A 57,484-nucleotide genomic window follows, 5' to 3' on the forward strand; every position below is an offset into this window, starting at 1 on the left:
TGTAAAAGTGTGGAGGAAAAAATTAGGTTAAAATTAGAGCTGACATTTTGCATAAATTAAATCTAGGGTTAATATAGTAAAGACACGCGAAAAAATAGGTTAAATCTAGGGTTAATATTGTGTCACGGGTTAACATTTAAAAATAAGAGATGACATTTTGCATAAATTAAATATATGGTTAATATAGTAAAGTCACACGAAAAAATTAGGTTAAATCTAGGGTTAATATTGCGTCACGAGTTAACGTTTATAAATAAGAGATGACAATTTTCATAAATTAAATCTAGGGTTAATATAATTTGTTTAGTAAAATTAAGAAGAAAAATTAGGAGCGATTTGTTTATTTTGATTTCCCTAACAATTAACGTTAACATTTTGATTAAATTAAATAGGGTTAATACAGTAAAATTAATCAAAGAAGTTAGGTTAAATTTAGGGAAAAATTTTGCGTTCCGGTTAACTTTAAGGAATAAGAGATTACAATAGTTGTTATGTTATTTTTTATGTAGTGTTTTAGGCTCTGTGTTGCAAAATTTTGGTTTACACAGCTTTGATTTTCACATTTATAAAGGACAACAATTTTCCGTAATTTATAAGATTTCTCCTTCGAAACTAAATTTTAAAAAGATACGTTATTCAACTCATGCGAAACACGGGTTTGTAACTAGTTTGGTAAATATAATTAAATAATGAATGTAATGATACTAATTTTGAAATTTAGACATAAATTATGCCCAAAACGAATATAGAAACAATCTATTTTACAATAATTATATTGAGATTCCATCATAAAAAAAACAGTTATATTGAGATTTTATCCGATATAAAGAAAATAGCTGGTTGATTTTAGTACAATTTTCTTGGCACTGTGAAGAAAAAAATAAATAGGCACACCTGTTTGACTAGATGTTTGTTTGATAATAATGTCAATGTCGAATTAAAAAATGGTCCACAATAACCTTTACTGTCTCCCATAAATCCAAGTTTTGATCGTACTTTTAGGGGCGTTATGGTGAATTCAAACTTCTCACCTTATTCCTTGCCAACCACTTAAGAATATGCCAAATTACTAATTATTAATAAATTCCAAAGCTACCTCAAAAAAAAAAAAAATTCCAAAACTAATAAAAATACCAAAAACAATAAAATAATAGCAACCAAATTATCCCTAAAAGAAACATAACTTAATTATTTGGGCCACCGACAAAATTCCAAATGAGACTAGAAATGAGCAACAACCATATACACCATAGTCACGGTGGGGTTTTCTTTAACTTCACAAAGTAGCAAATAAAAAGTTTAGAAGTTGGCACACGTTTTCCTTTTAAAAAAGACAAATTTTATGATATAATTTTTTTAACATTCCTACTCCTCTTAAAAAAAGAAGAAAAAAAAAATCCTACTATAGAGTAGAAAAATCGACTATTTTGATACTGATATTTACATACTTTTGTTGAGATGGAGAAATCTTAAACAACCGATCAAAGAGTATTAGATATCACAAGTGATCTAATACGGGGGAGCTTAAACATGCAAATGAGTTTAAAAACATGCAAATGAGTTTAAACATTTAGCTAAAATCTTAAGGCATTAAGGAAATGAATCATCTCATTTATATGTTGTTTATAATGAAATTTTAACTTACAATGTTGCCCAAAAAAAAAAACGAAGGGCTTCCCCGTTCTTGTCACTGTTCGACTAGTTGGGGAAGTGAGAGTTGTTCTTAGTGTTGGATCAAAGACGCCACACTTAAGGAAGATATTGTTGTGATGTGTCAAATGTGAGTTGAAGTCGCACATTGACATCGCTCAACCCTTTTGTACGTCTTCGTATCACCTAAATAAATTTTAGTGTAAGTGGAGCCAACCTATGAAGGTTTAAAAGTATCCGTCTTTGTAAGAAAATAGACCACATTCCTTAAATATTGCTTGGAGTTGTGTATCAATTAATTGGTGTAGCGTACCACATTCCTTAAAATGTTTATGAAAATCTTTTTAAGAGTTTTAACAAAAACAGAGCAGGAGATAATCAGTGAGAGAGAAGAAAGACAACATAAACAAATTATTCTGGTCATCTCATAATCCAAGGTCAGTCTAGTTCCATTGCACTTTCAACAGATTTTTCACTATAATCACACAAGATTACAATTGCTTCAATGCATAAGTTAGAGACTTATTTGGCTCACACAAGAGGACTTTTACAATCAGAGTTTATTAAATGAATTTGAATGTGCATACACTTTGTACTCAAAGAGTGGTAAACTAAACTTAAGGTTCAAGAAACTTTTAACACTAAGAAATTATAAAATATGAATTTTGTAAGAATTTTCTAAGTGTTTGTGCGCTTTTGAATTTGATAGAGTTTTGACACTTGTAAAATTTGTGTAGTCTCTTAATTTCTTCAAATTGTTCAGGTCCTTATATAAGAGATAAATGAGAGTGTCGTTGTTTGAAGAGTGTCAACGCATCAAATTCTTCCTTGAGAAGTTTTGAAAATTTTGCCTCTAATGAATATCGTTGAATAGTACTAGAAAAATTCTTTGTTACTTGTGGAATGATCTGTTACATTCTCTTTGTCATTGAACTTCTTTGTTTGTTTCTGCACGTGGTCATAAGAAGACAAATAGTACTATCAAAGCTTTGAAAGAGTTCCATAAAAAGAAGACAAAATTGGTCAGAGTCACCCAAATTGCTGATGTGTCCTTCAAAACTTGCTTCCTTCAGAGTCTGAATCCATAAGAGCTTGTTATCATTAGAGTCTTCAAGGATTGATACATTTTCTGATCAGAGCTTTGACTTTTTGTTGACCTTTCTTCAGATCATCTGCTAAGTCTTCAGAAGTTTCCAATACTTCTCTTGAATACCAAAATGATTTCCTTTATATTTAGAGCATGATGTATCAAAACCAAAACTTAACTTTGAAATCTGAATTTAATTCTACAATCTTGCATACTTGAACACATCTTAGAATATCCAATTATTCTTTCACACATTATCATCATCAATACACATGTATAAATTACATTAACATATTGCTATAATCTTTTATCTTTGATTAACGGCTTTACTATATAGATCCAATTTTAGGGAGTTCACGTGTTTAGCCAAACAATTGATATAATCATCTGTTTTATATTTCTCCTTAAAAAAAAAAGTAATCTTAACTTAAATTTAATTGTATTAATATTTTATTGATCTAATTATAAAATTAGAAATTTTTTTATTTGTTGAATTTTTAAGTTTCATGGAAAGTGATTGATTCATTAATTCATATGAATGTAAAAAAAAAAACATTGATACGAATCAAAAAGGAAGGAGTATAGAAGGTCTCGATGCTTTGCCTCTCTCATGTATTAGTACCTAACTGTTGAGGGATACACCAAACCAAACTCATTTAATATTATGACCAAAATCATTGTTAATCATACAATAATGGATTCTTCTACCATTCCACCAAATACTCATTATAGAATAATTACGTTCCTTAATCACTTCTACTTGTCCTTTATGTATAGTCCTTTCATTTTTATGTGACTTCATTGGTGTCAGGTACGTAATTAATTGTGCACCATACCATTTTTCCAACTTTCTTCTTCACGGCATAAACCTACTAATACTACTATTTTATCCTATAGTTATGTCTTATACTTCCAAATAGTGGTTGATGTAAGTGCTTATGAGATTTAGTTTTATAAACCTAAATCAAATTATGCCATGGTAATAGAAATTTTAGAAAATTTGTAAACTTTAGTAAACTACATTATACTTAGAGAAAGTTTAACCCATATACAATTATCTTGTGAAAGTTTAATTCATATTCACCGATAACTGCACAGACAATCAAGTGTAGCGTATGAAAAAAAAAATAATGAGTGTAGTAAAGCGAATAGAGCGAAACGACTATATAAATAAATTTTGAATTGTACTCACTCCGTCGAATATAAGAAACAATTTTTTTCTTTTCAGATTCATTATATTAATGGTGCATTTGATTTATATTATATATCATATAATTATTTATTGAATAAACCTTTAAAGGTGATAAATAAAAAAGAACATAGAGAGTAATGTTTGATCACAATATATATATATATATGGTTTGCTAGAACACACCCACTAGTTTTTATGGAAGTGTTTTAGCAAAGCTACACCTTAAGGTGTATTTAACCATTTTTTAGTTATTCACTTGCTAAAATACTCCTTCTAAAAAATAGGTGGGTGTATTCTAGCATGCCTATAGGATTTGCTAGAACACATCCACTTGTTTTTTTAGAAGGTGTGTTATAGCAACATACACCTGAAGGTGTATTTATTAACTTTTTAGTTATAACTTGCTAAAACACTCCCACATAAAAACTAGTGAGTGTGTTCTAGCAAATATATATATATATATATATATATATATATATATATATACTGTTTAGTCACATGAAAAATATTATTGAAAGATGTCAATCAATAATTTTCTTTATGGCACACAGCTAACTAAGGGATATCCTGGATTAAACAAAAACAAAACCCTTGATTAAACCATGCAAATGACAAAAGCAAAAATTGTCTAATTCAGAATTTATTTCTCCATCAACCAAAGATTTTTAACTTTGACATTCATGAGAATTAGATAAAAGTAAAGATAAAGCAAAGAAAGATAAATATAGACAGATTAACAGCTTGACGGTGGGGGACAAGTCTCATTCCACACATTGAACACTCGTGTTTGCTAGCTATTGAAAACAAACTAAAGTATCTATCCACTATTTCTATTTTCTATTTATAATCTTCTCCACTACCAAATCATTTACTTTCCTTTTATATCTTTTCTTCCAAATAATATTATCTATTACACTTTGCTTTTATTCTTCTTTAATTAATATTTTCCTACTACAAATATTCACCAATACTGTTCTGGACTGGTCAGAAGATCAATCGCACGTTGATACATGGCCGAACTTACACCGTCTTAAGGCTTCGCACGTCAGCTTGCATGCACGTGCCACATAGAAGCGCGCCCCCACACGAGGATCACCCTACACGTGTCCTCCTTCATTCCTAATCACACGTCGCATAACGCAGAGACAGTTATGACCAACACGCATCTATAAAAGGGGGCTAACATATCTGCAGACATCTTTCGTTCCACCACTCAACCGTTCTAACCGGACAAACCATATACCTAATTAATTATACATTGCTATAGATGACAAACTTGTATTTATCTACCAAATAGTGTGTATAGATAACTTTTTCTAGAACGTTTTGTATATGGTAAATTCCTTGTTAAGTATTGTTTTGGAGTGTTGATTTAGGTTATACTATAGAGTCTATGAAGGACAGAAACAGCTCAGCTAATTGATGCTGTATCAAATTACACATATGACCAACAACAAGTGGAGGCAAAGTGGGGTCTACACCAGATTGATGAACTATATGTCACCATAAAAAGATTGCTGAATTATATTTATATTAAATGAACACAACAATCATGCAACATTTATGAAGTATTATTCAACGCTTATACCACTAAACTTATTCTATGCGTGCGAATTGTTGTTGTGTGAACTGTGAATGAGTGAGGTAATCCAGCCTTCAAAAAAAAAATTAAAAAAAATACGTGTGACAAAATAATTTGTTAATAGATTTAAAAGACTTAAGTCGTGAGAATACTTTGAGTATAATTTAGTTAGTATTAATGTATTATCCTCAAATATATGAATTAGAAATGATTTTTTTTACTTAACATGTAAGGGATAGGATTCGAATTCATAATTTTACACTTATTTACTTTAAGAGTAAAATTTTGATCACTAAACTACTTGATAAAATAAATAAATAAGTCAGACAAGCATATCAATAATGATAAAGTAAATAAGTTTTTATAATTAAGTTTTTAACATGTTATTACAACTTACTAATAAAAAATAATGCAATTAAAAACTCATAATAATTAAAAAAAGATGGTCTTTCTTTATTTAACCTACATAATAAGATGAAAGACAATCCACACAAAGAGACGGCCAAGAAAGATAAACAAATATAGAAGGGTGAATGAAGATGTGAAACTTTATTATTATTATTTTTATCATGTAGTTTAATGTCTAGAATTCTCTAGGTGAATAAATTGAATGTTCGGGGTTCGAACACCGACTTCTGTATATATAATAATATATTGTCCTAACAATTGAGCTATGCTCACCAGACAATGTGAAACCTTATAATAGATTTGTAATGATTTTTATAACATTTTTTTTTTCATACTCACGTTATATTTTACTTTTTATTATTTTTATTTTTTATGTCAATATCTATATTTCTTTATACATTTCTTTATAAATCTATGGTATCTCATAAATTATCATGCATTTTATTACAATTTCTAATACTAATAATGAAAGTGGGTGTGTTTATTTATCCTTCATTAATAACTCATCACAAGGTGTTAGAATCACAAAAAAAAATATCAACAAGGGCCAGGTAGTAGCAGTTGGGAGAGTACTATACCCCACACTCAACTCCTAGTTCAATGTCACACACCGCACTCTTCCCCTTCAATCATACCACGCCACGTGTCCTTAGACTTTCACAAAGCAACCGACACTTCTTAATTTACCCATAACCCAAAGATAAATAAAAAAACAAAACCAGCATTACCACCTTAATCACCAAATTAACAACACAACAAAACTCCATTTAACAATCATTCATATCTCTCTCTCTCTTCTCTTCTCTTCTCACACTCACATTACAACAACACAACACAAACATAAACATAAACATAAACACAGAGGTAGCGTTTGGTTTATGTTCTTGTCTGAACAAAAACAAAACCAAAACCTTAAAAAATGGCCATGGATTGCGGCATCTATGGTTTCATCAACATCAAGCACCGCACGTTCTTCTTCTTCTTCACTTTCTTCTGTCTTGTTCTATCTTTTTCATCATGTTCTTCTTCTTCAACAGTTCAAATAAACTCAAACTCAATCTTAGTGGCTCTACTAGACTCACATTATACAGAACTGGCTGAACTCGTTGAAAAAGCTATGCTTCTACAAACACTAGAAGACACTGTCGGTAAAAACAACATCACAATCTTCGCACCAAAAAACCAAGCTCTTGAACGAGATCTTGACCCGAATTTCAAAACTTTCCTCTTAGAGCCACGAAATCTTAAATCTCTTCAGACTTTGTTAATGTCACATATTATTCCTACACGAATCAATGGATCTGTATCCAGCAAAACCGGGTCGACCCGACATAGAACATTGTCGCTTGAGCACAAGATAGTGATACAGTCGAATGAAACATCGCAACAATGGTTGGTTAATGGAGCTAAGATTGTTCATCTGAATGATGTGACAAGACCTGATGGTGTTATTCATGGAATTGAAAGGCTTCTGATTCCAAGGTCTGTTCAAGATGACTTTAACCGTCGTAGGAGTCTTGTTTCTATTGCTGCAATTAAACCGGAAGGTGCACCGGAGGTTGATCCGAGAACTCACCGGTTGAAAAAGCCGCCGCCACCGCAGAATCCTGGCTCGCCTCCGGCTCTTCCTATTTTTGATGCATTGGCTCCTGGACCTTCTCTGGCACCGGCGCCGGCACCAGGTAATGAAAGCTTTTTAACACTAACACTTCTGATGGAAGACATGTCTGGTGTTGGTGTCGGTGTATGAACGACACCAGACACCAAAACATTAAATTTTGTTATTTTAACAAATTATTAGTTGTCAATTGTGTAGTGTCTGGTGTCCGTGTGTTTGTGTCTGTCGGTGCTCGAAACTAATTTGTAACTAACTTGTTTTTCAGGGCCTGGTGGACCCCACCATCATTTCAACGGGGAGGCACAGGTGAAAGATTTCATCCAGACACTGATACATTATGGAGGTTATAATGAGATGGCGGATATTCTGGTGAACTTAACGTCGTTAGCGACGGAGATGAGTAGGTTAGTATCAGAGGGTTATGTTTTAACAGTTCTAGCTCCAAATGATGAAGCTATGGCTAAGTTAACAACGGACCAATTGAGTGAACCGGGTTCACCGGAACAAATTATGTACTATCATTTGATTCCTGAGTATCAAACTGAAGAGAGTATGTATAATGCTGTTAGAAGATTTGGGAAGGTGAGGTATGATACTTTGAGATTGCCTCATAAGGTTGATGCTGAAGAAGCTGATGGGTCGGTTAAATTCGGGCATGGTGATGGTTCGGCATATTTGTTTGACCCGGATATTTATACGGATGGGAGGATTTCTGTGCAAGGGATTGATGGAGTTTTGTTTCCACATGAAGAAAAAGAGGAGGTTGTTGATAAGGCTGTGACCCAAGAACGGAAGGGTAAACCCGCTAAGGTTGTGGCCAAGCAAAGAAGAGGTGCGTTGCTTTGATTTTTGTTTTCTTGTTCACTTTTTCTTTTACTTTATTTTGTTTGGGTGTGTTTTAAGTCAAGGAGAAAATAGGGAAAGAATACAAAAAGGTGATTGTGATGTGTTTAATTTGGTTGGATTAAAATTTTCTTTGCGTTTAACTTTATGTGCTATGCTTTTGGATGTGATTCTTGTGGTGTTTTGTTGAAGCTTAGAGGTAGAAATAATTGTGATGCAAGCAGAAGAAAGTGTTTACTTTGACATTTGGTTTATTAGGGAAGAAAAGAATTTTCAAAGAGAAGTGTCTAGACTAAGTGTGTGTTTGGCTTTGCCATCATAAAAATTTATCTAGTTAAATTGACTTTTGTTTAAGTTAGTCGATATAAAGTGATTTGTGTTTGGAAACCTTCGCGAGAAAGTGAATAGAACAATAAGTTAGAGGCTCTAAATCATTTCTAAAAAAACTTCAATCTCAGTTTCATGTTATATATTCTAGAGACAAAACTAATTCTACTCAAGAACTCCTTAAACATGTCAAAATCAACTTTTTTTAGTTCAGGATCACTTTTGTGAGACAAAAATGATTCCAAACATGCACTAAGACTTATATTATAGGTGATCTCTTGAAGTGGGCCTGTGGAATATGTGATTTAAGTTATACTATTGTAATATGGAGGACTTGAGTTGTTGATGTCCAAGTATTTTTCTTTGCTAAGTTGTTTTCTTCTGATATCCGAATGTTAGGTTTGATTTTTAGGAAATATAGAGAATTGATGTAGCAAATAGAGTACTTAACGTTTAAGAAACTAGTCTAAACCTTAAAAAAGAAAACGTCTTAATTTCTTTCTAATATTAATTAAATATATAAAGTGGTTTTCCTATTTATGTCACTGAAAATTGCAAGGCAACTACCTAAGCTTTAGCATTTTGAACTAAATATCAAATTAAAAATGAACAAGATAGTGTCACATCACTTTAGTAATTAATCTTTTTCACTTGGAATGGTTTCTTCTCTAAGTTTTATACATAATTAGTTAACTTCAAAAGTCTCTCATCTTCTTATTAGCGAGTTAAAGCAAATGCATTTTTTAGAAAATGAAAACAAAAGATGTTTTCACAGAGTAAGTGGACCCTTAATTATTATTGATGTAATTAGGATCAAAGCTTGTAATAATTAAATAGAGATCACTACATAATATCTCTTTAAGCTAAAGTTTGATTGAAATGACAGGAAAATTGCTGGAAACGGCTTGCTGGATGCTTGGAACCTTTGGACAGCATTCTAGATTCAATTGTCAATAAACAAAAAAGTGAGATTATTGCTTCATTTCTTGTGATTCCTCCTTATAGCTAGCTCATTAATGTTCATTTATAAACTTGTGCAAAATATTAAATCATTGAAATTTTCATCTGTTTCGCTTAATGTTCTCGTAGTCATGTTGATGTTACTGAAAATGCTTCCTAGTTGGTGAAAGTAGATGCTCAATGCAGGTTCTCTAACCTTCGGTCTTAGGAATTGGATCCATGTATTCACATAGTTGTAGATCTCGGCCCTTGAAATATTAGATGACTCCTATTTCAAGTTCTATTTTAATCTGATTTGGCGAAATCATGAGTCATCTGATCTTCGTCCGAGATCCCTTGGCTGCGTGTTGTCCATGGTTTGTAGGGAATCTGAGGGACTGTTTGGATTGACGTATTGGCTAAACACTTGTGAGACTGTTTGGAAGAACTCTTGAAAACAGCTTACGACATGTTCATATGTTTTAAGCTTATTTTCATAAGCTCTGCAAGATAGCTTATACGTAAACAATCTAACTTATTTTTCTTTTATTATAGAAATAGCTTATAAATAAGCGCTTATCATTACAAGTGCTTATGCTATAAGCTGCAATTTAAGTTGATTATCAAAACGGTCCCGGAGTCCTTGGACCTGGTGGTTGTGGTGGTCAGCAACTTCTCCCTCTCCTTCCCCCATGTGATTTCAAATCCAAAATACCAAATCATAAATAAATAAATGCATGAGAAGCTTTACTTCTTTTTAATTCCATATTTTGGTTTCTAAGTTTACCTAACCATTTAATTAGCTTTCTAAGTTTACTTCAACATTATTTATTAGTACATTCTAATAGATCGTGCTATAATTGCAGATGCACAGAAAATTCCAAAGATGTAAAAAGTCAACGGAATATGAAGGCCAGCTTTACTTGAATGAATGGCTAATAGCAGCTGCTATAATATGGGTTTGGTTTAGCCAACTTTTTGTTTTTTCTTCTCCCTCTTTGTTGATTTGGGTCCTTGATGAGAGCACAAAAGTTTCTATATAGTGCATATATTATTAATATATATGTAATTAGGTTCAATTAGTATTGCTGCTATTATAATTCAATAGAAGGTTGTGGGGTGAAAAGGTTTTGTGTAATAAGAAGGGCGATAATCCGTTCCCGATTCAGTAAGTAATTTTACTCATGAAATTGAAGATGGAATAATAAAATTATTCTTTACTGTAATATGATCTTTTATGGCTGCCTCCTTATGTCTCTTTTTTTTCTGATGTCTTTGTTTTGCTATCTCCCGGCAAAGTTTGTCGACTTTGCCGGTTTCTGAATCTGCATCGATCTTGATTTGTGGTGTAAAAACCGAATTGAATTGGATGGTTTAACCAATTGAACCGTAAATTCGTAGTATATATAGTTTAGTTACTTGGTTATGGTTTTGTTTAGATTTGAGCAGTTTAATGCAGGTAAATTTTTAACTTGGAAGGATTTGCTAGTTTGAGTTTTGAAGAATTGATTAAAACTTTAGTTACAAGCTCCCATAATGCCCTCAAAGTGGTATCAAATATGGATTTTAGATGTTTGTGTACTACCAAAACTAATTTCTCTAAACTGTGGAAATATCATAATTCAGGATTTAAGTGTCAATGAGGGAATTTCTTTTTTTAGAATAACCTCCTTAAAACAAATTCACTATACCACACTCCTCCAATTGAACATCTAATACCTTGCAAATATGACTCCTCAACTAATTTTCTTTCATATAAATGGGAAGTTGCTTTTAGGAGATGGCATTTTCCAACTTCTCTTCTTATGGAAAATTTGATATTTTCTTCAAAAAAAATTATCAAATGAATGAGTTAGTTACTTTGAAATTGAGCAAATACTTGAGTGTCTTTTATTGATGTTTGAAGTAAAGAAACACTAAAGGTATTGCTTAGAACTTCCATTGATCAACTACTGTGTCTTTCAATTATATTTAATCGGGAGACTTGAGTATATTGCAATGTTAAAAATAATTACAATGTGGGTACCATAACTTTTTTCTTCTCTATTATTTTTCTTTGATTACTAGACAAACCATAATGGACATTATTTAAATTTTGAAGCTGTGGATGCCTACCTGTGTCTTATATAAAGAAGCAAAGTAAATGTAGTAAGCTATCAAATTGATCTTTGACTTTCAAACAGATTGAAATATTTAGTAGTAAAATGAAGTTACACACATGGCTTATAAAGTGGACTTAAGTATATATGAGATGGGATCAAGGCTTAGATCAACCTATAGAGAGATTAATGAATGGTTAAGACTTAAGAGTCAAATAACTACAATGTGATTTATTCTTTTTTTATAGAATACAATGTAATTTTTATATAAGCATAAAAGAAATTCAGGATATTTTAGATATCATGAGCATCATAATAATAGGAAGAGATACCAAAAATGTGGAGAGTTGTTCATAAATCATGGCAAAGTACTTGAGTTATATATGTTTCTAAATCACATCCATTTTTCTTATAATCTTCTAGGTGGTAAAAAAAAATGGTATATTAAACATAAAAACGTCAATTTGACTCAAGGGATAATAGTCATTTTGATCTCTGAATATGTAATGAGTAGTCACAATAGTCATTTCAATGTATCAAAATTTCAAAATAGTCCCGAATGTGCATTTTTTGTTCTTCAGAGAATTCATAGTCGTGGAGGTTAGGGTAGACCCCAATGATGTAAAAAAATAAATATCTGGACCAAAAAAGGGAAATTATACAGCAAAGAATGTGACAGAGTCATAGTGGAATTTTTATTATTCTTTGTCCATGCCCAACACTCTGTCCTCACATGGTTTTTAGTAGTTGCTATGAATTTAAATATATACAGTGTTTATATTAAAATTTGGGTGGTGTTTTAAACAAGGGTGCGACATATACAAAAACTGTAATATAGTATCATGAGATTAGATACATCAAATGATAAAGTAAGCTCTTGTGAGGTGCATGACATGAATGGTCACGTAACCTAGCATGTACCTTTTCTATTTCCTTTTTCTTTTACTCAAACTTTCCTATACACATCTAAGATAAAATATTTAAAGTAATTAGATGGCTAAGAAGTGGTTTCTTCAAATTACAATGCATTTGACTACCTTATCAATAATATATTAGGACTTATCTACTAGCAGATGGACTTGTTGGAGAGTTTGAAAAATCTTATGAAACTAATTTCAGCAAACTTTGGATATATAACTTGCAAAAACCAGCTTACAATTTATAGGAAAATATCCCCCAAAAAAAATTATAATATTTTTTCAATACACATTTTATCTTTATGTTAACAACATCACATTTTCTTGTAAGTTATAAAAAAAGTTTATATGATAAACAGATGGCACATGGATGCATGCATTACTTCTGAATTGTCCTATATATCACTTCTCAAGACAAGAAAAATGATAAAAAAAAAATTCGCAGAAATACTCATTTAGACATAACTATGGAGCTTATATAAATATATAAAATTAAGGCGAAATTGCATCCACCTCCCAAGGTTTTCATCGAATCCCCTCCAGTTTTAAACTCAATTTTACCGAGAAGGTCCCCCCCCCCCATCTTTTGTTAACGTTTACCGAGAAGCAATTGGGGTTTTGGAAAGAAGCAGGCAGGGTGAGAGTGATAAAGATTGATGGCAGAAAAGCCTCAAATCAAATTTGTATCCATAGTAGAGTTTAACATTGGAAACTTGGCATATCGATGAGTTAAAATATACTGAATTCATTAAAAATGGAAGTTGAGGGAATAAGGTTGTGAATCGGCACCGAGTGGCTTCTTCGCTCTTCTCTGCAAATCAATTTGGGAGTTTCTTGCTTCTTCAAAAAAAAAAAAAAAAATTGGGAGTTTCTTACTAACATCAACAACTAACTCTTATACCACCCAGTGAAATCGACTCCATAGATCAAACTACATAGCTTTTACCTCAACTGTTTGTAATGTCATATTTCTAATCTTATATCTTCTAATATTTCTATTCATCTGGTGCAACATTTTCATCAGTGAATCTGTTCTTTTGTGCTTTTTACCACCTACCACCAAATCATATACAACATTTCCGATCTTATAATTGTACCACAAAACTTTTCTTTTAGTTTGAGGTGATTTTATATCACAAGGCATCATTTGCATTTAAGAAAAACGATCACAATACATAGGTTCACAAAATCCTCCTAAAAACTTTCTAAAAAACAATTCAAAAATTTAGAAAGACCTAACATCAATTACATGAATAGTAGGGTTCACATACAATTCGTCCAAGTAATGACCCCAGAAATAGGCACGTTTAATATTACTTCACCTTTTTCTTTTTGCAGGAGTCTTTGACGTTTGAGCACCCTTCTGCGCAGATGCAGAAGCACCTTTACCTCTACCACCAGATACCTTCTTGGAGCTTCCCGATCCCTTCAATTCCAATTGTACTTGCACGCCTGCATAAACAAATATAGATCATAATCAGCTACACTCTTCTATTTAAAGGATAAAATCGCCCAAAATTCAAATCAATAAACATGCCAATAGCACATGTCTTACCCTTTGAATTCAAACTTTGAAGTTCTGACTTCAGCTTCTCGCCAGTTGCGGCACCTTCTATTGCATCATGCATCATAGAATAATGTATAAGCAATCAATTAATGAGAGTAATAAAATGCTAGAGAATTCCAGTCATTGGAGTCCAATGATTGTGGATCTATTGTAATATATGAAGAATAATAGAAGAAAAAAAAAATATTACTAACCTGACTCATCTACATCAGAGGTGTTCTCTTCTTCACTCTCATCCAAAGTGTTGCCACCATCACCCTGTTCCACTCCTTCATCAGCTGGTTCTAAAATAGCAGCAATCCGCTTCTTGGGTGCCTTTTTTATTCCAGGAAGAGTAATTAGATCCGCAGCTCTAACAGTCCGAGTTTTGCTTAGCTCTTTGTATGCTTTTGTCAAGGCTGACTTAACGGCAGGCTGTATGCCATCTAGCGGATTAGGACGACCCTGATGAATAGAATATCAAAAAATTAACCTGAGGTTGAGATCACTCTGAGGTAAAGAGAGAGTGGTAAATATAGTTAAGGAACCTTGAATTTCGATAACTCTACTATAGTGTCAAAATCTTCCTGACTGATTGAATACGTGTTCATAAATTCCACAACTTTCTCAACAGCTTCAGCCTGATAATTTCCAGAAACCCATGCGTGAATCAACTAAAATTCGACAGTTCGGCTTAAAACATTTCATGTCTAAAACAAAAAATTTCCTTCAAAAAAAAAAAAATTGTACTACCAACCTTAGGCAAAACTCGGAGGGGTTCTGTCAAGTTCTTAAGAAGAGTAGTAAGGTATTCCAGGCGAATAGTATCCCTGCAATATGTTGTGAAAGCACAATGAATCTACAAGACAATGTTGTAATGAAAACCTTTGCCTTTTAAAAAGTCTATTGGACATAATAACTTCCATACCCTAACAGACATGCATGCATAGACCACGACCAAATTACAACCCAGATTCTTAGAGGTACATAGTTCCTAACATTGACTTGTACGTTAACACAACTAAAAATCAGCTTCTTGACAGCTGATCAAATTCACAGGGTTTAAGCTACACCTGGTTTCCATCCAAAACCTTACCAAAATAATCAAAGGCTTACAATTAATTTGCAAGTACTGACAGAAGAATCAGCAAGTCACCGGATGAAATTAGACTCTCTGAGCCAGATGCATGAGAAAGCATGATAAAGTAAATGTTGCACTCATATTTACCTTCCCGAACTAGATTCGCGAGATGCAAGAATGTGAACATGCAGGTCATCCATAAGCCTCATGTTTTTGCCCATTGTCGAGTTCTTCCCCAGCCACCCACCAAATCGGTTGAAATTCCGTTCTCCCTGCAGAAATAATACCAGTTATGATGCAAAGCTAAAGCCTAAAATCAATATCAGGTGAGTTCAATGGGGGGAAAAAACAGTAGAAACAAATACCCCACGAAAGCCAGTTACATATGACTATTGTTCAAGATATGAAACCATTCGTTAGACTCTGGATAAATCTTTAGTTATAAAGATCCATTAATCCTATTATATCTCTAACCAGGTATTTGGACTGGGGATTGCAACCAAACTAAAAGTCAAATGTCTCGCCTAGATAGATTATCGCTAAGATTTTGTTTGCCTATTTTCTTGATTTGTTTCCTTATTTAATTAGGATTAAAAGTCATGTATTAGTATGTCATATGTCTTCTATAACAACACAAAGTAGATCAATCATATTACTACCAATAAAATTTTATTATTTTGGGTATTACTTTTTCCAGCCTCCATATCAAACAAGATTAACCCTATAAATTCAACACATAATACATTCAATTCAAGGACTGTGTTAATGTAACATTTTCTGAAACCCTGAGCCCGAAAAATAAAATAAAATAAAAAAAGGGGGTCAGGGAAGAGATGATATATTGCAATGATACGCACGGAACATTCCATATTTTACCTGTTCAAGTATTTCCCTACTCCCATGTAGCAATGAAGCACTGAAACAATGATAAAAAGAAAAGATGAACAGGATGGAGAAAGATTCAATAAGGAAATTTCGCTATTTTCCAGAGCAGTGACAAGGCTACGTACGGAAGTATACATGATGCAACAGAACTAGTTTGAGAGAGCTGCCACTGTCGATATCTGCGAATCTGTACGCTCACTATATCTCCAGTAGCAATAGACTCGGCAGCACGGGCAATCAGATTCATGCGCTTTAGACCATTGTCATCCTTACCGGCCGAGCTTGGTCTATAATTAATATAATTTTCCTGCCATATAGTGTCAAAAAGAAAAAAACATGAGGAATATTTGAACAACAAGTACACAACATTAAGGCAATCAGGGCTATCCGGCAATAAAGTAAATTACTACTGAATATGAAATCAGCAAAAACTATTTTTAACTAATATATTATTCCATGTAAATGAAAATTCTTCACCACTTCCAACCCTGAGATATGATTGCATTAGCAGCAAACACACGGGCCCAGATAAATCTATAACCTTCCCTTGAAGAAAGTTCATGAATAAGAAGATTATGAAAGGACCAATTAATATGGCAGGCTTTAAATGTTTTTTGAAAATGGCCAATTCCAACATATACTATTTGGCAAGTTAAATGGTGTTGATGTCATTTTAATTTAAATAAAATTTAAGTTCAATCAGCCATTGATTTTTATTAACTAGATATATTGATATGACTTGATTATAAGATGAGAAGCCAAATTGGTCTATCAAAGTTGAACAAGGTTAATGCAAGAGGTGGTATAAAACACTAGACCACTAAGTGAAAATTTCATCATATAATTGGCCTGCTAAGATGAGTCCGAAACAAAACAAGGCAGAAAAAATTGGAAATGAATTAACGAACCTGGATAAGTAGAGGAACAAGATCAGGGTCACTCATGCTAAGATTAATCCTCTCATCCATTTTCATCTTTCCAGCATTAAAACCAAAAAGCCTACAAGACAAAAAAAAAAAAAAAAAGGTGTCATGCAATTTAATTTAGTCACAGTCTTCTGGACAGTTAATGCTTCAGATTTCAAAGGACGAAATTATTGTCATGCAGAGCCCACCTTGAATCACTGACGAAATGAGTCAAACGACAACAAATTAACAGATCTACAACTTATCATAAACCTTATAAATGTCACCACATTCACACTTGTCATTGAGCAAATTAAATAGAGATTACAGATTAACCATTGAAATGAAAGTCAGGATCCTCATAATCATTCCAAGGTGGCATCACACGGAGTGACAACTTGTTATTTATTGGCACAAAAGATAGCAAAACCAAAAAGAATACTCCTCTGGAATGAAATAGAAGCAAAAAGGTAGTTGAAAAGTTGATGTATGTGGACTTAATTTTAAACCACATAATCAACTTATCAACTACCATTTTGGCTTATATTTCATTTTGTAGTAGTATTTTACAAGGATTTTATATATAGAATAAAACCCTACTTTGCTACCAGAAGGCCACAACAGTTGATCCCTTACAGTCAAACATATATTTTTCCTTACCCTATCAGATTATATTATGCATGAATTTGAAAATCCAGACAGCCTCCGATTGAGGCTATGTACAAAAGTTATCCCAAAATCTAGCTATAATTAGATGATATTTGCACCAAAACTAATTATGTAAGAATAAAAATTTATTGTAAAAGCCTTTAATATAAGCACAATCAAACTGCAATGTCATGAATGAAAGCACGGAATATCAGAGCAATCTGATCACATGATTTGACAGACCACTGAAGGTCTTGGACTAATAAAAAAGGTTAATAAAATGTAGCAGATTTAATGGAGAAGAAAAATAGAAAGTCAACACAACCACAAATATTGAGAACAAAGATACACCAATGCAAGCCAAAAGGAAATTAGAATCAAGAGTGTGACAATAAAGCATGTTTAAGTGCAGTACTTAGATGATATGAATATCATACTTATCAACAGCTGTGAATGGTGAAATGTCTTCATCTTTCGCATTGGTAAGTAACCGCTGCCTAATATCATCGTAGTTGATAACTGACATGGAGAGGCCCATATATTGTAACTGGTTTAGTGCCATGCGCATATCCCCATTAACTCTTTCTGCTAATTCCTCAAGAGCAATCTAAAACAAACATGATGAATGATTTAAGAAAATACATTAGTCATTTGTCAATATGAATTTACAAAAAATTGTGAGACGGATATCAATGATTCCAAGAAAATGTGTACCCTCATAGCCCACAAAATCAAGTAGAGTAAAGCTCTCCAAGATATAAGATAGACTATGTTGGCAGAAATTACCTCATTAACTTGAAGCCCTTCAGCCTTAGCAACCTCCATAAACTTCTTTGCCATCTGGCATAAATAAAAATTTCAGTTTTAAGCTGACACACCTCGGCATGCTTGTTTTAACATATTAAGCATATTTTCAGACTTAAAAACTAAAGCTACAAGCTGTAAGATAACTCGCGTTCTAGAGTAAGCAGGTCTGATACAAAAACTTAGACAACTAGACCCTCATATATGATACACCATATGCCATTAGCAATGAAATTCACTTTCATGAGGATAGAACAATATTTTTTTATTCAGATATACCCCCATCTTTCAATATTAGGGGGGCAGAGGGAAAACAGTGGGATAACATGCTACACATCACTGTCAAAAAGGTAAGAACAAACAATTTTTGCATCCATCTCAAAACTGTTGAATGATTTTAAAGTTGACGCAAACGTTAAGACACTGAACAGAGTTGCACTTGGATGAGGTTCTTTCACCCAAAACTGTTGAATGACTTTAAAGTTGAGGCGAAAGTTATAACCTTGAATAGAGTTACACTTGGATGAGGTCATTTCATTTGCTATCCAATTATCATTTATTCATCACTGCATTTACTATTCATATTTTTGCTGAGTATAAGAATTCCCCTCATTTAATTTCACTTTGCAAAGGTTAACCTCCCTTTTTTCTTTTTTCTTCTGAATCTTCCCTTTTTTCATTATCTTCTTTATCAAACTAGATAAACGTGAATTTTCTTAAAATGAGACTGGCCCTAGATATTTCACCAAGGAGGTAGTTTAAAATATGGAGATGAGAGAATAAGTATACTTTCTCTATTATATAAGATTTACGAATTTTAACCAGATTCACTCAAGGGTAACAAGATAGCCAAACTAAGTCGTCATAGATGAAAACTCAGATCATTGAAAACTAATCCAAATATTAGAGATTCAAGAAAGTCACACATTAAATTTGGCCAAAGTGGAACATCAATATCGCAAGAAAGACAGACATGTAAGTTAATGTTGAAGTTTATGACATTCAAGAACTGAGCAAACTCAATTAATAGAAATAAAACAAGTAAATCATGTTCTTGTTAAATAGTCAAGTAACATAATGTGGTCATGAAAGAGAGAGTAATTATCAAACAAAAGGACATATTAGAAATCAAATATTAGCCTTGATAAAAATGGTATATTTATCTCCCATAAGTATTGAGCAATAATAACACTCATTTGTTCAAGTAAATGGCAAAGTCAACTCTATTATGGTGAATATAGACAACCATTAAACAATTGGCGGGGCCACCCCTAATATTTGTACAAACAAGGGATTGCTATTCTTTTCACATGTTAAATAAATAGAACTTGAACAAAACGACTTGATGAAAAGAGAGAAACAAAAGGACATAATCTAAATGAATGATGATTTTAAATTTTATATAAAAGAGAAGCAATAGCATCTAGCAGTGAGCAGTATGCAAGAAAGACCTGTTGCTTTGTAGGCTTCCGGTAACTAAGAAGCAAACAGTAGTTCATTAGGCTCTTCAGTTTCTGACTGTAACGGTCATTACAAATGCAGATAATAGGAATTTTTGATATCTTGATGCTAGCAATAAGATCAGCAACACCACCCCTATCACCAGCTGACATCCCATCAACCTCATCCATAATGAGCACAGTTTTGGACTGTTTTGACCTGAAATTTACAATTAGAGAGACTCAACAATGTGTAAGTTATTGACTTCCAGATTACTTATTACGATAATGAGTGACCAACCTATCCATATTACGACCAAGGGCCTCGTTGGTCACAAGTTCCTTGATAGAATTTGCATTGCTTCCACTAATTCCTTTTTCAATTTTGCTGTCAGCTTTTCCACGGCTATCACTAGCATTTACCTTCAACACAAACATGGACATGCGAGGAAAATCAGGTGATGAAATACCGTTGGCACATAAATTTCATACGAAATGTCCCCACCTCTATGGCTTGGAAACCAAGCTCCTGACACACCAGCTTTGCTGAAGTTGTTTTGCCTATACCAGGGGTTCCACTTAACAAGACAGCCTTTTTAGAAGCAGGGTCATTCTGCTTTTTTCCTTTTTTATTACCACCAGTGTTAGAAAATTGCTCGTGCCAACCTTTCAACCAAGTTCGAAGCTGTGCAACCTATTTACACATTTCAGAAAAGGGAAAAAGATGATCCATATCCAAGTATACATATGATAAAAAGTAACCACTGAAATATGGTAATGACTAATGAGGACAAGTTATTATACCAATGACTGATTCCCTATGATATCTTTGGGATTTTTAGGTCGATGTTTCTCTGTCCACATCAAATTAGACTGAGCAGTAGCAGCTTTCTTAGGCTTGGCTTGGTTGGAAGGTGAGTATGAAGGCAAAGAGGCTGCATTTGTGATAAAGGAATGCAACTCAGAACATAAATAAATAAACAGCTTTTGATTGAACAGCTTTACTCTAAGAGCTGCTGCTAACTCTTCAATAATAATAAGGGCAATCAAAAGGACAACACAAGTAATGTAAAACTACAAAATGTTTTATAGGGTTTACCCTTTGTTTCTGCTTTCGGGAGAACTTTTGATGGAGATGGCACTGGAACAGCCTTAGTCACAGATTTCTTGCATTCCTCTTGCTTAGGAGCTTTTGCAGGTTTAGATGCCCGAATCATGTCGAACAATCCATCTTCTGTGAGGAATGAAGTTCTATATGAAGAGAAACATAAGTGTTAGCAAAATATGAAAACTTTTTAAACTACCTAGTAATATTTAAAAGTATAAATATAAGAGTGCCAACCCTAGCTCTTTAGCTTTTTCAGACTTTCTTCCCCCAATATCATCGTCACATAACAAATAGTTCTGCAAACAAAAATGTTAATCACATACTGATTAAGTAAATTTAATTGCAATTGAATAAAAAGCATTTTATTACTGTTTTCTTGCTGACTGATCCGGTGACACGGCCACCATGGCGTTTGATCAAATCTTCCGCTTCTTCTCGTTCCAAACTGTAAAACATAAAAACTGAAGAGAGTGAAAATGACATGAAATAATTAATAACCTAAACACTGAATATGGAAAGAGAGCCTAGACATCAACAAATAAGGTAAACAACTCATTAGTGAACTAACTTCCGCTTGGTGCAAGTCTAGAGATTTATATGAATACCTGTCCAGTGTTCCACTGATTACAAACGTTAAACCAGCTAAACAGTTAGGAGCACCTTCAGGGACTTCCTGGAACAAGAAAGAATTTTCAGATAATCATCAAAGAAAAAATTTCAATTGAAAGATCCAGATATTTGATAAATTTGAACCTTTTCTCCCTTGTGTGGAGGATCTTTTCTTTCACCGAAATTCATGAATCCACCCCTACCACCACCCCCTCGGCCCCTTCCACCAGATGGTTGTGCTGAGGCTCCTCTTCCACCCCGACCCCTTCCACCAGATTTGGCAGCAGAAGCAACATCTTTCTCGTCATCTTCGTCATTTTCTTCCATAGCTACAGATTTCTGGGCAGTTCCCCTTACACCCCCTCGGCCCCTTCCACCAGATGCTGGTGTTGATGCTCCTCTTCCACCACGACCCCTTCCACCAGATTTAATAGGAGTCACAGCATCTTTAACATCCTCTTCATCACTTTCGTCCAAATCTACAGATTTCTGGGGGATTCCCCTACCTGATCCACTCTTCAATTTTTTAGTAGGAGTGGAACCAGCTACCTTCTTTTGATTAGTGGGAAGAACAGAGTCATCTCCATCATCTTCATTAGTCTTTCTTTTAGCTGGTAGCACTTGTGTTTCTACCTCATCTTTCGCCTTTGACTTATCTGTATTAAAATATTTGCTAGTTTTCTTTCTGCCTGAACTTGCTTGACCTTCAGCAGGTACCTGCAAAAGGACATTGTTTTTCCTTACCATTCGCAATTTTTCATATAAAAAAACCAACTAGTCCTAAAACCCTATGAAGAGACAATTAGTTCGTTGAATAATGAATCTCCTGATGAAACCCATTAAGCGCGGGTGATCATTTACGAAGAACCATTAAGGGTGGGTAATCTCCTGATGGAACCCATTAAGCGCGGGTGATCATTTACGAAGAACCACACTTTCACTCCTTGATTTAACTAACATGTGACACCCGGTCCAGACCGATGTAGACACACGTGTTATTACTGATACTAGTTATTGCTATTTGTTACAACCGGCAAGAAACATACAAACGCGTTAAAACCTCCTCTCTCACGCGCGCATATTATTTTTAAGTAAACAAATTATGGTTACTTCCGTCTTTAACGGGAAATCATATCTGGGTAACTGTTAAAATGAGCCAATTAAAAGCATTCATAATACAATCATCATTTTCCTAATAAAAATGGGCAACCAAAAAAAAAAAAAAAAAAAATCTAATTATTTTACTTGTACATGCAAAACAACATTTTGGTTCAGTGGGCAATGCAAACATTTCAAAAAAAAAAGCTTTGGCATTCTTCAAATTTCATAGCTTTTTCATTCATGCATCATACAATTGAATCAACGAATTCTGAAGCAAAATCATTATCTTAACTTCACAGAAAAAAAAAAATATAAAGAAAATGAATTACTAAAATCTAAGTATATGGAACGAAAAATTGTAATAGGACTAACCGTTTTTGCCGGGTCGGGTTTAGCCGGAGGAGGCTTGGGTTTGTTGGAGGAGTTACCGGCGGCGGCATTGTTGGGCTTATCGTGTGTTTTCATGAACCATTTTCTTATATCACTCTGAAATTCGAAAATTGAAAGATTAATAAGAAAAGAAATATTAGATAAAGAAATTGAAAGAGAAATCGATTGAAGTTGAAAAAGAAAGAGGAAGAAAGAAGAACCCTAAGATACCATTTGTGCGTCGAGGCGGGAGAACGAAAAGAAACTTTCTTCGAGCTGTGACTGTGATGTTAGTGTGTGTTGAAACTTCACTCTTGCCCTCTAATATTATTTTTTAATTAATTTTAATTAATAATAAATACATAAAATTTGGGCTTGTTGAGGAAGGATTCTCAAACTACTAGCTTTCATGAAAGTCATCTTATTTTTATTTCTTCTTATTCTTTCTTTTTATTTATATTTTTCAAGAGTATAAATGAAGTTCGTATTCACCAATTTCATTGATGATTAGTTTTTGTTTGGGACTATAAGACTTGTTTGGAGTGACTTATTTTCAGCATATGTGAGTTCGTCTATAAATATAAGGTTACCTCGAAGGCCCCTGCAAACACATCATCATTAACTAAGGCATCATGGCGATTCCAGGTCAAACGGTCTCGATGACGCAAAAGGAGGGTCATTCACCTCAAGAATCCAAAACTACCGCATCTATCATCAAACTGGAGAAGCCATTTATGTTTGACTCTAACAGTCAATCCACATAAGCACATCGAGAATATTGAAGCTTTAATTGATTACGTGAACGTTTGAGGTGTTGTGAAATGCAAGTTGTTCACCACCACTTCGAGGAAGGGTGCGATGATGTGGTATATGGTTTACATCAATAATTTATTAACTCGTGGAAGGAGCTATGTTGATGGCTCGTCGCTCATTTCCTAACCTTACGACAACAACCGAAGACCATCATAACTTTAGAGGCTATTTTTCAAGGAAAGAATGAGCCAAGTCATAACAACATTTAAATGTTCAGCAAGGAAATTTTACATGTTTAGGGAGCTGACAAGAAGATAAAATTGGAGAGGGAGAGGGAGTGAGGGAGGGAGGGAGGGAGAGAGAGAGAGAGAGAGATCTTCACCGGAGAACTGACTTCACCCTACCAGACAATTTCATAGATGTGACGTCACAAACTGTCCAAACTTTGCTTACAATACAATCCAAATTCTCAAATGTTTCATATTATACAATTTGAGTGCATGCCCAATACTGGTTCAGATTTTATAAGTCAAAATATGAACAAGCTGTGTTAAACTTGTGCTTTGGAGGTTTTCGGCACGTTTCAGATTATATAATCTGAATCGTGTTCAGAACACAGAAAATAGAAAAATCTATCATTAAATCAAATTCTACAAAAATTACAACATAAATTAAACACAAACAAGATCATGTATCAGCCAAACTAAATTCTTTATTTGGTTTATCCTTGCAAGTCTTGATTTCTCTGTAGGTTGTTCTGGGCCGAATCAAACTTTCCTGAATATCATGAGAGTATATGACAAGTGAAGCATCTAATCGGATCGCCCTTTTGAACAATGCAAACCAAATATGGAGAACATGGTTGTCACGTCATCGTTCTGAAGCTTCGTCTAGGTGAACTAGACACTTCCATCTGAGTTAATTGACGTATGGTGGTACTCAACATTGTCCATCCCTCTTGTGTATATCTGGTTGAGACGTTAATTAATTTGGTCAAACTAATCCTTCAAACCAAACAATGTGACATTAACATGGACCTTAAATAGATTACGTCCCCGACCCCGCGTTGTAGTAAACTGCAACTAGCTTAATCTTCATATCTATTTAGTAAGTGTTCATGGTTTCGTGTTGTGGTTTGCAAATGAACAAAACACGCCAATTTATAAAAGGTTGTGTACCACAGAAACAATTGGTGCAATGTGGACCACATAAAAATCTCTATATTTGGCATGCTCTGATTATATAATCTCAAATTCGTCAAATCTTCCAAAACACAAGTTTTAACAAAGTATAAAAAGGTTTAAAATTATATAATATGAACCCTCACTACGCACGAGTTCGGACTACATAATTTGAAACATTTCAAAATTTAGACGTTGGCTTGGTTAGCAAGGGTTGGAAGGTCAAATGATTCTGAAAGATCAAATGATATATTCAGTTGGATTAACCTCAGATACAGTTCAACTTTATCTATAAGTAAATTTTCTTTCTTCCATATTCTTCATTCTAAAACTCATCTTATCTTCCTTCTTTCATTTTATTTCTTACTTTTCTTTTGGGACGGTTATGATGTCATGATATTACTGTTGGTCTTTTGTACATAGGGTCAAGAGATACCGTATCATCGTGTGGGGTTAGTATGAATGGTCAAAGGGGGATTGTCCCATATCAACTTTTATTTTAGATCGGTTTAGATTTGACATTATTCATATTAGTTTCCACCTTCTCCTACTCCATCATCTTGTGTTCCCAAATTCTTCGCAGGGTGCGTGAGAGGGATGACAAACCTTCTCCTTCCATCTTCTTGCACTTAAAATTTAGCTTTAGTTATCAAATATTAATGTAAACGTATTAAGAAATCTTGTTCAATTAATAAAATCTGATGAATTGTTAAATTTTGTTGCCAATTTTTTTTTTAAGGGTCAATCATAAATTATGTCATTTTAATAAATTGAGTTGAACCTGAGCAAAATTGAATTAATACAGTTCGGATTTTATAATCCGAAAAACATCAAATACACATCAAATTATAGAATCCAATTGGGGTAAAATGATCAAATCGGAGGTTGCACGAGAAGGACATAGGCTGGAAAAATATTATATCAAAGTGTCTGTCACGAGGGATGGTTTCAGTTGTTGCAGCATTTGGGTTGTGATACTGATAGTAAACATTGGTATTCCATTTCACAAGGCTCGAATACTTGAGTTTTTACAATTGGAGGAAAAGGAACCTCTTTTCAATGGAATTCTTTGTTTTAGAAATCAATTTATACATAAATTTTCGGTGAACATCATAACACATTCTTATTATATTTAATCTTAATTTTTGTTGATTTCAACCAAAATAAGGCAATATGGAATGAACGGTCATCAGAAGATTTCTATGCCACTGATTAGGTACATTACTGACAAGGCTAAATAACAAATAAACTTGTCATAGAGCTGAAGATCAAAGGTAGAAAAGAAGTTATTATAGTTTATAAACTGCAATAAAAGGCATAAGAACACTTCCAATCCAAAGTTGACCATCTTTCTCCTCTACTTCACTCACTGCTCTAACAACTTTTCCCTCACTATCCTCCAATATCTGCAGCAATTTACCTTCAGGACTATACTTCACAATCACACCATGTAACTTACCTCCGATTTGAAACAGATATTGATTCTTTGTTGGTATTGGAAGCTTAAGTATAGATTTCCTTATCTTTGGATATAAACCAGTATAGTATGCAAACATAGATCTTCTACAGTGAAGTGCCACCCAAAAATCACCATCTTCATTCACCCTCACATTGTCGGGAGCTCCAGGTAGGATAGCTAAGATCTCCGATGTCCCATCCTTTTCTCCTTTTAACCAATATTTACGTAATCTACACAATAAGAAATTATTGAAATGAAAAGGTATCAATTATTAAAGTGACACTTCAGGGCTATGGTCAAACTCTAACCACTAAACTGATTATGACACCTCGTGGACAATATAATATATGACTTGAAAACATTAAGCTTAGTTTATAGGTTAACACGCTCTTTTAGTTTTTTAATTCTTTCATCGAAATAAATCACTTTAAAAGAAAATAGCATGTTAATCCTGCTATAGCAGATAAAATTTTCAAACAGGTAGCTCGATTAGTGAGCTTAGAACACCGAAATAGTACTAACTAAGAGGTCCAAGTTTCAAACCTAAGAAACTAGCAAAACGCACTAATTTAATAACACTCTAACATTTGCTCATAAAAAAAAAGATGGCTAGCTAAAGAGGTAAGGTTTACAGACCTGCCGATAGACCCTTCACAAAAAACAAAGAAGGAACAATCTTTGCTTAAGGAAATGCCATTTGGGAATTGAACATTCCTCACTAGAACAGTGGTTTCCTTTGTTGCAGGGTTGTATTTCAAAACCTTTCCACTATCATCCCCGGAAAATACCAGCTGCATGAAATTCCTGTACAGAAATTATGTCAGAAACCAGACGATGAAATGAAAAACTTCAAGGTACATGCAATGCGAATAAAAAGCTTGACTTATGCAAAGAAAGTACGTATAGGAGTCAAAACTCAATAATCATCCCAGTTAAACCATTGTCCTTAATAACACATTTTGCACATCAAAATTACTTCCACGAAACTTATATATGCAGGTAAGTGCCCTCTTAAGATCATGATTATTCCCTTCATGCAGTTCTCACATGTTTCCAAGGAACTTCAAATTTATTTGAATACTTTTTACACACAAAATGATGGAAATTTAAAAAATAATTAATTCAGCATCTGAAAGTTTAACAACAGAACCATACCTCCTCTGATAAATAGAACTGCTTTCCGTAAAATAAACATTTCCTTCCGAATCAACATCGACATCGTTAGTGAATCTTAGAGGCACCCCTTCAGCCTCAGTTGCAAGAGATGTTGCTAAACCTCCCTCGGGCCCCACCTTCAACAGCCCAAGATATGCATCTGCAATGTACAATTCACCTGTTTTCTTGTCGAATCTGAGTCCCAAAGGCCTTCCACATATGTGCTCAGTCTTCACATAACTAAATGGTGTCGCATTTGCTATGGGATTACATAGTGACCTGTTTTTGAAATAGAAATATAGAAGAAAGTTCATTACCATTTAATCAAAGGCTATTGCAAAAGACTTTTGCTAAAGCTTAAAAATAAGCTAAAACATGTTTTTTTTCCCTTTATCTTTTACTTAAAATTAATTTGTCATTTATTTTTAAAAGATTCATTTTGGTTATTTATCTTAGCAATGCTGAACAAACACATCCATCTACTACCTACATTAAATTGTCCTAACTGTGAGTTGAGCTAGCCGTGAACTATCCAACTTAGCCTGTGACATGTCAAAATATCCATCAAATACCACTTACGTGGTTATTCTCTTCTCGAAAATCCCTAATTTCAGTAGGATTCATGATTTTCAAAGTTTGGACTTTGGACATGGGCTCGTGACATGCCACTGTAGGTTCTCTTCAATGGACATTCTAACTAAGGATTTATCAATATTCTAAACTGGATTTCCCTCAATGCAACTAATCTAAATTAGCATATCTCATTACTTCTAACTTCTAAATAGACACGTCAAATAACATATAGACCATGGGCCTATTTAGATTAACTCATTTGAGCTTATATACTATTATACTAGCATTAGCACACTTTTGAGAGAACTTATATGAAAACAACTCATGACATGTTTAGAGACTGTTTTCAGCTTATCTTCATAAGCTCTCTAGGATAGGTCTACGAAAACTGCTTACAGGTTTTATGAAAATAGTTTGACTTTATTTCATCTCTCGTTATCGAACTAACTTATACAAAAGCTATGTTTGGCAAGGCCAATTCTCGAGCTTATAGTGGATAGCTTATAGCTTATAGTCCTAAGAAGGGAATTGTGATGTAACTTACCTGTTGGGCGAAGTGTAAGCAAAGTCAACCCAAGAAAGTCCATTCCAGAACAAAATTCTACCATCAGCAACACCAGTATAAGGACCACGACCAAGAGGGTCAAACACAATGCTCTCAGGTCCTTGTACTTGGTTCAAAAACCTTATCTCTGATTTTTGCAACAAATTATGTTCGTCTTTGTCTTTAGGAACCTCAGACCAATCAGGCATGTCAACCTTTTTGGCCTCAAATTCTGGGAAATTTGCTATGGTACTGTGCTTGAATGGGTCTAGACCACAGTATAGAGCAAACAAGAGAAAGATAATGGCAATGGATTGAGTAAGAGTCATGATGTTATTGAATGGTTGAAATGTGAATGTTATGGTACTAAGATGAAAATAGAATATGAGTGTAATTGGGTAGTGATGAATGAATAACGTGTTTGTTAGGTTTCAATTGAATAGTGGGTAGGTGAGGTAGCAAGCAACGTGTGTGGAAATTGAAATCTTTGTTTCCCAATGTCTCTGTTTCAAGTTTCACCATACGTTGAATTTACCGGTTTGGAAGACAACATGGATCCCAAAATTTGGTAATTTTCCATCAACAACTTCATTATAGTATAGGAGGAGTGTCAAAAAAAAAAAACTTTATTATAGATTGTTACATAATAAACAATTTATAATAAAAATTAAGTCGAATATATTTCAAAGTCGTTTAAGTTTGACGTTTTTATCGGATTAATTTTAAGTTTTTTAAGTTTGAGATTAGTTATTTAAGTCACACAACGCTTGCAATGTTACTAACGAGGCTTATGTAGTTGTCAAACGCTGACGTGGCAAGGTTAAATCGCTAAAAAGATTTTTTTTTTTTTTGAGTTTGTTATGATCTTCTTCCTCTTTATATACATCACCATTCATCATTTTCTCCCCCTTTTAAAACTCAAACCCAAAAAATCCAAGAGAAAAATACTGGGAATCGAAGTTTCATTCACCTCTTTTTCAACTCAATTTTAGTTTCAATTTGTTGTCTTAATGTGTTTTTCTGCTTCCAATTTTTCATCTTTATAGTTAAATTAGTATGATTTTTGCTCATTCCTTTTAAAATGTCAAACTTTTTCCTTATCTTGATAGTCGACTGTTAGGAGTCAACATCGAGAAGATAAAAATGTTTGATGTAATACTTAAGCCATGAAGCTCTCCCTTTTAATGAACTAGTCTTTTGGGTTTGACGTGCTTATTGAGAATTGGACCACGAAAAGGACTACATATTAGACTCAATTAAGGTGCTCCACCGAATATTTAACAAAGGTTGGATGAAAAAGGGTAACGTTACAAACGTTGTGTGACTTAAAGACCAATTTAAAAATTAAAAAACTTAAAAGACTAATTCGGTAAAAACATTAAACTTAAATGTCCCCTAAATATATTTGACCTAAAAATTATTATCTTATGTGTATATATTGTAAAATTGTTAACGGTGAGAAATAGTGAAAATACAATAAATATGAAGAAAAAATGAGGTAGATTAATTTCTTTTGAGAGAAATTAAAATTAAAATTAATTTGACTCAAAGTCATTGCCATTTAGACATTTTCGCTCTTACATATGAAAAATGAGCTAGATTTTAGAAGAATAATAATCGAGCAGAAAAAGTTGGAAATTGAGCGAAAGTGCGATGGCGCCGGAGTTAACCTCTAAACGACAGAAAGAAGAAGCAAACACCGGCGGAGCCACCGACAGATTAAGCACTCTACCAGAACCACTCTTATGCCACATCCTCTCCTTCCTCCCCACAAGAACCTCCATAGCCACCCTTCCTCTCGTCTCTCGCCGCTGGAACAACCTCTGGAAGCATCTCGACGCCTTCCACTTCGACTCCAACACCGACTCCGACTCAAATCCTAACAGAGAATTACGAAAGATTTTCAAAAGATTTGCGTTTTTCGTCAACGCCGTCCTCTCGCTCCGAAAATCCCGCGAGATTAGAAAGTTTCATCTCAGTTGTAGTATCTCTGATGTTTTCAAGTTTTCTGGAGACTGTGTTGATATGTGGCTCCGTGCTGCTATTGGACCCCACCTTCAAGAACTTTCTCTCGAGATTGATAACTCCCGTGGAGCTCAACTTTTACTTCTTCCCAATTCATTCTTTCATTCTACCAATCTTGTTTCCCTCAGGTAACTTCATTTTCATGCTACTATCAACACACAAAATTTGTTTTTAGAATCTTTAGTCTTTTAGATGATACGTCGAAGCTTGCTTTATTGATTTATCTCAAATTATAAGGTAATATACATAGAATGTTATGTAACCTATCTTTTGAAAATATTACAGTCTTATCGGTTCAATCCATGTGATGATTCAACATTCTTCAGTTCATTTTCCATCGCTCAAGATGTTGAAAATCGACCCAGGCATCGTGGAACTTGACATAGACATTGTAGAATTTGAGGCAGACATTGTGGATTCATTACTTGAATTTCTCTCTGGCTGCCCCGTACTTGAAACTCTGGATACTTATTTTGATCCCGGATTCTTGACCAAAGTTCCCGTGCCACCTTCCTCCAAGAGGTTGAAATTCACTGACAGGAAATTCTCTTGGACTTGCCTTGAGATAGATTCTGATTGGTTCGATGTAATGAACGGTGGTAGTGGTAGCGGTAGCATCACAAAAGCCACATTGGGCATCATTGGCAACTTGCAGAGTATGGAGGAAGCATATCTTGATGTCTTTTCCCTGCGTGAAAGTGAATTTGTCGACCCTATGCTCAGCCTCCTCCGAAAGAGAAACCATGATTTACATCTACTTTTGCGTCATTCGACATCAAAGGTGAGATATTATTATTATGGTTTATATGTATTTATATATGTAGTTTTGTACTAATATTGTGCCCTCCCTTGTTTTGTGCACAAGGCGTGGCCACTTTGCACCCCCATTCTAAATTATCCAGAATTTCGCAATTTAAATCATCTAAAGTTCATTCTTCCCTGCTTCAACTCGAATCTTCTGCTGGGCGTGCTTGAGAAATGCCACATGCTTCAAGTTCTCCTAATTCAGAGTTGCAAGGTTTGTTGAGTTCTCGAGTTCAATCAAATGTATGTATCTACACACACAAATATATTTTTGAGTCACGTTTCCATTGTTGTTGGTAGGAGGAGGAACCGTCGCCTTTTGGAACATGGGAGCCAAAGTCAACAATAGTTCCTAAATGTCTCGAATCCAATCTGACATATATTCACATAGAAGGATATCAAGGATTTGAAGAGGACCTGGCATTTGCTGAATATATCTTGCGTAACGGACTTGTTTTGCACACAATGCTTATATTTTTTGATACTTCAATGGATCTAACTAACAAGTATCGTTCCCTCAAAAGATTAACCGATATACCAAGGGGCTCTGTCACATGCCAACTTAAATTTGATTCAACTGTGTCTCCTTAAGGTGCAAATTCTTCCTGTCTCTTTTTTTTCTGGCTTACTGAATTAATGATGATCAAGATTGGATTTAGTCTGCACAATAAGATATGTTTCAGGATAATAAGTTTGTTAGCGTTTCTTTTTGTTAGTGATGTAGTTAGTATCCCATAAGCTCTCCAAGTTATAGAAAGTTGTACTCATTTCTCTCGAACTTTAAGCTCACAAGCTTCCTTTTTCCCTGCCTTCCTCTCATCCTATAACTTCCACCAAAATTAGATGTACCTTGTATTTTTACATGGATGTCACTGTCACTGTCACTGTGACCATATTTAACACAATTTGTAGCAGAACTATGTAATTCCATACCCTCAAGTATCCACTTTTTATTTGATCTTGTTAGTTTCTCATTGTAATGCCTAATTGGGATTGGCCCTATGTACTAAAAGGAGCTTCTCATTTAGCAATGCTTGTTATAGGATTTCAAGCTTTCAGAAAGTTGAGATCCGCAAGATTTATTAGGTTGAAGAAAATGATGACCTTTTGCCTACTAAAATTGAAGGAAAAACTTGTGAATTTTGTGGCACTTATTGCAACTTAGTGATGTGTAATCTTGTTATTATTGCTACCAATTATCAAATCTTTGTTTATTTTAGTCATTGGTGTTCCCTTTGATGAATTTACATCACCTTTTACAATGGACAACTTGTTATAATCTGGTTTTGATTTTTGTATTTAAGAAATTGATTGATCTTCTAGAAAGCCTAAAATCAGAGAAAACATTTTCAACTTTTGCAAATATTGAAGAAACAAGCCACTTTTTATGTTCACGAGTTTTCCTTTTTTTGCACTAGTTATAGCTATTGTGTGATTATACTATTATAGAAGGTTCAACAATATTTTATTCTAATTCTATTTTACATATTATGATATTTTCGAAGCATATTTTGTTTTTCCTTAAAAGAGAAGTATAAATTAATTTAATTTGTGTTTGTTAGGATTTTTCAAGAATATTTTCCCTCTTGATATACACAGAGATGCTTAGAATGTAGATCTTGTTGAAATTTCTTGGTTTATCCTGTTGATAGAAAGATCAAAATTTATATTCCCCCCCTCCCTCCTTTTGTCAAATGCTTTGAAGGTATCCATGAACAGTTGTTATCAATGGCTTAATATTGCACTTCAATGTATACTAATGTTTAATGTTTTTTATTGCTTTGAATGTCCTTGTCTATATTCAATTAATGTTGATGTTAACCAATTCTTGCTAATTTTGCGTACAAAGTTTATACAAGTATATGATGCATTTCATTTCAAAGTCGTTTGTGTTAGATGGTCGTAGCTTTTGTTGCAGATTTGGCTACTTGAAAATATTATTTATGGAACAAGAAAAAAACTTTTTTTCTTGCAGCGAAGGCGTGCTTTTAGTTCATTGATATGGCAGTTGTATCTGTTGTATTTTTTTTACTGAGATCATGTCTATGTACCTTATAAGTTGACCTAGCATGCATGCCTAAACTCAATTTTGTAAGAAGCAATACTTTCTTGTGTGAAAATAATTTTGAAAGGGGTGGCCAAAGCAAAAACAGATAAACTAGTCTGTTTTTGTTGGTTGAGAGCAGTTCTTATGATTCCACCTGATCTCTTCATTTCGTTTGCTACTTTTATACGACTAGCTGCGGGAAAGAAAACTAAGGCCAGTTTGAAACTAATTTGGCATGTAGTCTTGTGGTGGATATGGAGGGGGTAGAAACGATCAGATTTTTAATAATTTCTTTTCGACCGTTGATGAAGTGGTGAATAATATTAAGGAGCTGTCTTAGCGTTGGTTTCTAGGAAGAGTGGCATCAAATCCATGTATGTTTTACGAATGGTTCTGGGATCCGTTGAGCAGGATGGCTGGGCGACTCAGTTTGTCCTATGCTGATCAGATGCTTTGTGGTCGATTCAGTTTTGGCTGTGGTTTTGGTTTGCTTCGGTTGCAGGTTCAGGTTTGTTTCGAGCCTCATTTTGCGGCGGTCTGTGTTGGTTTTTGGTGAGCTATTGCGGCTGGGGGATTTTGTTTTGATAGTACGAGTATAGTGCTTTTTTGATTGGGTCTGGTTGGCTTGAATGCTTGTGTTTCATGGCCTTGTGTCTGGTTCTGGTGAAGATTTTTCCACGGTTTGAATGATTACGAGGGATGGTGCCACTATGGCTAGTTTATTTGCTGCGCAAAGTTTATGTTGTGGCTATGTTATGTTTTGTTCTATCTTGGATTTATGTTGAGATTCTCTTTGTTGGGGGCTGGTGTATTGCTATGTGCCTGTTATTTTTTAGTTACTTTCACCCTGCTAGTGCAGCGGTCTTGTACAATAATTGGCACAATTCCAGATACATCTTGTGTTTGGTTTGGTGTTTTATCAATATATTTGGGTGACAAAAATAAATCTGTTTTATGTTGCTGTCGAGCTCGACTTGAGTTGTCTCAAATTATTGTAAAAGGTTATGTTATGATTTGTAAAACTTGATTATGTCTATGTATTGAACTGATCTGACTCACTATTGGTAGATTTTTGTATCGCATTATCGCAGCAGGGTTTTGGCATTTGCAGATTCTTTACCTTTTAGTCTTGTTCGTAGTAATTTTTTGTTCTTTGAATAACTTTTTCTGCTAAATGTTTGGCAGTTTGCACTTGGAATGCCGGGATTTATGAAAGTGGCCGAATCATGTTTGGTCAAATATGCTTGGGGCTTCATTTAGAAGACGTGGGAGCAAATTTTACTATATTTTTGAGGTGCAAATTGGTAGTATGCTGCATATTTTGATCACAAGAATTTGATTTCCTTTACAGAGCCTTGTGTGGGGTAGTCATGCAGTTCTAGACATGAATACTTAGAATATTAGTTACTTAGAATAATTTGATTTCCTTTACAGAGCCTTGTGCGGAGTAAATTATAATTGTTATTTTGGTTATCACATCTGTTATTCGTTAAAAAAGGATTTTGTTAACGAGTGTTCTCGATGATACTTTTTAAACATTCTAAATTAAGCTGTTTTTATTTTAAAATGTCCAAGTTTTCTATTTCCAATCACTTTATTGCATAAACTTTCATAACAATTGCCATTTATAGTCCTTAACTAGTGCCTCGAGGGCACCATCACTAGTTGACATTTCCCTTAAAAAAGATATATCATGCCATTCCTCTATTCTTTTGAAAACACAATTACTTCATTCGGTGCCAACAAACAATTACATGCCAGAAATGGTCTAAATCATTATTTAAAATTAGAGAAATGTTATTTGAACAACAATTTTATGTGACAACTTGTGGGACAATTAAAATTTACAAAAAAATGTAGATCTTGGCAGAAAAACTAAAGCAATGGAGAGAGAATATGAGAACATTATATGAGTATGAGGGAGAATGTTGTCATAAAAATTGTCACAAAATAATTATTCAAATATCAGTTCTCTTAAAATTAAGAGAAAAGTGGATAACAACAGATGAAAATTCTGGTTTATGTCAATTAGCTCGGCGAGCAGGGTAGCTCGTTTAGCAAATTGAAACAGATAAATATGTTTTGTGCAGTTTCAACATTTTCAAGAGTTGGTCCATTCCACTTGTTGTTTATGCATGCATTTTGATTGTAATGCACATAAAACTTCAAAATATCATGTGGAGTGCTTCTATTCACAATATTTACAAAATTTTAAGAGTTCCACATTTGATGTGTGTGATTATGATAAGAAAAATATAATTAAAAAAAAAGTATCTATTAAACTCACTTGAGTTGCAGGTGGTGTTGACTTAGATCTTTAAGGTCTCAGATTCGATTCTCTCTAGTGTCAATTTCAATGAACTAGTTAAGGCAATGTCTTCAATCTTTATGAAAAACAAACGCACCAAGATTTGTGTACATTCTAATTTGAGAGGTAACATGTCAAACCTTAATCAAGATATTTCAATATTTTCATAACATTTTATAATGAAACACAAAGGGGAAACATGCAACTCTTCATACAAACATTTTTAACTTAAATGATGAAATGAAAGATGAATACAAGTGTGAAAAGTTGGAATCTTTGAATGGGTGTCCCTTGGATGCAAAATCAAGATGAAAGACGCGGTTTCTGGGTTGTCTACCAATAGATGCTTGTTTAACGTCATTAGATTACCACATGTATCCGGTGAAAGATCCATAAATTTTCGACTGTGGGGGCAAAATTTATATATAAATTTGTAGTATTAAAAATGTTACATTTTTTTTTTTAAACTTAATTTGTAGCTAATTTAATTGACTGGTCTGGACATTTTGGCATTTTTTCAAACTTTGAAAAACTTTTTTGTATATAGTTGGTCGATAGAGCGATGCACTGTCAAAGAATGACAATATTTGATAATATTGGAATGGAATCCTAATGTAATATGAGGTGCTTTTTTACTTTTCTTGTCTTTTTTATTCTAATGGGTAAGATTTTTGTCCCCCCTTTTCTTTTTCTTTTTTCATAAATAAATTTCTAGCTTATTAAAAAAGATTGCTAATAGTTTCATGTGGAGAGAAAACAAACTTATAACATTTCATTAATCAAAGTATTTTCAATACAATCTGGTATTTTAAATAGAGTCTGGAGACTAGTTGACAATAAGGCCGCCTTAGCTAATTTATGAGCAATCTTATTTGCTTGTCTCCGTACAAACTCTACAGTCGAGTTTTCATAATAATGCCTAAAGAGAGTTTTATAATTTTGGATAATGATACCAAATTCGGTAACATCATGTCGAGAAGATAAAAAACTATCCACCACTCTCTTCGCATCCATCTCAAAGTCAATAGGTCCCAAGTTGAGCTCATGCACCCACTCTAGTGCTGAAATCAACCCAAGAGCTTCTCCAATATGAACTTCACATATGGGACTAAACCAATCAGTTTTGGCAAGGACAAAAGTACCATGTTCATCTCTAATACACATACATAATCCAACCTTGTTCAGGTGCTTCGAAAAGGATGCATCAATATTGCATTTGTATCTACCTGCATTTGGTTTTGTCCAACAAATATTACCATGTTACTGCCGAGGCACAAAATCTGTTTGCTGCAGATTACTAGCCAATTTCCACTCATGCAAACTGTCTTTCGCGCGAGATAGAACAAAGGTGTTTGCATCTGTAACCTTATTCCACACCTTATCGTTCCTTTGCTTCCAAATGCTCCAAAGAATGCAACAAAAGGCTGCTGCATCTTCGGCTGCCAACACCTGCAGAATTTTAAAAACAATTGTTTTGCTGTCATAGTCTTGGCTTAAAATAGCATAAATGGAAGAATATCCTTCCCACATACTCCAAACAGAACAGCTACTTGGGCAATGAAAAAAGAGGTGAAGAGTATCCTCTTCTTCCGAGTTACACAGTGAACAAACAATATCACAATTAACCCATTTGTCTCGGAGTCGCATTCGAGTTGGAATACAATTCCTACAAATTCTCCAAATAAAGTTTTTAACTCGCGGCGACATTTTTAGTCTCCAAATTATATCCCAATAACCGAAAATCTTAAAATGAGATACATCAAAAATTTCTTGCAAACACATACGATATGCACTCCTAACCGAGTATTCACCATCTATTTCCTTCTTCCAAACTAAACGATCTTCTGTCACAGAAGGATAGAGAGGTGTTTGTATTATGTGTTCCACCAACTGCGGACTGAAGTTAACTTGCAGAAAAGGAACATTCCATGCTTTTAGATCTTGTAGCAGGCAGTCCTTTACTCGCAAATCTGCTTAAGGAGAACCATCACCGACTGACGGTGTAATAATAATATTATCCAATAACCAATTATTATTCCACACCGGTATAGAGCTCCCATCACCTATTTGCCATCTGCTACCCGCTCTTAAAATGAATTTGGAATTGCAGATACTTCGCCAAACAAAACTAGGATTATGGCTTAAAGTTGAGTCAAGAAAATTGCATCTTGGAAAATACTTGGCTTTATACATCCTAGAGATGAGCGTGTCCGGATTAGTCATAATTCTCCAACCTTGCTTCCTCAACATAGCAGTATTAAAAGTTCCTAGACTTTTAAAACCCATACCGCTATCTTTTTTGTGCATGGAAAGTTTGTCCCAAGATAGCCAATTAATTCCTGTTCTGTGACCCTGAGTGACCCCACCAAAAAGAATTTAACATTTTTTCAATTTCATCACACAAAGACGATGGTAGAGTAAACAGACTCATGAAGTAGGTTGGAATGGATTGAAGCACCAATTTAATTAAAACCTCTCGGCCAACCTTAGAGAGGCACTTACTACTCCAGGAATTAATCTTTTTCCAAATTCTATCTTTAATAAACCCGAAAGTTGCTTTCTTACTTCTACCAATCATAGAGGGCAATCCAAGATACTTCCCCGTTCCCAAGACTGTTCGAACCCCGAGTATGTCAGCAATATTGTTATGATTAGTGCTAGAAACATTTCTACTACAAAAAAATTCTGACTTTTGAAGATTCATAGTCTGCCCAGATGCTTTCTCATAAATATTCAAAATATTCTTCATCTTCAAAGCTTGAGAATTATTTGCTCTAAAGAACAGAAAACAATCATCTGCAAAGAGTAAATGAGATACAATAGGAGCATAGTATACTACATAAATTGGTTTAAAGTATCCTTTAGTTTTGAAATTCTATTGGGTTCAAGAGTATGTTTGTATTATTGATAATGAGGTTGTCCATAAAATTTTGATCTATTTTTCTCACATTGTTGGGCATAATAGATGTTGTTGTAACCATGGTCAGTTATGGTTTCTGTCTGATTGAGAATCTTAAAAAGAACTGGTTAGCGAGAAGAATATATTTGTGATGAGATCAAGAGTTCATTGAGCATGTGGAAAGAAATCTATAAAAAAATAAAAATACACACAAAAGATGAATATTTTATTTATTTTACTAATCACGGTTTCTTTTATCAAAGTTTAACTCACGATTTGTTTGGTTTTGAATTATGGGAATTGCATTTCCTTGGTCCATGATTTTTCCTTCAATAATTAAAAAAAAAGGGAAGAACTTGATAAGATACTTGAATAGCTTGAGAGCAGCACGTGGAGAATTACTTGGTCATTACATTGACAATTAATTGGATGAATGATTTCTATTGGCCTTTGGAGTTGACAATATTTAAGTGGATTTACGTTGCTGCATGAATAAAAGGAAATGGCTCATACAATGCTTTAATGAGTCATTACTTCTGTTTTTTGGTATGCACATTCACGATTTCAGTAGCAGAGACAGCTGATATCTTGGTCCGTTGAATTGATATGTTTTTAGGGTTGCATGTATAAGAATTATTGTAATGCATAAATACTATTTAGTAGTTTTCGATTCTAAATTAATAATAGGTGATATTCTAATTTATTTGAGTTCATTAGAGCAAGAGCTCTATATATTGTAAGTTTCTCAATGAAATGAAGGAAGTTGAATTTTATACAATTTTACACATATGTGTATTGAGAGCTCTTCTCTTGTGGTTATGGATTGATCGAACTATCTTTGATTTTATCAAGAAATCACATTTCTTGTGGCGATCCTTGCATGTACCGGCTTATCAATCTTTCTTGGATTAGAAAAAGTGCGGCGCCCCTGTCTCCAGTTCATTTCATCATTTTTTTAAAATCTTTTCACCTTTTCCATCAAAAATATTCCTAATTCGCTTATGACGGTTCTGCGACACTCATCAGTCTGACTAGCAACTAGGGTTATACTAAAAACAAAGATTATGTACAATATATATATAAAAAAATACAATTACTTAAAACAATAAAACTTGTTGTGATGATTCACTACTACAAAATACCCCCTTTAATAGCATTCATTTTAGCGTTTGATAACGCTTTTGAAGCACTAAGAAAGCCCCCCCATTATAGGTCAGAACCCTATAATAGCACTTTTAAAACGCTATTAAATAGTAGTGGTTCAATAGCGCTTTTAGAAAAGCGTCAATATAGCCTGTTTTTTTGTGCTATTAAAGTGGATTTTTAAACAGGTGTTTCTTAGCGTTTTACAAAAAGCGCTATCGTATTGAACCCACTTTAAAAGCGCTTATATGTCTCATATTTTTTAAATTAAATCCACCAAAATATCGCTAATTAAATACTACCTCCGTCCCTTATTATAGGACCCTTTTAGAAAAAAAAAATTGTCCCTTTTTATAAGATCCTTTTGATATTTTCAAGTGCATTAATTTTTTCTTTACAAAATTACCCCTATTTACTCTACATATTTTTTTGAAAAGCAATAAATTCTTTTTTCCTTTGATAAAAAAAAGAGCAATAAGTTTACATGGGAAAACAAAAGAGTATAACTCTCATTCATGCACTGAAGGCTGCCTTTATAATTATGATATTCATGTCCCACAATAAAAACAGTGGTAACTCCCAATTCATGCACCTCTTTGGTTCAATTTTTTTTTTTACTTACAATGTCTGTCAAAGAGCTTGCAATGGAACTTGCTGAAGATTCTATGGAAGGTGTTGAAGTGGAGATGGTTGAGGATTCCTTTGAAGGTCTTGAAGTTGCTGATGATTCCTTTGAAGATCATATAATGGAAATTGCTGAAGATTCCATGGAAGGTGTTGAAGGGGAGATTGTTGAGGATTCCTTGGAAGTTGTTGCATTTGAAGAGCTGGGTGATGAAGTTCAGTCCAACAACATTGAAGATTGTCCCTTTCCACACTTGGATTTAAACAAATTTCCCGAGGATGATTATGAAAATGACATCTATGAAGAAAAGGAGAAGAAACAATTGTTGATGACTTTTTGTAGGATTTATCTTGATAGGTTTTATTAATGGTTATGTTATGTCAGTTGTATCCATTTTCTGTACTTAGTTTTGAATGAAAAGAGACACCAATTATGAATAAAAAGATTTTTCTTACCACCTAAAGTAAGAGAGATAGAAATTGAATGTACGTATCAGTGGACGTGGCTTTAAGATAATCCAAAATATAAAAGAGTGTTGCTATAAAAGAGTGCTAGTGCATGTTCATTATGATATGTAACGTAGACATATATTCATTTTTTTTTCTATAGTTCATCATTAGCAATGTTTACAATTGGATTATTATCAACTTGTAAATGTTTTGGATGCGCACAAAATGTGTTGTGCTGACATAGCTTGAAACTGTTTTGGATTCTTTGAAGATATATTCAAGTTGTTGCCACTGTTATTGTGATATCCCTTGATCCTACACCAAATGCACTCAAAGTTGTTGCTACTGTTTTGGATTCTTTGGAATAGCTTTAAGGTGCATTTTTTTACATTTTAAGAGTATGCTCTAGTTTTTTGAGTGATTATAATTCAAAAAGGGATCAAAGTTATACTTAATGTAAAACTTCAGCAGCATATAAACATCCATTTTCATTCAAAAAGGGATCAAAATATCAACAGTTACTACAAAATTTCAACATGTCTCTTTTCATTAAAAAATGGATTGAAATTGCAACATCTTTTATTATTGTGGATCAAAACCAAAAAGTACAGAGATCAAAACCCAAAAGTACAAATCAAATATACTAATGCAAATTCAAATGATCAAGCACTTCTTCCACTAATGATGAATCACATTTGATAGACACCGGTAGCCGTCCTTGTCTTTGCATAACATCTTTCTTTATATGTGGAACACTGAATTTGTTCGAACCTTTTGCCTTCATTATCTCTACCATACATGTTTGTACTGATATGAACATCTTATTGCCCAAGTCGGGTGAAAATATTTCAAATGATTTTTCTACTGCCGCAACTAGATCATCAATAGTCTTCGGTGTTTCCTTATGTTGCAGTGATTGAATGGCACTAAAGAACCCAAGGTCTAAGACATTTAGTTCAGGGGAATTGGGAGGTTGACACATCAGTCGAATGTCGAACCCATCTTGTGAGGAAGCTTGACGAAATTCAATGTCGTTCTCATTGACGTGACATCTTGCGTTATCTTGTTGAATGAAAATTGGTTGGCCTATTTTATCTCTTGGCCACTTTTCTTTTATGACAGGAATAACTTTTTCGATCAAAAACTTTCTACAAACTTCTCTATTGACTGAAGTGATGGATTTTGTTTCAAGAGTTCCTGCAACTCTATTTACACTATTTCTCTTTGCTGGCTCTTTGAAGACGAACGGAAAAACACCTATTTTACCAGAAAAGGTTTCGTTCCCTTCAGCATCAAATATGAAGTTTGTAGAAATATGAAAATTGCAGCCATAACTAAAAACATATTACAAATTGTTAACAAAACTCATTGCATTCATGAGTAATCCAATCCATTCATTAGAAATAAAAACTAGTAATGTGTAGTGTACACTTGCATTAAAATGCATATATAAAGCTCATACGTGATTTAAAAGCCCATGTTTTCTTTAAAGACGAGCTAACCCCAACTGATAGACCTTGAGTATTCCAACGAACCTAGTTCAATGGAAAATAACCATAAAAATATCACTTGAACACAACAACCAACAGAACCATATAAAATGCAAGGACATAAGTATGTCCAACAATAACTTCAAATTCATGTTAAACAAAAATATGGAACCACAAAAATATAGATCACAAAAATTGTTAATAAAGCATGTAGTTACCTCAAGATTAACTCCATGGCTTCTAGCATTGTGAATTTTTCGCATGCAGCTTTGTAATTTTTTCGTATGCGGGGTCACACCATGTTTACCATTAGTTGAAGTCATTCACCTGTAAAAAATGTTATTAACAACGAGAGTAACATTAAGAATAATTAACATTAAAAATGAGAATCAATAACAATAAACCCATAAAAACAATAGTTTTTTTTTATTATGGGCGAAAACAAAAATAAATTTATGCATATACTTTTTTTATTTGATATACAATCATACATTATCGCTTTCATAAAAGCGCTAAGGAAGGGTAGCCAAATATTAGCGTTCACATAAAAGCGCTAACTAAGGGTAGCCAAATATTAGCGTTTATACATAAGCATTATCTAAGTGGTAGCAAATAATAGCGTTTGTGCAAAAGCGCTATAAAAGTGGCGCTATTATATGTCAAAATTGTAGTAGTGATTGATGAACAAAATACCAATTGTACATATAGTCATCCATACAATTTATAAAGTTCGTATCCACAGAGATTGTGTTATTTAAGTTAAACTATTGCGATGATGATTATGATTTATGTAACTAAATGAGGGGTTTTGCACTTGACAATATGATTGATTGTTTTACTTAAGAAATAGAGAGAAAGACAACTAGGCCATGTCAGATTCCCTTATCCGAATTGTTTGTGTAACTGCAAACTATGGATCTAACTTAATTGATTACTTTAATTTTAAGATATTTGATCAAATTAGTTAGGTCAATGTCTTTGTAACTAACTCTATTCAATGTTATTACTCCCTAATATTTTAGGTGAGCCTATAACCAATGAAGGTTTAAGGACGCCAAACTAAGTACATAATCATGCTTAGAATATATCTATGTTGAGCAATAACTGAACAATTATATTATTTCGTCTACCAAAGATAGGGTTAGTAGTCCTTGGATTTGGATCAAATCATGAACATTAACAAACACACAAATTGCATCAAACACAAGTATAATTGAATAAAATAACAGAAGTAATTAACTGAAAGTCATAGAATCATTGAAAGTCACATGATCAAACAATTACATGGAAGTTATTCTTTCATGACCTAACCTAGAGGTAATTAACTACTCATAGCTTCTAAACATAAAAAAAATATTGAATATAAATAAAAAAAGTAAAGGATCACTGGTTGATGATTTTTTGACTCCCGAATGACTCCGACCTCTCAAATTCTTCTGAAATCGTGTTTCCATCGTCTACTCACCTTTTCACTAACCGGTATGATATTTATAGGATTTTGTTTCCCAAGATTTTAGGGAAATTCGGTCTGTGACGCAAGTATAAATCTTGCAAGGCGAGCTCTGACGAGGATGATTATGCTGCCTTTCCTTCAGATGCTCGTGATGCAGAATTGATGGCCTGCAATGCCGAATAGTACAAGGTTGATCCTTGATAAAACTCTCTGAACTCGAGATGCACAGCTCATAGCACGCGTCGTGAGTGATGACGAGGTTAGTTTTACTCAATCTTCACATTTTTCTCCATGTTTTCACACTTGAACATCCGTGATGACTATGCCCTAAGAATTAACATTGATAAACTTGTAAAAAGGCATAACACAGTCACCAAGTTGTCTGGTTTGTGTATATTTTCATGGCTTTAAGCATATTTTCTTTTTCATGCCCTTTCATGATTTTCTTTTGAATTCTTTACAAAACTCGACTAAAAATACAATTAAACTATCTACTTCTACTCTAAATTGACTTTAAAAAAGGATAAAAAAAAATCCTACATAATTTGTTGTCATCAATACTCCACTATCTTAAACACAACTCAAGAACAACATTACCATTTTGATGTTGTAGTTTTTAAAAATCAAAATTAAGTACTCATAGTTATCTTATCCTTATGAACTCGTGAGATACCAAATATGTTCAACAAAGTTATTGTTTCAAGTTAAGAGTGGAAGTGAGTTTTGTTTCTTAATGTTGTACAAAATGTTAAATCAAAATCAAAATAATAATGAGATAATATTTTTGGGATTCGATTTCATTAACTAATCCTTTGAAGTATCATCTTGATTGATTATATACTTTTAGAGTTTTAGTCATATTTTCACCTATCGTTCATCATTTGTTTTCATGTCTGATAAACAAAGATAGGTCTATATGAGTAGTATAAGCTTCAATGTCAATAACTTGGTGCTCAAAATAGGAAATGTCCTAAATCTGCAGCTTTAACATGCACATAATATCATGTAAATATTGAAAACCCTTTGTTGGAATCAACAATGTTTCAATGTGTGGTGGCTTTGAAGCACGACTCCAATTTAGGAAACAAAGAGTGTTAATTGGAGGGTCATCAAGTTGATTTTTGCATCTTCCGGTACAATATCTATCTCTATAGTCTTCATCAACATTATCCTTCAGTTTCATATGAACTAGTGGTTGAATAGACACTCAATCTTCATATAATAATCCTAAAATAAATCCAAAAAGTTTCAATGGTCTTTTAGACTGTGCCTTTGAGTTTGGCTCACATATAACAATCAATTTTATTAGATATGAGTCTAGCTACATCCAATCCCTTTCTTGCCACAATACACCATAGTAGATGATAAGTATCAAAAGTTGAATAAGAGGTGTGACTCTTGGGCTTTATGTTGTGTAAGATTGAAAAAATGAACACTTGTTTCATGGTGGTTTTGTAGGATCTCATATGTACTTCATCACTAATAATTTTATATGTATTCACTTCTTGACAAATGTTAGCAGAAATGACTTCCATACCCCAATTCTATTGGCTTATTGTATTCCACACTTAATAGCTGATTAAGAATAACTTGAAATGGTTCACCGAGGAATTTGTTCATGACGTAACTTGAAATGGGTGATCGAGATAAATTATGAAGTAATTCATCACCAATGGTAGTTTGAACAAATGTTTATCTCACCAATAACAATACCATAACACAATATTTTATTTCATCAATAACAACGCCTTAACACCATAATTATCTCATCAATGACAACACCATAACACCAATATAATATACTCAACTCTTCTATATTCAAAGATTTTGGTTTGTACTATGCGCAACAATACAATACAAAGTAATACCTATGTTACCATCCACATCTAAGATGAGACGTTGTTGTTATCATTGCACGTTTGCTTTTGTTACCATACCAGCTTGCAGTTTTACACTACCAACATTTGGTTGGACTTGAACTGGGATAGGAAATTGCTTCTATTTATGTCCTTCCTTCTCTAAAAAAGGAAAGCAGGATTGAGTATAAAGTCAAACCATCTTGTGAATTGCAAATAAATATAGTCTGCATGTTTGAATGTACAATTAAAGTTTTTAACTTTGCTTTTGTGATTAGAGTTTAAGAGGAAAAATGACACATTAGATCACTAATGGGGGAAACGCAACCGATAAAAATTGTGAAAAATAATGCATCTAAAGTGAATATGACTTGAACTTTTTAAATGGGGTGAAAATGACTTTTTAAATCAGTCATGTATCCGACTTATAGGTGGCCGATTTAATAAGTATTTCACTTTTAAGTCTATTGCTACATCCGATTTAATATCTTTTTTTAAATTGGGTAACCCGACTTAAAATCTATTAATTAACTCGGTTGACCAAATTTAAAAGAGGTTCAATGGATTTTCAGTGTTAAAAAACATACCGATTCGACTCAAAATCACACCTTTTAGGTCTGTTCAACCGATTTAATATCTACTTATTTTTATTTTTATTCCTTTTCCTTTGTTTCTCTCATATTGTAATGTTGGAACAAAATGTGTTTAACATTACCCTTTGAGTTTTGATGATAACAAGGTATTGAAAATTGTCAATTGAATATGCTAATATCTGTTCAAGTGTGCAGGACCATGCACAAAAAATTTAGTGTCTCTTTAAAGCACATGTTCTGAAGAACAAATGAGAGCAATGAAATCAACAAGAAGGAAGCTTGAAGCATCTGAAGAAAAGAGGTTCTAAAGACAAGAAGTTCTGAAGACAAGAAGTCCTAAAGAAGCTGACGTCATCAGAAGCACTCTCATCAGAAGCTAGTTCACCAGAAGCTGACATCATCAGGAGTTGAAGATCATTAGAAGCTGAAAGAATTGAAGCTTCAAAGGCTGTTCAAATGATTTAATCACGCTTATCATTGCAGAAGACTAGAAGCAATGACTATTTCAAAGGAATTTAAAGGCATTAGATGCTTATTCTTTGGAGAACGTTGGAAAAAGGACAATTGTACGATGTGTACAACCACTATCTCCACTACTCTATTTTTTGTCTGCTAGTACAAGAACAACAGTTGTGCCTGCACCGGTGTTCCTCCATACTTGGAGTGGATTTGAAATTGATCCTTCATACGACAATAACAAAATCAGGCAAAAGATCATTGGTGATTTGATCAAGCTTCAAACGACTCTTTTTGATGTGTTGACAATTAACAACGTCTCTTTCCAACCTCTATATAAAGGAGTGAAGACAGAATTAAAAGACTCATACAACAGTTTACAAGTGCCAAAACTCTGCTGAAATTGTTCCACATCAAAGTTCACTTAGAATTTCTTAACCACTTTCATATCTTAGAAATTCTAGAGTCTTAAAGAGTTTGTATCTGATTTGTATTGTGAACACCACTGATTGTATATCAAGTGTTCAATCTCAAACATATTTCTTTGTAATTCTGTTTGAATAGAAGTCTCTTGCAGTTGTGCTTGAGCATAAGAATTCTCTTGATTTATTTCTTGAGCACGGGGAAATCTCTTGCAGTTGTGCTTGAGTAGTTTGAAGTCTCTTGCTAGTTTTAGCAGTGAGCAGTTGTAATCAAATATTACATTTTTAGTGAACTCTCCTTGGAAATGCAAGGGGGACATGACTACTTCCGGTTTGTGGAAGGAACCTGTATAATTGCTTTGTATCTTTCTTCTTCTTCTTCTTCCTCTCTCTCTCTCTCTCTCTCTCTCTCTCTCTCTCTCTATCCGCTGCATCTAGATTATGAACAGTGACTTAAGTAGGAGAAAACGAAGAAAAAACAAACACAATTCAACTCCCACTTCTTGTGTTTTTTTCACCTTCATATACATGATTGTAACGAGGTAGAACTTTATATACAGTTATTTAATACAAAAAATATCATCATAAATCTTAATTTCATACTTGTAAATAATATCATAGCTACAAAAGCATCCACAATTGGCAGAAAAATGAAGTCTCACCGCCTAAGAGGAACAAGTATCACTTAGCATATTAGCCTTTTTTTTAGCATGAAGTAATTTTCACCATATTCGTTACGTCTCTAATGACACATTGAATCGCTAAGTGAAGTATACGCTTGATTAGCAAATTTTCTATTCCAAATCATTTTAAATATCTAACTCGATCCACTAAGTCAGTTGATGGCTCGCTTAGCCAAATAATCAAACCAAGAGGGTGGATTTCATATAATTTTTTACAAAACAATTGAATTTGCATCATAATAATATATTTTATTTTAGGTGCATTTTAAAATTATCAATCACCTCCTAGATCACGTAGGTATTCCCTCTTAATGTTTTATGTGATGCAACAAATAGATCCTCACAATTATGCACATCTAGTGTGTGTTTCTCGCACTTAGACTTGTCAAGCCCTACTTATACGATGAAACTACACACATATACTTCACTAGACTATTGGTCATAACATGCTTCTAAAAAATGAAGAATGTCTTGACCATTTTTTGTTTTATTTTTTGAAGAGTGCCATTACAATCTCGAAAACAAACAACAATTCACTTAGACACAAATTAACAAATATGCACTTTCACATAGATGATGCATTGCTTCAAATAAACAAATCACACTATGAGGAATCAATTGACATAATAGATTCACATATTCATTTAGGAAAGCTAATAAGGACAAATTGAAATTTGTCAGAATAACAAGAATGTGTTTGTGGGTATCTTCATTATAGATTATGCTCTCTTCTCATCACATGCACTTTATATGTTGCATTTACATGTGGGGTATTGAATAGTTGGATTGATGCTAACACTACGTCAATATTGTGACATTTTCTTTATTTATGCCTTATATTTGTTTAGTTTTGATGAGGCATTCTAATGAGTTCTTAAACACATTTTTTTTTTTTTGTTTAGTTCTCTTTTTGAAAGATAATAACGGCAAAACTATAGACAAACAAACTCTAGAAATAACAGGGAATATTTAGTCCACGAAATCTATGTGGTATTTTACACATTTAATATTATGAAGGCTGGAGCGACATAATATTCAGTCCACGAAATAACAAGGAGTACTCAGTCCACAAAATCTTTGTGGTATTTTACACAGAAATAACAAGAAATATTCACTCCACAAAATCTATGTGGTATTTTACACAGTTATTAGATCACAGAAGAACGTTTGATTGATTTTAATCATAATCAGTAATTGATCTAAGGAGGGATATAATTAGATCCTGACCCCTCCCTAAACCTTCTCTTAAGCTAACATTATCTTATACAAGTGTTTAGAGTTTTCACACTTTTTTTACTACATTAATGCATGTAAACTATAAACAGTGTGCAATTATGCATATTAAATTTGATGATAAAGTCTGTTTTTGATAAGTAATTGCAATAATTACCTATGTCATTTATGCCTTTTGCCATGCATTTTTTTCCTATGCTACTTTCTGGTCCACTATATTGCAGTTATGCATATAAGTAGTTATTGTATCTCTATTTTTTTGGGCCTGGTTTGCTAAAAGTAGTTATGCATATTAAATTTGATGATAAATTTGATGTTGTAGGATTCTCTAGTGTCAGACGGATTTGTGTGAGATGGACGTAAGGACATCTTGGCGGAAGCCCTTGGGCAAGTTGAACACCTTGGTCATGTTTGTTATGTTTATCGAGGAGTGGGATTCGAGAATACTTTAGATCAAAATCTCATTCCACCCCATATGTTATCAATGATGCCCAACTAACAGCGTTAACTAAGAAGATTACACAGAACGTGCTGCAGTCTCTTAACTTTCAACAAAATCAAAATTTCCCAATTTATTATCCCAATACCACTCAACTTGTTAGCACAAAGGGTAGTTGCTCTATTGTTCCACAAACGCCAGATTATGAAGAGGATGTCCTAGAAGAGTGTGAATTGTATATTGATGGAAGCAATAATATGGTGGCACATGCTAATGTGTACAACCAAAGGCCCACTATACACAATCCGGTGCTAACTAATGATATGGTTAAAGTGGCTGTTACCAAGGTGATATATGGAGTACATGTGCCCCCTGATGAGGTGACAACAATTGCTGAGGCCGTCAACACTTTCATTAAATGGTCGAAGAGACTTTTGCGAGTTATTGCAAATAAAGTATTTATTATATTTATGTCTATCACTATTTACACTTGAGACTATTTAGACTTGTGTAATGTTTTATCCTAATGTTTAGAATGTTGATATATCTATGAAATTTGATGTTCCATCCAAAAAGTCGGAACCTATTTGTCAAAAATTGATAATGAAAGCAATGTATATGGAACAAGCTTTGAAGTTTAAGGATGAACATAGTGGGATTGATATTGAGCTACCAAGGGATGATATCATGGACTTGCGTTTGGGTAAAAAAGAATTACACTTCACTATTTGCAAGTTTGGCTGACGTAAGTATATTTTATTTGTAAATTTAATGGTCATTCAATTACTTAATTTCATTTATAATGTAATTTTGTTTCACTATCTTAGGTATCTACATCGTCGTTGTGTTAAATTGGGAAAAAGTGGCATGTACGGATTTCTTGATCCATATTACACTCTTAATCAAAATGACCCATTTAATGTTCAAACCTACATTCAAAACACGATGGAATATAATAAAAAAGATTTGTACCTAGATCCTTACTTTAAACAAGTAATTCTCTCTCTCTCTCTCTCTCTCTCTCTCCCCAATCACTTGGAATAGAGAGATTTGTATTTTACAAGTAATTTAATTGTTTATTTCCCTTGTAGTCATCATCGGCAGTTGCTTATAATTAATCCCAATAAGCGTGAGGTAACCTTTCTATGTTCGTTAGGAAAGAAACCGACAGATAAAAAAATACCAGTCATTGTTGATTCATAAGTATTCAATTTATTTATTGTACATGAACTGTGATATGTTTAATGATACAAGTTTAACGATAAAGTATTAATTATTGTAGAGCTTTGGAAGGTTATAATAAGCTACAACGGAGAAAGTATAATAAAGTAGTATGGTTCTATCCCACTGTAAGTTGTTTACACATGCATGCTACTGCTTCGTTTATCATCTTTGTGGTGTTTTTGTATTAAATAACAATATTTTTAATAGTATTTACCAACTAAACGGCCACATTTGACCATATTCAATTTTAGAGTCGAAAGCAATCAGTTTGTTATAAGAGCAGCTACTTTGTCATGCTACATATGTTGAACATCATATTTGGTACTGTTGTGGATTAATGGATGCAAGTACATATAATATTTTTTTGATAACTAGTATAAATTACTTAATTTTATTTTCACATGTTTATATGATAAACTAACATTATGTCAACATTTATTTATTCATATATTTGCAGATTCAACCCCCTTTCATAAGGATGAAGTTAAAAATGTTCAAGAACACTGTGCAAATTTGATTCTGGAACTTATTGAAGCAAATGCAGATTCATCTTAGTGTCAGACTGAATTTTGGAGCAGGTGGGGTGAAAACTTTAGTGCGGGACTGGTTTTATTGAGCAGTTCGAGTTTTAGCTTAGTGTTAGCCCCATTTTGAGTTTTTTGGTCTATTTGAATTTTGGTCCTAACAAATGTACTTTACCCTGTTAGTGCAGTGATTATGTTTACTTTCGTACGACATTATAGTTTTATGGTTTTGTTTAATTAGTACATGTAGATTTTGGTTATGGTTGCTTTTGACTAATACATTTATTTTTGGTCCATCTCTTCAATGTATCTTTCTATTAAACAAGTTAATTAATGGTATTAGATATTCTTCATGTATACAGTGAAAAAAAAAGGGTTGCAGGAAAATAAAATAAAAGGAAGCATACTCTGCATGTATGCAGAAAAAAAACTAACTTTTTAAGTTGGTTAAATTTGGACGACTTAAAAAGTTAAAACTTCTTACTACGGCTAATATTAGGTCAGACACGCACCCGACTTAAAAATCCCCTTTTAACTGACTTAAAAAAGTTTTTTACTAGTGACAAGATCACGTTAAATACAACAAAGTCATAATATAGTCGTTTACAACACAACAGAGTCTTAACAAAGTCACTTACAACATAACAGAGTCATAATAGATCTATCATAGCATAGCCGAATTAAAACACAATTATTTTGAACATAATAGATCATAATAAAATCAAAACTTAATGAACATTTAATAAGACTTAATTTAAGATAAATCATACAACACCTTAATAAAGTTACTAATCCATATTTTAGTCTTTCTAGTAAATGTTGTTAGTTTAATTAAATTAAAATACAGTTCAACACCGGGTCAAGCTCCAGGCAAGGCGGGAAATAGATATTTCCTAATTCATCGTTAATCATCATTACATAATAGCCGAATCAAAATCCATCCCACACTCTTATCTTTAGTGAAGCTTTACCACAAAAGTGGTTTTAGATACCAAAGATTAAGTGACAATACTAGAAACAACTATCTCTATTAACAATGAAGAAAATATATTGAAATCATAATTTATGAAACTCAAACAATTGATTACGGTATAACACTCACTCTCTTAAGAAAAGCTAGATCTCCATCTTCCAAGTGAATATGGTGAGATTTATAACACTAAAAAGGAAGTATATGAACTATATAATCAACAAATGAAATAATATTATGATGGAAGTGTTTGGCGCTCACAAAATTGTGCTAATTGACCACCAATCCGTAGCGAGAGATCGAGAGAGAGAGAGAGAGTAAAACATTGGTTATGGTGAAGTTTCACTTTAAATACTGGCTTTTGTGTTTTCGTGTGCCTGACACTATGCGTCGCGTATGCACACTTTTTTTGTTTTTATTTCAGATTTCCTCTTTAGTCGCATACGTGGTACCAGTTTTCAGGTACACACCTTTCATGTTTTCAAAATTGAAACTGTGGTTTCTTCTGTGTGAATGCAATTTATGTGTGCGAAAGCATTTAGATTAAGGTTCCTTATCAAACTTGTTCCCTAAGCTTCCTAATTCTAACCACTAGGGGTGTCCATGGTGCGGATTAGTTCGATTTTGAGGCTAAAAGTCATCCTAACGCAAGATAAAAAGCATACAGTTTGGGTTAGTTGGCTTTCAAAATAAAAACTGAACTAAACCAAACCAAATTAATGTGGTTTGAATTGGTTCATTTGTTGCGATTTTTTATGGCACAATACAATTTTTTGGTTTCCAACATTAAAATCAAGTTAAAAAGTTAAAATTAACTTATTTTTAGCAATATTTCAAATTTCATCAAACATTACAATTTCATTTTAATGCAATAATGTTGTCATCAACATAGGCCAAACTAAAAACATAGACCAAAAAGAAAACTCGATAAAAAGTGATAAAAACTAAGATTTTATCATTCTCTAAAAGTTCTTATTGAGTTTCCACTCTCTCTGTCCCAAATTGTAAGCAAAAAAATCAAATCACACTTATTAAGAAAACTAAAAAAAAAGAATTTGAAGTATAGTTTTTTGCGTTTTCTTTGAAATAAATTTTATAGGAAGATGTAAAAACAATTTTCATTGGCTATTGATTATGGAAAAATTGGAAGAGAGAGAAAATTGAATGTAATTTACATTTAATTTTATGAGAATAAACAAAAGTTTTTATTATTGGAAAAGATGATATTTTAAAAAAACAAGATTAAATAGGATAAAAGTTTATCTTTTTGCTTATATTTTAGAATAAAAAAGTGAATTTTTTTGCTTAAAATTTGAGACGGAAGGAATATAATTTAAGATATATCTAGCATACCTAAATGTGAAACATAGATACATTTTTGAACACTCATATACTTTTGTCCATATCCTCTCCTCCTAAGAAAAAATATATATTTTTGTCCATATTTTCAACTTGGCTTAAAACATATTCCTTCACATTTTCCTCTTGGCTTTCACATGCACTCATTAAGAGGACACACATGCTAAACTAAACATGTCTCTGATCCCAACAAACTCTATAAACAAGAATCTAAACATTCCAAATTTCCAAAGCATCAATAATAATTAATGTCTATTTCGCCCCCCTCTTCCGCTACAGAAAAACCAGTCCAGTAGTATGGTTATACATGATGATGGGTCACTCACACCCACACCCACTCATTCTCTCAATCATCACACATCATTTCTTTTCCTCACTCTCTTCTCTTGTGTCTTATACACACGCGCATGCAATATCACATTCCAAACCAAGATTTCACATTATCCCATTCTTTTGTCTATGCAAATAAATCAAAAAACACTAACCCCACTTCAGACCAGACTAGTCCCATCCTAATTATTTTTCACATTGCAGACATTTGTTTGGTTTCGCATAGATTTTCTCCACGTAAAATAATCTTATTTAAGGCGTGTCAGATATTAAATTTGATATCTCTTCAATTAAAAATTTTAATATTAAAGTTAACATAAGTTAATTAACAAGTATGTTTTTTTTATGAAGTAAAATTAACCCATTTAAAATTAACCCATTGGGTTAATTAACAATTACTGTTAATGGCACATGTTAAAATAAACTAGATATATAAATATTATCTTGATTGTATCAAAGAAAATAGCTTAAAAGTTGTATATTTTATGTTTTGATAGTTCAAAAATTGGTTTTTTAACACAAAAATTATTTTTTAGTAGCTCTTTCTTAATTCCTTCAAAATGCTCTTAGGTCACATGTTAAAAAGACACACAAATATATATATATATATTTTAAATTATTGTCTACAATCGTAATTACAACCTTAATCTAAATGATTTAGAGATCTTTATAATCATTTTACAGCTGTAATTATGGTCGCATCAACCATATTTGTCCACATTATGGTGCAATATCATAGTATGCAACAGAGTTGCAATGAGAGTTAAATAACACATACAAATACGCACATATTTTTTTGGAAAGACATACAGACAGACACATGTGTGTGTGTTTTTCTTTTTACCATATTTTTGTGTTACTATTGTATAATAATAAATAAATTGGTGGATACAGCTATTTTTTCATATAAAGACCGTGAATTTTAACATTGATGAATTATATTAAATTCTCTTATTAAAAATGATTTTTAAGCAAGTTAACTAGGTCTCCTTACACTTTGTAGGAGTGATTTTTTTCATCCACTTTGAAAGAAAAAATAATATATTAAAAAAGCATCTGTCTATCTATCAAGATAAATGTTTACTTTTGGTTTTATCCAACTCAAATTCTAAGATAATATTAAAGCCTATCCAAGATCAACCGAATGAGTTATTTTCTTTTGACTGAGTCTCATTGTAATGGATTGGAGTAATACTCTACTTTACATTAATATTTACATAAATTTTATTTAACATTTAAAAAATAATAAAAAAAATAGTTGATATGGTGGTGATGATCACTTTTTCTATGAGCCAAGTGATTGTCTCCTTTATAAATCCACTAAGCACACTCTCAAACTCAAAGGACAAACACATTTAGAAAGAGAAAAAGAAAAATGTCAATGGACATGATTGCAACAGAACGTGTTTGTTATGTTCACTGCAACTTCTGCAACACCATTCTAGCGGTATAGTATTCTCAATTTCCATCTCTTCTTTTGTGTTTTCTCTTTCCCATTCATTATTTCTTTCACCACCATCTAATTTGGCAAATTGAGTTTCATTTAATTTCTTCCATCAAGATCATATGAGATCAAATAATATATAAATGAAAAAGATTTTTAAGTTTAATTAATCATGAAAACAATAATAGAAATTCAATTGAGCTAAGACCTATTGATTATAATGCTTGTATTGGAAAATTGACCTTATAGGAACATTGGAATTAATTGATCCATCATGTTGAAGTGAATTTTCTTAACACTATAAAAAGAATTCTTCTCCTAACTTATATTTTATGAGAAATTGAAACTATATTTTGCTCTTCATAAACTCTAGATTTTATGGTAAGAAGCTTGTAAGAGATAAGCACAATTGTTGATTTTCAATGAACAAAGTTAGGTATGTCTAAATTTGAGAGATCAAGCAAAGTAATTCTCTGATCTAAAATGAAACAATTTTAAGATGCTTAAGAACAAAATAAATTCACAAATTTAAACTCATAGCTAGATTCAAATTTATGGTCTAGCTAAAAGTCCATGATTAGGGTTAATATCAGAATCAGATATTAGGGTTTCTTTGTTTTATTTTCTTTTTTAAGAAAAATCAAAATATATGGCATCTTATATATTCTCAAATGCTCATTTGTATACTATTTTTATTTAATATGTAATTTACCAGATTTTTTTCTTGTCATTTTTCTGTACAAATCCATGTGATGGCAAGCATGATTTGGTTTCTCTCTCCTATGTCCTTGATTTGGTGCAATTCATCAATTTCTGTTCATCATGAATTTCCACCATAGTTCTGTAAAGCATCAAGATCAAGTAAATGTTTTCACATTTTAAGGCTTGTTGCATCCCTTAAGTACAGATGTAGTGTACCATCTTTATTTCTACAACAATTTGTGAACATTTATGACTAAATCTCTCTCTTCTTTCTCATAGTATAGCAAATTGAAATGACCTCTTTTGAGAAAGTAGATTAAATCTGGTTCATGATATTGTATAGAGTGAGTAATAATAACTAGTGGTTAAGACTTTGCTGGTTTGTGTTTTTGTCAAGTCATTTTCATCTCTCTCTTCTTTTAAACCAATTTCTATCTTTTATCATCTTGCCTTGCAGTGTCAGTAAAAAGTGATGCGCACTGAGAACATTGTTTGTGTTGTGATGAATGAGAGTACTAAATATTTAAATTCATCTATGTCAGTTTCTCAGCTTTTTTTTCTGTTACAATATATGCCACAAACACAAGTAGTGGACACAACCCCCTTAAAAGTAGACTCTCTCTCAGAATGAATGTGAAAAGATTGTTACACTCACTTCCTTCTCACTCCTGCTACATTATTTATCATCTTCCTGCCAACCATATACACATTTTGTTTCTTTCTTACTTCCATTTATTTTCTCATCAACTCAATGTTTTTGCTTTGGAAGTTCCTATGTAATTAGTAAATTATATAGTTGTAACCTAAGTTTTAAGATATTTCAGCCTTTGGCAATGTTTGAAGAATGTCTGTTTTGGTGTATGAATTTTCTTTTGTGTGTTCTGTCTATATACGATGCCCTTTGCTTTGTAGTTTTTATGCCGATCTTTGTTCGTCTTGTGCAGAGACTTGGTTAGTAATAAACTTTGTTCGTCTTGTGCATAGACCTAGTTAGTGAAATTAATTGTAAATGGTGAATGATATTATATATTTGTTTTGAAATTGGAAATGGATTGGCAGGTTAATGTTCCATACAGCAGTTTGTTAACCATAGTAACAGTTAGATGTGGACATTGTGCTAATTTGCTATCAGTTAACATGGTAGCACCATTACTTCAGCCATTTCCTCCTCCTCAACTCCCTCA

At 33.2% G+C, this 57,484-nt stretch overlaps 7 protein-coding genes across 10 annotated transcripts in view; 3 read left to right on the forward strand and 4 right to left on the reverse strand.

Annotated features, from left to right (window-relative positions):
• The first annotated feature begins 6,665 nt into the window (after positions 1 to 6,665).
• Positions 6,666 to 10,914, forward strand: LOC25492172 (fasciclin-like arabinogalactan protein 15). Its single transcript, XM_013600241.3, has 4 exons — positions 6,666 to 7,601; positions 7,803 to 8,369; positions 9,594 to 9,672; positions 10,513 to 10,914. The coding sequence occupies exons 1-3, from the start codon at positions 6,839 to 6,841 to the stop codon at positions 9,662 to 9,664; spliced, it is 1,401 nt and encodes a 466-aa protein (XP_013455695.1). The 5' UTR covers positions 6,666 to 6,838; the 3' UTR covers positions 9,665 to 9,672; positions 10,513 to 10,914.
• A 2,858-nt stretch (positions 10,915 to 13,772) lies between these two features.
• Positions 13,773 to 23,547, reverse strand: LOC25492173 (replication factor C subunit 1). Of its 2 annotated transcripts, none has more exons than XM_024782258.2 (22): positions 23,389 to 23,547; positions 23,161 to 23,274; positions 21,832 to 22,404; positions 21,684 to 21,751; positions 21,448 to 21,523; positions 21,313 to 21,374; positions 21,070 to 21,221; positions 20,775 to 20,905; positions 20,476 to 20,664; positions 20,272 to 20,393; positions 19,983 to 20,190; positions 18,514 to 18,567; positions 18,165 to 18,334; positions 17,083 to 17,173; positions 16,300 to 16,481; positions 16,166 to 16,205; positions 15,437 to 15,561; positions 14,966 to 15,038; positions 14,757 to 14,849; positions 14,424 to 14,673; positions 14,218 to 14,271; positions 13,773 to 14,114 (listed from the first exon to the last, which is right to left on the reverse strand). In XM_024782258.2, exons 1-22 carry the CDS (start codon positions 23,389 to 23,391, stop codon positions 13,981 to 13,983), a joined length of 2,964 nt encoding a protein of 987 aa, XP_024638026.1. In that variant the 5' UTR covers positions 23,392 to 23,547; the 3' UTR covers positions 13,773 to 13,980. The 2 variants fall into 2 exon arrangements, with proteins under 2 accessions (XP_024638026.1, XP_013455696.1); XM_013600242.3 differs by having other exon boundaries at positions 14,218 to 14,274.
• Positions 23,548 to 26,188: 2,641 nt separating this feature from the next.
• Positions 26,189 to 29,377, reverse strand: LOC25492174 (protein STRICTOSIDINE SYNTHASE-LIKE 3). The gene is made up of 4 exons (XM_013600244.3): positions 28,823 to 29,377; positions 27,706 to 27,984; positions 27,187 to 27,354; positions 26,189 to 26,780 (listed from the first exon to the last, which is right to left on the reverse strand). Exons 1-4 carry the CDS (start codon positions 29,149 to 29,151, stop codon positions 26,381 to 26,383), a joined length of 1,176 nt encoding a protein of 391 aa, XP_013455698.1. The 5' UTR covers positions 29,152 to 29,377; the 3' UTR covers positions 26,189 to 26,380.
• Positions 29,378 to 30,391: 1,014 nt separating this feature from the next.
• On the forward strand, positions 30,392 to 35,207 carry LOC11446934 (FBD-associated F-box protein At4g10400). Its single transcript, XM_039833516.1, has 5 exons — positions 30,392 to 30,975; positions 31,133 to 31,628; positions 31,713 to 31,865; positions 31,952 to 32,243; positions 34,884 to 35,207. The coding sequence occupies exons 1-4, from the start codon at positions 30,476 to 30,478 to the stop codon at positions 32,240 to 32,242; spliced, it is 1,440 nt and encodes a 479-aa protein (XP_039689450.1). The 5' UTR covers positions 30,392 to 30,475; the 3' UTR covers position 32,243; positions 34,884 to 35,207.
• Positions 35,208 to 37,266: 2,059 nt separating this feature from the next.
• Positions 37,267 to 37,713, reverse strand: LOC112420826 (uncharacterized). Its single transcript, XM_024780538.1, has one exon. It carries the CDS (start codon positions 37,711 to 37,713, stop codon positions 37,267 to 37,269), a length of 447 nt encoding a protein of 148 aa, XP_024636306.1.
• Positions 37,714 to 41,765: 4,052 nt separating this feature from the next.
• On the reverse strand, positions 41,766 to 42,859 carry LOC112420827 (uncharacterized). The gene is made up of 2 exons (XM_024780539.1): positions 42,831 to 42,859; positions 41,766 to 42,456 (listed from the first exon to the last, which is right to left on the reverse strand). The coding sequence occupies exons 1-2, from the start codon at positions 42,857 to 42,859 to the stop codon at positions 41,766 to 41,768; spliced, it is 720 nt and encodes a 239-aa protein (XP_024636307.1).
• A 12,586-nt stretch (positions 42,860 to 55,445) lies between these two features.
• Positions 55,446 to 57,484, forward strand: part of LOC11446936 (putative axial regulator YABBY 2) — a 7,904-nt gene continuing 5,865 nt past the window's right edge. For 2 of the 3 annotated variants that reach the window (XM_003605925.3, XM_024781798.2), the window contains exons 1-2: positions 55,446 to 55,601; positions 57,360 to 57,484. The exon at positions 57,360 to 57,484 is cut by the window's right edge and continues 1 nt beyond it. In XM_003605925.3, coding sequence (XP_003605973.1) covers positions 55,530 to 55,601; positions 57,360 to 57,484 — 197 coding nt within the window. In that variant the 5' untranslated portion in view covers positions 55,446 to 55,529. Of the gene's footprint in view, positions 55,602 to 56,331; positions 56,460 to 57,359 lie in introns of those variants that run through there. The other variant, XM_024781799.2, reaches the window with a different exon arrangement.

The sequence above is a fragment of the Medicago truncatula genome, chromosome 4 (genome assembly GCF_003473485.1).
Source record: "Medicago truncatula cultivar Jemalong A17 chromosome 4, MtrunA17r5.0-ANR, whole genome shotgun sequence".
Taxonomy (NCBI): domain Eukaryota; kingdom Viridiplantae; phylum Streptophyta; class Magnoliopsida; order Fabales; family Fabaceae; genus Medicago; species Medicago truncatula.

What these genes read in the sequence shown, in the direction of transcription:
- LOC25492172 (XM_013600241.3), top strand. Translation starts at nt 6,839, where the DNA reads ATGGCCATGGATTGCGGCATCTATGGTTTCATCAACATCAAGCACCGC. An exon ending in GGCACCGGCGCCGGCACCAG is followed by an intron (nt 7,602 to 7,802) that starts GTAATGAAAGCT and finishes CTTGTTTTTCAG; the next exon opens with GGCCTGGTGGACCCCACCAT. An exon ending in TGTGGCCAAGCAAAGAAGAG is followed by an intron (nt 8,370 to 9,593) that starts GTGCGTTGCTTT and finishes TTGAAATGACAG; the next exon opens with GAAAATTGCTGGAAACGGCT.
- LOC25492173 (XM_013600242.3), bottom strand. An exon ending in AAGGGCTTCAAGTTAATGAG is followed by an intron (nt 18,335 to 18,513) that starts GTAATTTCTGCC and finishes TGTTTGTTTTAG; the next exon opens with ATTGCTCTTGAGGAATTAGC. An exon ending in TCAAAGTTTGAATTCAAAGG is followed by an intron (nt 14,115 to 14,217) that starts GTAAGACATGTG and finishes TTGTTTATGCAG; the next exon opens with GCGTGCAAGTACAATTGGAA.
- LOC25492174 (XM_013600244.3), bottom strand. Translation starts at nt 29,151, where the DNA reads ATGACTCTTACTCAATCCATTGCCATTATCTTTCTCTTGTTTGCTCTA. An exon ending in GCTTACACTTCGCCCAACAG is followed by an intron (nt 27,985 to 28,822) that starts GTAAGTTACATC and finishes TTTCAAAAACAG; the next exon opens with GTCACTATGTAATCCCATAG. An exon ending in TGTGAAGGGTCTATCGGCAG is followed by an intron (nt 26,781 to 27,186) that starts GTCTGTAAACCT and finishes CTTATTGTGTAG; the next exon opens with ATTACGTAAATATTGGTTAA.
- LOC11446934 (XM_039833516.1), top strand. Translation starts at nt 30,476, where the DNA reads ATGGCGCCGGAGTTAACCTCTAAACGACAGAAAGAAGAAGCAAACACC. An exon ending in ACCAATCTTGTTTCCCTCAG is followed by an intron (nt 30,976 to 31,132) that starts GTAACTTCATTT and finishes AAAATATTACAG; the next exon opens with TCTTATCGGTTCAATCCATG. An exon ending in TCCTAATTCAGAGTTGCAAG is followed by an intron (nt 31,866 to 31,951) that starts GTTTGTTGAGTT and finishes TGTTGTTGGTAG; the next exon opens with GAGGAGGAACCGTCGCCTTT.
- LOC112420826 (XM_024780538.1), bottom strand. Translation starts at nt 37,713, where the DNA reads ATGTCGCCGCGAGTTAAAAACTTTATTTGGAGAATTTGTAGGAATTGT.
- LOC112420827 (XM_024780539.1), bottom strand. Translation starts at nt 42,859, where the DNA reads ATGCTAGAAGCCATGGAGTTAATCTTGAG. An exon ending in GCCATGGAGTTAATCTTGAG is followed by an intron (nt 42,457 to 42,830) that starts GTAACTACATGC and finishes ATATGTTTTTAG; the next exon opens with TTATGGCTGCAATTTTCATA.